Source organism: Salvelinus namaycush, chromosome 1 (genome assembly GCF_016432855.1).
Source record: "Salvelinus namaycush isolate Seneca chromosome 1, SaNama_1.0, whole genome shotgun sequence".
Classification (NCBI taxonomy): Eukaryota; Metazoa; Chordata; class Actinopteri; order Salmoniformes; family Salmonidae; genus Salvelinus; species Salvelinus namaycush.
In genome coordinates, this window is record NC_052307.1 from 47,077,327 (window position 1) to 47,148,724 (window position 71,398).

General features: G+C 42.0%; 5 protein-coding genes and 1 non-coding gene across 7 annotated transcripts in view; 3 read left to right on the top strand and 3 right to left on the bottom strand.

Annotated features, from left to right (window-relative positions):
• The window catches only part of LOC120051891 (chromaffin granule amine transporter-like), a 6,685-nt gene extending 6,052 nt beyond the window's left edge, over positions 1 to 633 (top strand). The window contains exons 14-15 of the mRNA XM_038998781.1: positions 1 to 24; positions 526 to 633. The exon at positions 1 to 24 is cut by the window's left edge and continues 110 nt beyond it. Coding sequence (XP_038854709.1) covers positions 1 to 24; positions 526 to 633 — 132 coding nt within the window. The remainder of the gene's footprint in view (positions 25 to 525) is intronic.
• Positions 634 to 16,277: 15,644 nt separating this feature from the next.
• tti2 (TELO2 interacting protein 2) lies at positions 16,278 to 26,666 on the top strand. Its single transcript, XM_038989846.1, has 7 exons — positions 16,278 to 17,653; positions 17,854 to 18,040; positions 18,156 to 18,248; positions 18,409 to 18,593; positions 18,770 to 18,913; positions 19,008 to 19,164; positions 26,360 to 26,666. The coding sequence occupies exons 1-7, from the start codon at positions 16,950 to 16,952 to the stop codon at positions 26,441 to 26,443; spliced, it is 1,554 nt and encodes a 517-aa protein (XP_038845774.1). The 5' UTR covers positions 16,278 to 16,949; the 3' UTR covers positions 26,444 to 26,666.
• Positions 26,610 to 30,429, bottom strand: mak16 (MAK16 homolog (S. cerevisiae)). The gene is made up of 10 exons (XM_038989859.1): positions 30,256 to 30,429; positions 29,612 to 29,661; positions 29,341 to 29,450; positions 29,142 to 29,206; positions 28,903 to 29,054; positions 28,692 to 28,746; positions 28,438 to 28,512; positions 28,190 to 28,294; positions 27,392 to 27,457; positions 26,610 to 27,291 (listed from the first exon to the last, which is right to left on the bottom strand). The coding sequence occupies exons 1-10, from the start codon at positions 30,268 to 30,270 to the stop codon at positions 27,082 to 27,084; spliced, it is 903 nt and encodes a 300-aa protein (XP_038845787.1). The 5' UTR covers positions 30,271 to 30,429; the 3' UTR covers positions 26,610 to 27,081.
• A 3,852-nt stretch (positions 30,430 to 34,281) lies between these two features.
• On the bottom strand, positions 34,282 to 34,379 carry LOC120057421. The gene has a single exon (XR_005477926.1). It is a non-coding gene; the product is annotated as a small nucleolar RNA U13 (small nucleolar RNA).
• A 1,902-nt stretch (positions 34,380 to 36,281) lies between these two features.
• LOC120045041 (spindlin-Z-like) lies at positions 36,282 to 41,310 on the bottom strand. Its single transcript, XM_038989871.1, has 6 exons — positions 41,220 to 41,310; positions 39,902 to 40,107; positions 39,691 to 39,739; positions 39,309 to 39,559; positions 38,871 to 39,104; positions 36,282 to 38,131 (listed from the first exon to the last, which is right to left on the bottom strand). Exons 2-6 carry the CDS (start codon positions 39,951 to 39,953, stop codon positions 37,932 to 37,934), a joined length of 786 nt encoding a protein of 261 aa, XP_038845799.1. The 5' UTR covers positions 39,954 to 40,107; positions 41,220 to 41,310; the 3' UTR covers positions 36,282 to 37,931.
• Positions 41,311 to 54,786: 13,476 nt separating this feature from the next.
• The window catches only part of LOC120045049 (hippocampus abundant transcript 1 protein-like), a 22,142-nt gene continuing 5,530 nt past the window's right edge, over positions 54,787 to 71,398 (top strand). The window contains exons 1-3 of one of the 2 annotated variants that reach the window (XM_038989891.1): positions 54,787 to 55,012; positions 66,304 to 66,396; positions 71,264 to 71,326. In XM_038989891.1, coding sequence (XP_038845819.1) covers positions 54,941 to 55,012; positions 66,304 to 66,396; positions 71,264 to 71,326 — 228 coding nt within the window. In that variant the 5' untranslated portion in view covers positions 54,787 to 54,940. Of the gene's footprint in view, positions 55,013 to 66,303; positions 66,397 to 68,850; positions 70,956 to 71,263; positions 71,327 to 71,398 lie in introns of those variants that run through there. The other variant, XM_038989882.1, reaches the window with a different exon arrangement.

The window sequence follows — 71,398 nt, forward strand, 5'->3', positions numbered from 1 at the left end:
CCTGCCATCAGGGAGGAGAAGATGGTGAGTGGTATTTCCTATTTGCTATCCCCTGGCTCCAGTCATAATCCAGACCCACCAGAATGTCTGGACCAACGTGTTCTAACACATCCTAGGAGGTGAGGTTTGCAATCCAATGTGTTTGTATCAGTGCCAGCTAACAGAGAATCAGCCCTCACATATAGTGGGAAGGTGTATTAGCCAAAGGTATAATTGTAGAAAAGATAGTGCCTCTTATTGATGTGGGTCTTTACCGAATAATTATGATCATGGTTTTAAAGATGATGGTCATGCACTTCAAAGATACAGTCATAACAGAAAATAAGGAATAAATGATTAGAAATTAATAAAAATAATTATATTATGAAATCCAATTAATTATTTAATAATACCAATAGGAGTATAAGAGTCAAATATGAAAATAAAGATTATTTCCTACTCTTGTAAAATAATTGTATGCCCTAAAATCAGGTAATTTCTTACGGCCCATGACAATCTTTTACAAATGTCTTATGTGTCTTGTAGGCCATCATAGACCAGGAATGCCCTCTGCACAGGAAGAGCTACAACACACAGAAGGAGTGTCGAGAGTTCCCTTTGAGTGACGAGAGCGAGGAGGAAACGGAGGAGTAACATGCTCCTTGTCAACCCAACACACATTTTTTTACAGTGAAAGAGCAGAGGCATTGTTCATAATGCCTTTGAATTGACATGATGTCTAGAAAATACATTTTGTTAGCACTTATCTTTATTCAAAGTTTCCTAATGACCTCTGTACTTAGTTTATTACTGGAAATAACAAACAATGGCACCTGTGTTTTTAATATGGCATGTATAGTGACAGTAGTGTTTGCATTTTATTGTGTGTGTGTGTGTGTGTGTGTGTGTGTGTGTGTGTGTGTGTGTGTGTGTGTGTGTGTGTGTGTGTGTGTGTGTGTGTGTGTGTGTGTGTGTGTGTGTGTGTGTGTGTGTGTGTGTGTGTGTGTGTGTGTGTGTGCATGAACTTGGTTACTTTCAGTTACTCTCTGTCAGATTTCTGTGAATAATTTAGCTTAATGTACTAAGAGGTAAAAGGAACACTTGTGCAGGCTCAACAAACATTAAAACCTACTATAAGCTTGAAAATGATGTCTTTACATACATTTGGCATTTGATTGTAGCTACGTTTATGTTCATTTGTTGAGCCTACCGTATGAATCAGTAGCTTTCAATGTTTGAAATATGAACGTCAAGATATGTTCAATGTGTATCCGGATAACTAATTGGTCTAGATCCAGAACAATGCTTATTCCTAGGCCTATTCCTAATTGCTGAATATAACCTATCCACGATCATGAAAGCGGAATATTTAATTCACATCGCTCGACTAGAGAACAATGCTTGTTCAGAGCTCATAAAAGCTCAGAGCTTTCAGTTCAAATGCTGTAACATGTAATATCCTCTCTTCTAGTGTGTCTCCCTGTATCAACCAATCGGCTGCTGTCTGGTATAGTGCAAGAGCTATCTCGCCTCACCTTTAATTTCCTCTTTGGCTGTAGCAAGTCTCTGTCCCAAATGGCACCCTATTCACTATGTAGTGCACTACTTTGACCAGGACCCATAGGGCTCTCGTCTAAAGTAGTGCACTATATAGGGGATAGCCTAGGGTCCCATTTGGGACACATCCTCTGTGTTGGGTCGGTTTACTTCTAACCAAGGAGTGGAAATTATGTACACAAAGAGGCAAAGATGAGATAAAGAGAGCAAGATTGGCATCATTGTGGCTCAAATGCCTCAAATCTTCTTGGCCCACATAAATAACATATTGCCACTACAAGCTCATGTGATGCGAAGCAAATTGTCAAAGCCAAAGTATATATTTGATTGCACGTTATAAATGCCAAATGAAGTCTTATTAAATGTATCTGGAAAACAAAATAAAAAGGTAACTACAATGAATCAAATGGAACACTCCAGCTTTATACTGTAGTTTGAATAAAGGAAAGTTTCACCAGAAGACTCAAATAAGAGTCTATTTCAAAATGGTGGAAGTCTTATTTGAGACACCACATTTTATTTTTATTTAACTAGGCAAGTCAGTTAAGAACATTAAGAACAAATTCTTATTTTCAATGACTGCCTAGGAACAGTGCGTTAACTGCCTTGTTCAGGGGCAGAGCGACAATTTTTTTTAACTTGTCAGCTCGGGGATTCAATCTTGCAACCTTTCGGTTACAAGTCCAACACTCTAACCACTAGGCTACCTACCTGTTTAACTAAACAATATATTATTTTTCACATTATTTCCTCACTCAATCAATATATGCATGTTTTCATATTGTGTTTTCCCATCAATGATGGTCTTTTCCCCTCCTCTTAGGCTGTAAGCTTGGCCAACAGGCAACTCCTAGGCTGTTACTCTGAGATGACGGAATAGGAACCTGTTTGGCTTTCCAGATAAATGTGTGTGATAATTAAACAGAACTGCGTCATTCATAGACTGGTACAAGGATGGAGATATCACATGTGAAGTAACCTATCCTGGACATCGTCACTACCCAAATGAGTCAAATCTGTCATTGTCTTTACTTGTGGTCAAACCAATAGAACACAAATGAAAAAAGGCGTTGGGATATGAAGATTTCCATTAAATTTACTAGTAGAGGCTATGAAAGTCATCATCAATTGCATTGACACATTTTGGAATTATAACCAAACTTAATCATGCATTGCCAGACGACATTACTTCTCTTAGATTATTTTACAAAGGGATTTTACTGTTTGAGTGTAGAATTAAACATAGCTTTGCCTTAAAGGGACTATCTGTAATTTCAACAGCCTGACCCTGAAATTTTGGTTGGTAAGCTCAAAAAATATACACTGCTCAAAAAAATAAAGGGAACACTTAAACAACACAATGTAACTCCAAGTCAATCGCACTGCTGTGAAATCAAACTGTCCACTTAGGAAGCAACACTGATTGACAATAAATTTCACATGCTGTTGTGCAAATGGAATAGACAAAAGGTGGAAATTATAGGCAATTAGCAAGACACCCCCAATAAAGGAATGGTTCTGCAGGTGGTGACCACAGACCACTTCTCAGTTCCTATGCTTCCTGGCTGATGTTTTGGTCACTTTTGAATGCTGGCGGTGCTTTCACTCTAGTGGTAGCATGAGACGGAGTCTACAACCCACACAAGTGGCTCAGGTAGTGCAGTTCATCCAGGATGGCACATCAATGCGAGCTGTGGCAAAAAGGTTTGCTGTGTCTGTCAGCGTAGTGTCCAGAGCACGGAGGCGCTACCAGGAGACAGGCCAGTACATCAGGAGACGTGGAGGAGGCCGTAGGAGGGCAACAACCCAGCAGCAGGACCGCTACCTCCGCCTTTGTGCAAGGAGGAGCACTACCAGAGCCCTGCAAAATGACCTCCAGCAGGCCACAAATGTGCATGTGTCAGCATATGGTCTCACAAGGGGTCTGAGGATCTCATCTCGGTACCTAATGGCAGTCAGGCTACCTCTGGCGAGCACATGGAGGGCTGTGCGGCCCCACAAAGAAATGCCACCCCACACCATGACTGACCCACCGCCAAACCGGTCATGCTGGAGGATGTTGCAGGCAGCAGAACGTTCTCCACGGCGTCTCCAGACTCTCACGTCTGTCACATGTGCTCATGTGCTCAGTGTGAACCTGCTTTCATCTGTGAAGAGCACAGGGCGCCAGTGGCGAATTTGCCAATCTTGGTGTTCTCTGGCAAATGCCAAACGTCCTGCACGGTGTTGGGCTGTAAGCACAACCCCCACCTGTGGACGTCGGGCCCTCATACCACCCTCATGGAGTCTGTTTCTGACCGTTTGAGCAGACACATGCACATTTGTGGCCTGCTGGAGGTCATTTTGCAGGGCTCTGGTAGTGCTCCTCCTTGCACAAAGGCGGAGGTAGCGGTCCTGCTGCTGGGTTGTTGCCCTCCTACGGCCTCCTCCACGTCTCCTGATGTACTGGCCTGTCTCCTGGTAGCGCCTTCATGCTCTGGACACTATGCTGACAGACACAGCAAACCTTTTTGCCACAGCTCGCATTGATGTGCCATCCTGGATGAACTGCACTACCTGAGCCACTTGTGTGGGTTGTAGACTCCGTCTCATGCTACCACTAGAGTGAAAGCACCGCCAGCATTCAAAAGTGACCAAAACATCAGCCAGGAAGCATAGGAACTGAGAAGTGGTCTTTGGTCACCACCTGCAGAACCATTCCTTTATTGGGGGTGTCTTGCTAATTGCCTATAATTTCCACCTTTTGTCTATTCCATTTGCACAACAGCATGTGAAATTTGTTGTCAATCAGTGTTGCTTCCTAAGTGGACAGTTTGATTTCACAGAAGTGTGATTGACTTGGAGTTACATTGTGTTGTTTAAGTGTTCCCTTTATTTTTTTGAGCAGTGTATATATTTGTCACAAGCGCCGAATACAACAGGTGTAAACCTTACCGTGAAATGCTTACTTACAAGCCCTTAGCCAACAATGAGGTTTTAAGAAAAATAAGAGTTAATCAAATATTGACAAAATAAACTAAAGTAAAAAAATTAAAGAGCAACAATAAAATAACAATAACGAGGCTATATACACGGGTCACCGGTACCGAGTCAATGTGCAGGGGTGCAGGTTAGTTGAGGTAATATGTACATGTAGGTAGGGGTAAAGTGATTATGCATAGATAATAAAAAGGGGGGGGTCGGGGGCCTCCCGAGTGGCACAGCGGTCTAAGGCACTGCTTCACATTTGCAAGCTGTGCCACTACAGATCCTGGTTAGAGTCCAGGCTCTGCCGCAGCCGGCTGCGACCGGGAGACCCATGGGGTTGCGCACAATTGGCCCAGCGTCGTTCGGGTTAGGAGAGGGTTTGGCCGGCAGGAAAGTCCTTGTCCCATCGCGCTCTAGCGACTCCTGTGGTGGGCCGGGCACATGCACGCTGACACGGTCGCCAGGTGTACGGTGTTTCCTCTGACACATTGGTGTGGCTAGCTTCCAGGTTAAGCGGGCATTGTGTCAAGAAGCAGTGTGGCTTGCTTGGGTCGTTTTTAGGCTTTAAAATGTTTACAAATGTATTAAAAAAACAAAACAGAAATGCTTTATTTACATAAGAATTCAGACCTTTTGCTATGAGACTTGAAATTGAGCTCAGGTGCATCCTGTTTCCATTGACTATCATTGAGATGTTTCTACAACTTTATTTTTTATTTAACTAGGCAAGTCAGTTAAGAACGAATTCTTATTTACAATGACAGCCTACCCTTAACACTGCTGGGCCAATTGTGCGCCGCCCTATGTGACTCCCAATCATGGCCGGTTGTGATACAGCATGGAATTGAACCAGGGTCTGTAGTGATGCCTCCAGCAGCTTAGACCAATGTGCCACTCGGGAGCCTCATTGGAGTCCACCTGTGCTAAATTCAATTGATTGGACATGATTTGGAAAGGCACACGCCTGTCTATATAAGGTCCCACAGTTGACAGTGCATGTCAGAGCAAAACCCGAAGTCGAAGGAATTGTCTGTAGAGCTCCGAGACAGGATTGTGTCGAGGCACAGAACTGGGGAAGGGTACCAAAACATTTCTGCAGCATTGAAGGTCCCCAAGAGCACAGTGGCCTCCATCATTCTTAAATGGAAGAAGTTCGGAACCACCAAGACTCTTCCTAGAGCTGGCCGCCCAGCTAAAATGAACCATTGGGGGAGAAGGGCCTGGTCTGGGAGGTGACCAAGAACCCAGTGGGCACTCTGACAGAGCTCCAGAGTTCCTCTGTGGAGATGGGATAACCTTCCAGAAGGACAACCATCTCTGCAGCACTCCACCAATCAGGCCTTTATGGTAAAGTGGCCAGACAGAAACGACTCCTCAGCACATGACAGCCTGCTTGGAGTTTGCCAAAAGGCACCTAAAGAACTCTCAGACCATGAGAAACAAGATTCTCTGGTCTGATGAAACCAAGATTGAACTCTTTGGCCTAAATGCCAAGCGTCACGTCTGGAGGAAACATGACACCATCAGCTGCAGGGACTGGGAGACTAGTCAGGATCAAGGGAAAAATGAACAGAGCAAAGTAAAGAGATATCCTTTATGAAAATCTGCTCCAGAGCACTCAGAACCTCAGACTGGGGCGATGGTTCACTTTCCAACAAGACAATGACCCTAAGCACACAGGCAAGACAACACAGGAGTGGCTTCGGAAAAACTCTGGGTGGCCCAGTTGTATACCTGTTGTATTTGGCGCATGTGACAAATACAATTTGATTTGATTTGATTTAACTCTACAACGTGTCGAAAGCATACAACAGGGATGCTGGCCCATGTTGACTCCAATGCTTCCCACAGTTGTGTCAAGTTGGCTGGATGTCCTTTGGGTGGTGGACCATTCTTGATACACGTGAAACTGCTGAGTGGGAAAAATCCAGCAGCGTTGCCGTTCTTGACACAAAGCGGTGCGCCTGGCACCAACTACCATAACCCGTTCAAATGCACTTAAATCCTTTGTCTTGCCCATTCACCCTCTGAATGGCACATATACACAATTCAAGTCTCAACTGTCTCAAGGCTTAGAAATCCTTCTTTAACCTGTCTCCTCTCCTTCATCTACACTGATTTAAATGGATTTAACAAGTGACATCAATAAGGGATCATAGCTTTCACCTATGTTAGGTTCTACATAACAAGGTAAAAAATGACGGACAACTATAAAAGCTCAAACCAAGTTTATTCACCCAGTGGGTCAGACAGCTGAACAAAGACATGTTCCCACCAGCACAAATACAGTATACATACTCCAATTTAGGTGAACTCCTCATTCGCTCTAAACATTACATCGTCATTGCTAGGCAGGAAGTCAAGTGATATGGGTAATAAATTGTTCCTTCTCCCTTAATGTGACCTGACCTTACCTGACCTCGGCCCCCATTCCTGACTAATCCACAGCTCTCCACCCTTATCAGTGACCGCAACCAAGCGATTGCCTTTCCTTTACTCAGTACATTCCAAGCCCCTGGCTCATATCCAACCTTAATTGACTCCACCATATACATTCTTCCTACAGATAACCATTAACTTCTGGTGTAGCAACCAGACTGTGGCCCTTCCTTTCCATAGGATACCTGATGATGAACAATATTTCAAGTTTAGAAGTCAGAACCCATCACCTGGATTCACCAGGTCAGTTTACTGTATCTCATGGAAAGAGCAGGGCCGAGATTCACAAAACCTGTGAATTTCTTCTTAACTGCCATTTTTTCCTTTACTATAGACTTATGAAGAAAGTTAAGCAAAGTTGCTATTCGTCAAAAAGGTTATTGGAAATGTTATTGTGCTATTTCTTATGTTTCTCCTTAATTAAGTGAAAAATTAAGACGAAATTAGATTCTTGAAAATAAAGTTATTGGATTTGTTCTTAATTCCAAGATAGCTAAACCCTTGTCTCCAAGATGGCTAAACCCTTGTCCTAAACTCTGGGCAGTGAGAGAATAAGATCATGAAAGCAATAGAACATGTTTAATTCACTCATTGATTATTTTAAACCATTAAAATCATTAAGATACTGTTGAGGAATTGCACTTAAGAACTATCTTATTAACTTTTTTAGAAGCTTAGGTTTTTCCATAAGAAGTGTTTTGTGAATTTGGGCCCAGGTGTTCATAATGTTTTGTACACTGTGTATATGTAAACAAAACGCTTTACTTTTGGTATACACTATACAATTTGTTTTACTAGTTATCAGTTCTGAGCTAATTGATTGAGTCATATTTAGTATGTATAATAACAAATGACAAGAAAATCATATCAAAACTTATGTGAATAATGCATTGTGAAAAGCAGATACTTAGATGTAATATGTATGCCAATTGTATGATTGATTTGGTGCAGTGAACAAGTGACTTTGTGAATATGTAAATATGTGAATATGAATATGTTTGTTGTACAATTGAAAATGTACTTGTTTTGAAACATGTCCCATTTTGATGATCTGTTGATTTATGTGCTAATAGTTGTGAAAATGTACCACATAATTCCACCAGTGATTGAAGAAAACTGTAATAAAACACCCTAGGAGACCAGGAGAATGCTTTTGTATGTTACTCAATCCCTTTGACATCCTACTACAGTATAACTTCTCTCTGTTTGACAAAATGAATCAGTTTACAGTGTATGGTAACACTTATTTTGATAGTCTGTAGAGCATCGACAGATGGACAGTAACATTTCAACTAACTACTAGCCCTTACCCTATCCTTAACCCTTACTCTTACCCTAACCCTTATTCTAAACCTAACTCTAACTGTAACCGTAACAAACAGTTGCTTATCAACACAGTTTATTAATAATATGACTATCTGTAGAGCATCTACAGATGGAAAATCCGGACTATCCAAATAAATGTGACCCAGTGTATTTATTAAAAATAATTTAATGAATCGAATATACACTTAACCCGTTCCAGCAGTACATTGTAAAATACACCATAACTTTCAATTGTGTCTCGTTCCATTGTGCCACATGATTTCTCCATATAGCCGAATGGCTTGCTCCGTTTCAAGCACGGTTTCAAGCCATGCACTGTTCTCTGTATCTTAAATATGTTTCTCAAATCTTTTTATTTCACCTTTATTTACCCAGGTAGGCTAGTTGAGAACAAGTTCTCATTTACAACTGCGAACTGGCCAAGATTAAGCAAAGTAGTACGACACAAACAACAACACAGAGTTACACATGGGATAAACAAACATACAGTCAATACACAATAGAGAAAAAGTCTATATACAGCATGTGCAAATGAGGTAAGATAAGGGAGGTAGACAATAAATAGGCCAAAGTGGTGAAATAATTACAATTTAGCAATTAAATACTGTAGTGATAGATGTGCAAAAGATGAGATAATGGGGTGCAAAGGAGCAAAAAAATAAATTATAAATAACATGGGTTGGATGGGCAATTTACAGACGGGCTATGTACAGGTGCAGTGATCCGTGAGCTGCTCTGACAGCTGATGCTTACATTTAGTGAGGGAGATATAAGACTCCAGCTTCAGTGATTTTTGCAATTCGTTCCAGTCATTGGCAGCAGAGAACTGGAAGGAGAGGGGGCCAAAGGAGGAGTTGGCTTTGGGGGTGACCAGTGAAATATACCTGCTGGAGTGCGTGCTACAGGTGGGTGCTGCTATGGTGACCAGTGAGCTGAGATAAGGCGGGGCTTTACGTAGCAAAGACTTATAGATGACCTGGAGCCAGTGGGTTTGGCGAAGAATATGTAGCGAGGGCTAGCCAACGAGAGCATACAGGTCGCAGTGGTGGGTAGTATATGGGGCTTTGGTGACAAAACGGATGGCACTGTGATAGCCTACATCCAGTTTGCTGAGTAGAGTGTTGGAGGCTATTCTGTAAATGACATCGCCGAAGTCAAGGATCGGTAGGATAGTCAGTTTTACGAGGGTATGTTTGGCAGCATGAGTGAAGGGTGCTTTGTTTGTGAAATAGGAAGCCGATTCTAGATTTAATTTTAGATTGGAGATGCTGTCACGTTCCTGACCTGTTTTCTGTTGTTTGATATGTGTTTATTGGTCAGGGCGTGAGTTTTGGGTGGGCAGTCTATGTTTTCTGTTTCTATGTTGGTTTTGGGTTGCCTGGTATGACTCTCAATTAGAGGCAGGTGTTTGACGTTTCCTCTGATTGAGAGTCATATTAAGGTAGGTTGTTCTCACTGTTTGTTTGTGGGTGATTGTTTCCTGTGTCAGTGTTTGTTGCACCATACGGGACTGTATCGTGAGTTCGTTTTGTTTGTAATCAGTACTTGTTCTTGCGTCCTTCGTCATTATGTAAGTTCGTTTGTTTCAGGTCTGTTGCCTTCGTTTATTGTTTTGTAGTTTGTTCTAGTGTTTTGTCAGTGTTTCGTCTTGTAAATAAATTCAGTTATGTATTCATCACCCGCTGCGCCTTGGTCCGTTCATACACCACCAGACGAACGTTACAGAATCACCCACCAACAAAAGATCAAGCAGCGGTGTAACGGGAGTAAGGGACAGCGCAAGAAGGAGGAATGGACATGGGAGGATATTTTGGACGGAAAGGGTTGCTACACATGGGAGGAGATCCTGGCTGGAAAGGATCGCATCCCATGGGAACAGCTGGAGGCAGCTCGGAGAGCGGAGGAAACCGGAGAGAGGAACCGGCGTTATGAGGGGACGCGTCTAGCACGGAAGCCCGAAAAGCCCGTGAGTACTACCCAAAAATTTCTTGGGGGGGGGCTAAGAGGTAGTGGGCCGAGGGCAGGTAGGAGACCTGCGCCCACTTCCCAGGCTAACCGTGGAGAGCGGGAGTACGGGCAGACACCGTGTTACGCAGTAGAGCGCACGGTGTCTCCTGTACGTGTTCATAGCCCGGTGCGGGTTATTCCACCTCCCCGCACTGGTAGGGCTAGATTGGGCATTGAGCCAAATGTCATGAAGCCGGCCCTACATATCTGGCCACCAGTACGTCTCCTCGGGCCGGCTTACATGGCACCAGCCTTACGCATGGTGTCCCCGGTTCGCCTACATAGCCCGGTGCGGGTTATTCCACCTCCCCGCACTGGTCAGGCGACGGGGAGCATACAACCAGGTAAGGTTGGGCAGGTTCAGTGTTCAAGGGAGCCAGTACGCCTACACGGTCCGGTATATCCGGCGCCACCTTCCCGCCTCAGCCCGGTACCTCCAGTTTCGGCACCACGCATCAAGCCTCCTGTGCGTCTCCAGAGCCCTGTACGCACTGTTCCTTCTCCCCGCACTCGCCCTGAGGTGCGTGCCGTCAGCCCGGTACCTCCAGTTCCGGCACCACGCACCAGGCCTACTGTGCGCCTCAGCAGGGCAGAGCCATCTGTCGGCCCAGCACCGTCTGAGCCATCTGTCTGCCCAGCGCCGTCTGAGCCATCCGTCTGCCCAGCGCCGTCTGAGCCATCCGTCTGCCCAGCGCCGTCTGAGCCATCCGTCTGCCCAGCGCCTTCTGAGCCATCCGTCTGCCCAGCGCCTTCTGAGCCATCCGTCTGCCCAGCGCCTTCTGAGCCATCCGTCTGCCCAGCGCCTTCTGAGCCATCCGTCTGCCCAGCGCCTTCTGAGCCATCCGTCTGCCACGAGCCATTAGAGCCGCCCGTCTGTCCCGAGCCATTAGAGCCGTCCGTCAGTCAGGAGCCGCTAGAGCCGTCCGTCAGTCAGGAGCCGCCAGAGCCGCCAGCCAGTCAGGAGCTGCCAGAGCCGCCAGCCAGTCAGGAGCTGCCAGAGCCGCCAGCCAGTCAGGAGCTGCCAGAGCCGCCAGCCAGTCAGGAGCTGCCAGAGCCGCCAGCCAGTCAGGAGCTGCCAGAGCCGCCAGACAGTCATGAGCTGCCCTACAGTCATGAGCTGCCCTTCAGTCATGAGCTGCCCTTCAGTCATGAGCTGCCCTCCAGTCATGAGCTGCCCTCCAGTCATGAGCTGCCCTCCAGTCATGAGCTGCCCTCCAGTCATGAGCTGCCCTCCAGTCATGAGCTGCCCTACAGTCATGAGCTGCCCTCCAGTCATGAGCTGCCACTCAGTCCGGAGCTGCCACTCAGTCCGGAGCTGCCACTCAGTCCGGAGCTGCCACTCAGTCCGGAGCTGCCACCCAGTCCGGAGCTGCCACTCAGTCCGGAGCTGCCACTCAGTCCGGAGCTGCCATTAGTACAGAGTTGTCCCTCTGTCCTAAGCTACCTCTCTGTCCGGAGCTACCTCTCTGTCCGGAGCTACCTCTCTGTCCGGAGCTACCTCTCTGTCCTGAGCTACCTCTCTGTCCTGAGCTACCTCTCTGTCCTGAGCTACCTCTCTGTCCTGAGCTACCTCTCTGTCCTGAGCTGTCTCCTCTATGTAGGAGGGGCCTTAGTGAAGGTTCCTGGACCATGGTCGGGGGCGAGGGTCGCCACTCAAAGGACGCTAAGGAGGGGGACAAAGACAGTGGTGGAGTGGTGTCCTCGTCCACCGCCGGAGCCGCCACCGCGGACAGATGCCCACCCAGACCCTCCCCTTGAGTTGTAGGGGTGCGCCCGGAGTTCGCACCTTGAGGGGGGGGGTTCTGTCATGTTCCTGACCTGTTTTCTGTTGTTTGATATGTGTTTATTGGTCAGGGCGTGAGTTTTGGGTGGGCAGTCTATGTTTTCTGTTTCTATGTTGGTTTTGGGTTGCCTGGTATGGCTCTCAATTAGAGGCAGGTGTTTGACGTTTCCTCTGATTGAGAGTCATATTAAGGTAGGTTGTTCTCACTGTTTGTTTGTGGGTGATTGTTTCCTGTGTCAGTGTTTGTTGCACCATACGGGACTGTATCGTGAGTTCGTTTTGTTTGTAATCAGTACTTGTTCTTGCGTCCTTCGTCATTATGTAAGTTCGTTTGTTTCAAGTCTGTTGCCTTCGTTTATTGTTTTGTAGTTTGTTCTAGTGTTTTGTCAGTGTTTCGTCTTGTAAATAAATTCAGTTATGTATTCATCACCCGCTGCGCCTTGGTCCGTTCATACACCACCAGACGAACGTTACAGATGCTTAATGTGAGTCTGGAAGGAGAGTTTACAGTCTAGCCAGACACCTAGGTATTTGTAGTTGTTCACATATTCTAAGTCAGAACAGTCCAGAGTAGTGATGCTAGACGGGCGGGCGGGTGCGGGCAGCGATCGTTTGAAGAGCATGCATTTAGTTTTACTTGCATTTAAGAGCAGTTGGAGGCCACGGAAGGAGTGTTGTATGGCTTTGAAGCTCATTTGGAGGTTTGTTAACACAGTGTTCAGAGAAGTGCCAGAAGTATACAGAATGGTGTCGTCTGCGTAGAGGTGAATCAGAGAATCACCAGCAGCAAGAGCAACATCATTGATGCATACAGAGAAAAGAGTTGGCCCGAGAATTGAACCCTGTGGCACCCCCATAGAGACGGCCAGAGGTCCGGACAACAGGCCCTCCGATTTGACACACTGAACTCTATCTGAGAAGTAGTTGGTGAACCAGGCGAGGCAGTCATTTGAGAAACCAAGGCTGTTGATTATTCCGATAAGAATGAGGTGATTGACAGAGTCAAAAGCCTTGGCCAGGTCGATGAAGACGGCTGTACAGTATTGTCTTTTATCGATGGCGGTTATGATATCGTTTAGGACCTTGAGCGTGGCTGAGGTGCACCCATGACCAGCTCGGAAACAAGATAATGTGTACGTGATGACTGGGGTGCACAACGGGGTGCACAAGATTTTAAAGGAAGAATGTGCATTGCCCAATTTGGTACTCATCTGCTCTGTGTGCCATTCTTTACAATTGGCTGTCAGTGCAGCATCCAAAGAAACCATCCCTAGGAGTGTTGAGTACTTAATCAAAGAAACCTACAACTGGTTTTCGATTTCCCCAAAACGGTGTGAGGCGTACAAAGCAGTATATGCCACCATTAATTGTGGCCAGAAACCCCTGCAGATCACCAAAGTATGTGCCACATGTTGGCTATCGATTGAGCCTGCGGTAACTCGTAAATTGAGCCAGTGGGAAGAACTGAAACTCCACTTTGAGTTGACCAACACCAGTGAGCGTTGCTACATGGCGGATGTGCTCCACTCCATGTACATGGACAAGACCATCTACGTCTACCTGACATTCTTAAAATCAATACTGTCCAACGTACAAGTTGCAGTGAAGTCATTTGAGGGAGAGCAAACAGATCCTGTCAAGCTTTTGGACAATCTGGTACACCTCTTAACATAAATTTGCAGCAGAGTAGTCAACCCTATGGCAAAAATTGATGTCCTGAAGGATGTCATTGATGGACATCTCAGTACATCACCGTACCTTGGGTTCCTTTTCGAGACCACGGTGTACCAACCCAGTCTTGCACCAGAGGACGAAAAGGTCATTCGGAGACAGTGCATCAACTACATTGTTGCTTTAAGCAAGGAGCTGCAAGCAAGGCTCCCAGACAACCTAGAAGCCTTGCGGAACATGGCCTTGTTCAGTGTAAAGGAAATGCTAAAGCACAATAAAGGCACCACTGAAATTATTAAAATAGCTGAGCTACTGGTGTACCAGCCCTAAACAATTGATAAAATTGTTTCCCAATGGAGAAACATCCATCTGTTTAGGTGGGACTCAACCGAAAATCCAGTCGAGTTTTGGAGTGAAGTGAATAACTACACGGACTCTTCCGGGTCAAATCCATTTGAAGAACTGTGCAAAGCTGCACTCACTGCCCTCTCCTTGCCACACTCAAATGCGGAGGTTGAACGGCTGTTCAGCCAATTGAGTGTGGTCAAGTCAAAGTTAAGAAATAGAATGTCACTGCACACTCTCAACTCCATACTCCTGGTGCGGTATGGACTGAAGCTGGCTGGTGATACCTGTTACCAGTATAAACTACCAAGTGAAGTTCTGCAGCAGGTTGGCACCACAGCAGCATACAGCTTTAAGACCACTCCATCCTCTTCTGCTGGTTCCAGCTCCGTGACAATGCAGTTGGACAGTGAAGATGAAGAGAATTTCCTTGAATCTATGATTCATGATATTTAGTACGCATGCAAGGAGTGGACTTTCTGGAACTGGCGGAGACACACAGCTGATAGTGGCAGTGTGCACTGCAGTGTAGGGGAGAACAGTGGCAATATCTAGAGGAACACATTGAGCAGCTAGCCAGCCAAGCAGCACAACAACCTGGAGAGAGCTGGAGAGAGATACCTAGCGCATACAGAATTATTTGAGTTAAGTTGCTTGTTCAATAAGATAGCATATATATCTTGTTATTAGCATGTACCTAGAATTGTTGATCAGTTAGGTAGCATGTTAACTAACTACCAATACACTGCTTAAAACTAAACTCAGCAAAAAAAGAAACGTCCTTTCACTGTCAACTACGTTTATTTTCAGCAAACTTAACATGTGTAAATATTTGTATGAACATAACAAGATTCAACAACTGAGACATAAACTGAACAAGTTCCACAGACATGTGACTAACAAAAATGGAATAATGTGTCCCTGAACAAAGGGAGGGGGGGGGGGGTCAAAAGTAACAGTCAGTATCTGGTGTGGCCACCAGCTGCATTAAGTACTGCAGTGCATCTCCTCCTCATGGACTGCACCAGATTTGCCAGTTCTTGCTGTGAGATGTTACCCCACTCTTCCACCAAGGCACCTGCAAGTTCCCGGACATTTCTGGGGGGAATGGCCCTAGCCCTCACGCTCCGATCCAACAGGTCCCAGACATGCTCAATAGGATTGAGATCCGGGCTCTTCGCTGGCCATGGAAGAACACTGATATTCCTGTCTTGCAGGAAATCCCGCACAGAATGAGCAGTATGGCTGGTTCTCTACAAGCCCTCAGTCCAGCCTCTCTCAGCCTATTGCGTACAGTCTGAGCATTGATGGAGGGATTGTGAGTTCCTGGTGTAACTCGGGCAGTTGTTTTTGCCATCCTGTACCTGTCCCGCAGGTGTGATGTTCGGATGTACCGAACCTGTGCAGATGCTGTTACACATGGTCTGCCACTGCGAGGACAATCAACTGTCTGTCCTGTCTCCCTGTAGCGCTGTCTTAGGCGTCTTACAGTACGGACATTGCAATTTATTGCCCTGGCCACATCTGCAGTCCTCATGCCTCCTTGCAGCATGCCTAAGGCACGTTCACGCAGATGAGCAGGGACCCTGGGCATCTTTCTTTTGGTGTTTTTCAGAGTCAGTAGAAAGGCCTCTTTAGTGTCCTAAGTTTTCATAACTGTGACCTTAATTGCCTACCGTCTGTAAGCTGTTAGTGTCTTAATGACCGTTCCACAGGTGCACGTTCATGAATTGTTTATGGTTCATTGAACAAGCATGGGAAACAGTGTTAAACCCTGTGAAGATCTGTGAAGTTATTTGGATTTTTACGAATTATCTTTGAAAGACAGGTTCCTGAAAAAGGGACGTTTCTTTTTTTGCTGAGTTTATAATTGTTCAGAATGTGTAGGTTTACTAGTAAAAAAGAAAATAAATTAAATGTAATTGTTCAATATTGTGTAATGTGTAATTGTTCAATAAAATAAAAATATCTGATCATATAAAATGTGTTGTGTTTGTATTACTTTTACAAATAAAAATATGTGATAATAAACAAACAAATCTAAACTAGCAAATGTCAAATCATATTTTTTGCAGAGATGGCCAGTCAATTTGAGTAACATTATTACATTATTGCGTATTCTACGTAATGATGCGATTTTACGTTATTACGTTATTACGTCGTCACGCAGAGACATCACAACGTCATTTAGCAACTTTTAGCAACAAATTGACCTGCCTCGAGCAACTTCCCCTGAAAATGAGTTGGCAACACTTCGTGGTTGATGCTTTTTGTCTACTCGCAAATGAATGTATGAAACGTTGATTTGAACCTTCTGACCAACTAGTGGACCAGACGGCGCCCCACTGTCTGATTAATATCGCGTGATTACTGATGATTGTTCTCGATTATATCGACCTTTTGTTTCTGTATGGGGTGCACCTATCTGTTATAGCATGAGCCAGAGAAGCTCCGCCTACTTCTCTCATTCCAGGAAGTATATTGTCGCGGTCTCGCCCTTCGTCAAATCATAAGCTGCAAATCAAGAGTCCCTCTGCTATCAATACTACAGCTATGAATACGAATGGTTATAAAGTATCACTCAACGGGGGATAGCTTTAGTTTAACGCAGGTTTTTAGAGTATGTCTAGGTAGCTAGCTTGTTAGTCCATGTGGTCCCATCGTAAACGGCTAACTTTAGCTAGCTAGGTGACAGGTTCAACCATAACTTTTACGGATAAGCGTGATATTTTTTTAGATAGCACACATCTACAATAAGGTATGCTTTTGTGCTGGGTCAGAATTGTGAGCTGTGCCATTAATATTGCATGCATGTCTTCTATGTTTTATTGTCACAAAAACAACATAATTCCATCACCAAACAGATATTTCAAAGATGGACTTTGAAATATCCCATATGCTGCAAGACCTACAACAAGGTAAGGCTCCTGAAGAGGGACATTCCCCAGCAGAACCTGATACGCTGCTCTCTCGTCCAGTGGCTGAGGTCCTGCTTCATGTCCAGGAGAAACTCAAGGCACCAGGGCTCACCACAGAACAAAGTGGAGCAATCCTTCATATTGTGGAGCAGCTATTCAGACTGGGGGACAGACACTGGCTTTTTTCTGAGTGTTGCAGCAATCAGAGCACAGACTTGACAAGGGAGTATGTAGACTTTGTGAGCTCCCTGACACTGTATGCTGCTTTGCCATTGTGTGACAATGACAGTGGCACACTACCGGAGAGTTCCTTTGAGGCCACCCCGGCCAGAGCCTGTGCCGTGAGTTCAGTAGTTTTAGCCCTGGTACAAAGACTTGGGAATGGAGGAGAGGCTGTTTCCAGCCACTGCCAAGCCACCTCCTGGGTCTTCCTCACAGGTCCACTTGCCCCCCTCTTGTGTGTGTTTGCGTTGACTCATATGCAAGAGCAGGCATGGACCAGTGAGGCCTCCAGAACAGCTGCATCTAACCTCCTGGACTCAGTGGTCCAGGCAGGGGACTGGGAGACCACTTCACAGCTTCTGTTTGGGAAGAACAACACAGAGCCCCAACCAGGAGTCCTTGGCTCCATCTTGGAGATCCTGCAGTCAGATTTAAAAAGGTGAGTTCTGTCAAAATGACTTACTAGTAAATAGTGCAAGTTGAAATTATTCAGAACTTTTCAAACACTTTAACCTCTTCTGCGTTGTTGACCATATTTCATCAACATTCCCAATCTCAAAACTGAATATCCTTTGCATTATTTTTTCAATCAGTGCACCGTGCTGTGAATGTTCTAAATGTGTTTATAATGTTTTGCAGGGACAGCTGGAAGCGAAACCAGGCCACTAAGCATGTATTTGCCTGGATCCTCATGCAGGTGGGCCGGCCGTGGCTAACCGACTATCTGGAGAAGGTTTTCCCCCCTTCACTGCTGATGTCGGATGATTACTGCACTGACAACCAAGTGCTGGGAGTACGCTGCCTGAATCACATTGTCCTCAATGTGGTGAGATGTACTATATCTCTCTGAATTTTCAGATAATGCCGTTATCTACAGTAATGGGTTGTAAAACTATGTGTGGTGTTTTGTGTATCTGTTCAATTAACGTTTCCCCCTTCAGCCTGCTGCCGATCTCTGTCAGTACAACAGGGCCCAGGTGCTCTACCATGCCCTCTTCAACCACCTCTACACATCTGAGCCTCAGCTTATTGAGGTAATGCTGTGGCTTTCAATGGCATTAACAGCTTTTGTATGTACAATGCACCGACCAACATCTCATAATACATTTTGTATGTACTAGGTGACCAAGTAGCCTCATTCACATCATGGTATTCTATTGTTCCATATACTGTATCTTCCCCTCTGTGGCTCAGGTGGTCCTTCCATGCCTGATAGACCTTCTGCCTGTGTTGGAGAAAGACCCTGCTTGCACTGGGCTCCCCAGGAAGCCTAACCGTTATGACGAGGTGCTGCGGCTGACCCTCACCCATATGGAAATGGAGCATAAACTTGCACTTCGGAGTGTCTATGCCAAGTTTCTGGAACACTTAATTGAAAAGTGAGGTCTATCTCCTCTTGCTAACAATTGAATGGATTTTCATTACACTATTATTACACTGAGTATCTGTGAGAAATTGCATTTGTTGTGATCTTGTGGTTCTGGTAAATGCCATTTTAAAAATGTAAGACAATATTTAGGAAATTCACTTTTGGATTGTACTTTTCTTTTGTTAGGATGGGTATCGTCATTGTTCGCCATCTGAAACGATTGGAAAGAGTAATCATTGGGTATCTAGAGATCTCAGACGGTCCTGAAGAACAGACTAGACTGGCTATCCTGGATGCTTTAGAAAAGACCCTGCTCATCGCCTGGCCAAGGTTGTCATTACTCCCAGCAAATAACTTAGACTAATGGAAATCCCATCTCTGTTTTTGGTGTCATGCTGAGTGTTTGTGTCCTCTGGACTTGCAGAATGGAGTGCCGTCTTTCCGCCCTGGTGCAGAGTCTGTTGAGGCTACTGTGTGACCTGTCCACAGAGTCCATACCCCCAGCAGTGAGAGAGGAGCTTGTCACCAAGGCCACTCATTGTCTGCTGCTGCTGGACCACTGCACCCAGGGCAAGCTCAAGGTAGGCATAAAACAGTATTGCTGTACCACTCAGGGTCTTGGGTCAGCTTTTAACCTCCAAGTATATTACCTGTTGAATACAACTTGGCAATAATCAGAAGTTGATTTAGGGCTCGATGAAGAGCTGCACTAAAGTGCATTAGGTATTTAAAGGCGACGTTTCAGCGCTAGCGGAGACTGCATTCACGGTAAACGCTACATACGTCAGCTCAATCCTGAAATTACCTTTACATTTCAATCAAGCTATAAAGCTGATTTTCAGCGATACGGATTGATTTGAGCCCCTAGAGCAGCCATATTCAACAGATCCGGACTCAGAACTGGGTCAATACGGACCACGAGTCCTGCATATACAGTGCATTCGTTAAGTATTCAGACCCCTTTTTCAAAATTGTTATGTTACAGCTTTCTTCTAAAATTGATTAAATTGCTTTTCCCCCCTCAATGTAACACACTACCCTATAATGACAAGGCAAAAACTGTTTTATTATTTTTGCAAATTTGTATTAAAAAACGTTTATGTAAGTATTCAGACCCTTCACTCAGTACTTTGTTGAAGCACCTTTGGCAGCAATTACAGCATCGAGTCTTATTGGGTATGACACTACAAGCTTGGCACACCTGTATTTGGGGAGTTTCTCCCATTCTTCTCTGCAGATCCTCTCAAGCTCTGTCAGGTTGGATGGAGAGCGGCGCTCACAGCTAATTTCAGGTCACTCCAGAGATGTTCAAGTCCAGGTTCTGGCTGGGCCACTCAAGGACATTCAGAGACTTGTCCTGAAGCCACTCCTGCGTTGTCTTGGCTGTGTGCTTAGGGTCGTTGCCCTGTTGGAAAGTGAACCTATGCCCAAGTCTGAGGTCCTGAGCCCTCTGGAGTAGGTTTTCATCAAGGATCTATGTACTTTGCTCCGTTCATCTTTCCTTGATCCTGACTAGTCTCCCAGTCTCTGCCTCTGAAAAATATCCTCACAGCACGATGCTGCGACCACCATGCTTCACCGTAGAGATGGTGCTAGCTTTCTTCCAGATGTGACGCTTGGCATTCAGGCCAAAGAGTTCAATCTTGGTTTCATCAGACTAGAGAATCTTGTTTCTCATGGTCTAAGAGTCTTTAGGTGTCTTTTGGCAAACTCCAAGCGGGCTGTCATGTTAAGTTCATGTTTTAAGTATCCCTATATTTCTGTTATTACGGGGCTATTACTCAGTCAAGAGTGCGCATGGGCAGGAAGTCTTGTCGTTGATGGACCTAGCCTTGAGTGTAATGGCTACTTGTAGTGTGTTCATATAGTATAGTAAACTTTGTTAAACTGGAACCTTGTCGTTGTGTCATTTCGAGTTAACATTGGTAGCAGAGGATGGTTTCTAACTACAATGTGCCACCTCGCTTCGACGAGAAGAGGTCGTACGAAATTTGGAAAAATGAACTTGGAATCTGGACACGCGTTACTAATCTGGACGCGAAAAAGCAAGCACTTGCGGTGGTATTATCGCTCGAGGGAAGAGCGAGAGATACAGCACTGGAAATATCCGTTGAGGATTTGAACAAGGATGACGGTATGGGAACTTTGATCACAGCACTGGATTCTGTATTTCTTAAAGAAGAGAAAGACCGTGCCTACGAGGCATATTCAAACTTTGACAGTGTTACGAGAGATATTTCGGTTGCAATGACGGACTACATCATTGATTTCGAACAGAGGTACAATAGAATGCGCAAGTACGACATGGTTCTCCCGGATGCAGTGTTAGCGTTCAAGTTGCTAGACACTGCCTGTCTAGATGGTAGGGAGAAACAGTTGGCTTTGACTGCTTGTACTGTGCTGACTTTTGCATCTATGAAGTCGGCACTAAAAAGAATATTTGGTGAAAAGACGTCTGTCGCGCCAATAACAGATGGAATGCAAGTGAGTGACGCAGCATATTACACTGAGCAGCAGAGAAAAGGCGCCAACAAGTCACGTTCTCAAGACAACCAGAAGAGGGCGCCATTTCCCAGCACAAATCCTTTGGACAAATATGGAAGGAGATCGAAATGTGCTATTTGTCAAAGCACTTACCATTGGGTTAAAGACTGTCCTCAAAAAAATGAACAAGTTAAACTAACAGAGGAAAATGTAAACACAGAGATAGAGCAGTGTAACATTACACTGTTTTCAAATGAATCTGATACTGAGATTTTTATAGTTGAATCCTTAGGATCTGCTGTGATTGATACTGCATGTACACGGACAGTGTGTGGTGCAAAATGGCTTGATAGCTATGTCAGTGAACTAAATATGAAAGAAGTACAAAATATGATTGACACACCAAGCAAAAGAGCTTTCAAATTTGGAGATGGGAGAATTGTCCATTCTACCAAGAGAGTTAAGATACCAGCAAAAATTGGTCAGACTAAGTGTCACATTGAAACAGAGGTGGTCCCTACAGATATCCCCTTACTATTAAGCAACGCTTCCCTCAAGAAGGCAGAGGCTGTACTAGACATAAAAAATGACAAGGCAGTGATGTTTAAACAACCAGTGACTCTTGAACTTACTACCTCAGGCCACTATTGTGTAAACATTTTAGACAAAGACATCTCACAGAGTCCATGCAAAAATGAGATTCTGACTGACACAGAGCACATGGAGATTCTGACAGTCACAGAGAACATGAGCACTAAAGAAAAACACAAAGTATTGCAAAAGCTTTACAAACAGTTTGGACATGATACAGTTGACAGACTTCAGAAGTTACTCAACAGTTCAGGGAATAATGATGATGAGAAGTACGAAATTGAAAAGTGTGTGTATGGACTGGCAGATGGATCACTCTACTGGTACAACAAAGTCAAGGCAACAATGCTGAATACAGGTGGAAAAATGTCACAAGTGGATCCTGCAGTCTTCTATTGGCTTGATCAAGACTGCAATGTGACTGGAGTACTTGCCTGTCATGTTGATGACTTTATCTGGGGTGGCTCAGAGACCTTTGCTTCAACTGTGATTCCACACCTCAAAGCTGTTTTCTAGGTTGGCCGTGAGGAGCATGATCATACATTTTTGTTATGTTGGCATAGAGTTTATTACAGTTGATGGCAAAATACTGATGCAACAGGAGAGCTATATCAAGAATCTTCAACCCATCCACATGGATTCTTCAAGAGCCGTACAAAGGAATTCCCCTCTATGTGGAATTGAAGCTGATAAATTGAGGTCAAAGATAGGACACATTTTATGGGCTGCGAGACAGAGTAGACCTGCTTTGATGGTTGCAACTTGGCATCTAACACAAAACACGCCACTGTACAAACCATTCATGAGGCAAACAAAGTTGTTCGTAAACTGAAATCACAAAAAGTGACTTTAAAGTTTCAGCATGTTGGAAAAGATGACTCTTTGAAACTAGTTGTCTTCAGTGATGCTTCGTTAGGTTAACACTGGTGGGACAAAACGGCACTTTCTACCTGTAGTTTGTGTCCCTGTCAACTACTCATTAGTTGATGCTGTGAAGTCAACCAAGTCTGTCAGAGAAAAGACTTTGAGATTAGCAGCATCAAGGAACTTATTCAAGCACAGAGAATCCAGCGGATTCTGTGGTCAACCACAAAGGAAAAGCTTGCTGAATGTCTGACTAAAAAAGGAGCATCCGGTCTTGTGCTCCTACAGGCTCTTGCTCCTACAGGCTCTCAGTAATGGAAAGTGGCAGCTTGAGTAATACAAATAAAAACTGTCACACAACCCATTTGTAATGGGGATCTTGAATAATACTTGGACATTTAATTATGTTGTTGATGTTTTATTTGTCTTTAAAGAAAAGGGGGAGATTGTTAAGTTCATGTTTTAAGTATCCCTATATTTCTGTTATTACGGGGCTATCACTCAGTCAAGAGTGCGCATGGGCAGGAAGTCTTGTCGTTGATGGACCTAGCCTTGAGTGTAATGGCTACTTGTAGTGTGTTCATATAGTATAGTAAACTTTGTTAAACTGGAACCTTGTCGTTGTGTCATTTCGAGTTAACAGTCATGTGCCTTTTACTGAGGAGTGACTTCAGCCTGGCCTATCTACCATAAAGGCCTGATTGGTGGAGTGCTGCAGAGATGGTTATCCTTCTGGAAGGTTCTCCCATCTCCACAGAGGAACTCTGTCAGTGACCATTGGGTTCTTGGTCACCTCCCTGACCAAGACCCTTCTCCCCCGATTGCTCAGTTTGGACGGGCGGCCAGCTCTAGGAAGAGTCTTCCAAATCATGTCCAATCAATTGAATTTACCACCTGTGGACTCCAATCAAGTTGTAGAAACATCTCAAAGATGGCCAATGGAAACAGGATGCACCTGAGCTCAATTTCAAGTCTCATAGCTAAGGGATAGCTTATTATGTAAATAAGGTATCTGTTTTATGTTTAATAAATTAGCAAACATTTCTACAAACCTGTTTATGACTTGTCATTATGGGGTATTGTGTACAGATTGATGAGAGAAAAAATGTAGTCCATTTTAGAATAAGGCTGTAACATAACAAAATGTGGGAAAAGTCAAGGGGTCTGAATACTTTGTGTGTGTGTGTATATATATATATATATATATATATATATACACTGCTCAAAAAAATAAAGGGAACACTTAAACAACACAATGTAACTCCAAGTCAATCACACTTCTGTGAAATCAAACTGTCCACTTAGAAGCAACACTGATTGACAATAAATATCACATGCTGTTGTGCAAATGGAATAGACAACAGGTGGAAATTATAGGCAATTAGCAAGACACCCCCAATAAAGGAGTGGTTCTGCAGGTGGTGACCACAGACCACTTCTCAGTTCCTATGCTTCCTGGCTGATGTTTTGGTCACTTTTGAATGCTGGCGGTGCTTTCACTCTAGTGGTAGCATGAGACGGAGTCTACAACCCACACAAGTGGCTCAGGTAGTGCAGCTCATCCAGGATGGCACATCAGTGCGAGCTGTGGCAAGAAGGTTTGCTGTGTCTGTCAGCGTAGTGTCCAGAGCATGGAGGCGCTACCAGGAGACAGGCCAGTACATCAGGAGACGTGGAGGAGGCCGTAGGAGGGCAACAACCCAGCAGCAGGACCGCTACCTCCGCCTTTGTGCAAGGAGGAGCACTGCCAGAGCCCTGCAAAATGACCTCCAGCAGGCCACAAATGTGCATGTGTCTGCTCAAACGGTCAGAAACAGACTCCATGAGGGTGGTATGAGGGCCCGACGTCCACAGGTGGGGGTTGTGCTTACAGCCCAACACCGGGCAGGACGTTTGGCATTTGCCAGAGAACACCAAGATTGGCAAATTCGCCACTGGCGCCCTGTGCTCTTCACAGATGAAAGCAGGTTCACACTGAGCACATGTGACAGACGTGACAGAGTCTGGAGACGCCGTGGAGAACGTTCTGCTGCCTGCAACATCCTCCAGCATGACCGGTTTGGCGGTGGGTCAGTCATGGTGTGGGGTGGCATTTCTTTGGGGGGCCGCACAGCCCTCCATGTGCTCGCCAGAGGTAGCCTGACTGCCATTAGGTACCGAGAAGAGATCCTCAGACCCCTTGTGAGACCATATGCTGGTGTGGTTGGCCCTGGGTTCCTCCTAATGCAAGACAATGCTAGACCTCATGTGGCTGGAGTGTGTCAGCAGTTCCTGCAAGAGGAAGGCATTGCTGCTATGGACTGGCCCGCCCGTTCCCCAGACCTGAATCCAATTGAGCACATCTGGGACATCATGTCTCGCTCCATCCACCAACGCCACGTTGCACCACAGACTGTCCAGGAGTTGGCGGATGCTTTAGTCCAGGTCTGGGAGGAGATCCCTCAGGAGACCATCCGCCACCTCATCAGGAGCATGCCCAGGCGTTGTAGGGAGGTCATACAGGCACGTGGAGGCCACACACACTACTGAGCCTCATTTTGACTTGTTTTAAGGACATTACATCAAAGTTGGATCAGCCTGTAGTGTGGTTTTGAGTGTGACTCCAAATCCAGACCTCCATGGGTTGATAAATTTGATTTCCATTGATAATTTTTGTGTGATTTTGTTGTCAGCACATTCAACTATGTAAAGAAAAAAGTATTTCATAAGAATATTTCATTCATTCCGATCTAGGATGTGTTATTTTAGTGTTCCCTTTATTTTTTTGAGCAGTATATATATATATACTGCCAACAAGAAGGGTCTGAACAGTTTGGGGTTAAATGTGTTGAGATGGGGGTTTGTTACTTTGCCAAAGAATGAATGACAATATCCAGCTGCACCTTTGCCACCTAGGACTGGAACTTCTCAAATTGTAGTTAAGTACCCCTCTAGCGTAACTAGTAGTAAATTAATGTATTTCAAGTTGTGTATGATATAAATCTGAGCTCCAGAACTTCTGAGATAAAGGGGCAGGTTATTGCCACTTACACTGAACAGAAACACAACTTGTTATGTGTTGGTCCCATGTTTCATCAGCTGAAATAAACGATCACAAATGTTCCATACACACAAAAAGATTATCTCTCTTAATGTTGTGCACAAATTAGTTTACATCCCTGTTCGTGAGCATTTGTCCTTCACCAAGAGATAATCCAACCACCTGACAGGTGTGGCATATCAAGAAGCTGAATAAACAGCATGATCATTACATGAGTGCACCTTGTGCTAGTGACAACGGTACTCTAAAATGTGTAGTTTTGTCACAACACAATGCCACAGATGTCTCAAGTTGAGGGAGTGTGCAACTGGCATGGTGACTGCAGGAATGTCCTCCAGAGCATTTAATTAATTTCTCTACCTTAAGCCACCTCCGAAGTTTTAGAACATTTGGTAGTATGTCCAACCAGTCTTACTTGATGTCAACAGAGTGCCCCATGGTGGCTGTGGGGTTATGATATAAGCTGACAAGGAACACAATGGTATTTTGCCCGATGACAATTTGAGTGCTCAGATACTGATGAGATCGAGGCCCATTGTCGTGCCAGTCATCCACTGCCATCTCACGTTTCAGCATGAAAATGCAAGGATCTGTACACAATTCCTGGAAGCTGATGGTCACATCAGATACTGACTAGTTTTCTGATACATGCTTCTTTTTTTTTTTTAGGTATGTGACCAACGGATTAATATGTATTCCATAGATTAAGGCCTACTTAATTTCATAAGGAAATCAGTCAAACTTTGAAATAGTTGTGTTTTTGTTCAGTATTTTAATGGTAACTATTCCTTCTTCAGATGCTTCTAACGGATGTCGACAGCAGCTGCACCAGCACCTATGTCCTGAGATGCATCGAGACAGTCACAATGGCCCAAAGATGACATATCTTATGTTCATTCCTCCATTGGAAATAAAGCCCACATCTCTATGGATATCTGGAACAGTGATAAGATGAAGGTGGTTAATTGAGCAGGACTGACAGAACCTTTATATGTAGTCTGGCAATATGAGACTGACCCAAGTGCTATTATACAGTAAACTGACATGTTTCATTCTGTACGTCAGTGGATCCCACTGTATTTATTAAAACATCACTGGTTGAGAGCTGGCAAGTCATTCTTTATCAAACAGCAGAAACTGTCATTTCTTTCAGCCAGGTTGAAGACATTACATTGTCAGGCTACTCGGCATTGAGATTTATTAATTTGAACAAATGGGCAGAAGAGGACCTGTCGGTGGAAAAACTGAATCTAAGACAGCAAATTATTTTAAATTGCATACATGGGTGACAATTTAGTGGGGTCAAGCTTGATCACAGGATTACGCCCCGTCTCATAATCCACCCAGGAGTGATACATTGACAAATTACTGGAAGTACAGTCCCATTAGGCAAAACATTCTTGACAGCTCAAAGAACCAAAAGGCTTGATGCCTTCCAGTAGTAATCCTTCCAGACAACATAACCAGGTTAACCTTCCAAACTAAGAAAGGCCTAGAGTCCATGTCAGAGGAGGTCTGACTATGTTGCCTTGCTTTTGGGGACAGGCTCCGTCTCCTGTTCAAACTCAATCTCCACGTAGGCCCTTTTCTTCTTGAATACAGCGCCTTTGAGGGGCATCTTTCCTTTGGAGCCTGAGGCCTCAGTCTCCTCTTCCATCTCTTCTTCAGACTCATCCTCTTCACTGGATTCTTCCTGTTCATCGCTGCCTGCCTTCAGATTGTCCATGTCCTTCCAAAGGAGACATGTTTAGTCTTAAAGCATATCACATCCTATATTAGTCAATGTGCGTGATCTTTAGATGTGATCATGCTATATTTTTTTAAGTTACCTCAAAGTCACTGAGATCGCTCTCTTCTATTTCATCCGCAGCGACAAATTCTTTCTTTCCAACATCCTGCAAACACATTCACTTGATTAAAATACATCAGATGGCATTGGGCCTCCCACTTGGGTTTCATTTTGAACAGTGCTAATGTCCCGCACCAGACCCTGCCCAATATATGAGGCATCTTATTGGTTGTGCTGAAAGGAACACTTGCAGTCCAAGGACCAGTCCAAAAACTTAAGATATTGTTGAGTAATTGCACTTAAGAACTATCTTAAGATTGAATGATTTTCATACCTTCTTAATGTCTTAACTATCTTAAGATGTTTGTTGCTAGTCAACCTACCTAGCAAGCAATGGCAATGTTAGCATATTTCCTACTGAGATTACTGTTCTAAAACATGTTCTTGGGTTTGAAATAATCAATACTGAAACTTTCAGATGAAGTTTGAGTGAATTAAACATGTTCAATTGCTTTCATGAGCTTATTCTCTTACTGCCCTGAGTTTAAGACAAGGGTTTATCTACCTTGGAATTAAGAACATATCCAATAACTATTTTCAAGAATCTAATTTCTTAACTTGTTGCTTAAAGAGAAACACAAACATTTCCAAGAACCTTTGAGGAATAGCAACTTTGCTTAACTTTCTTCATAAGTCTATAGTTAGGAACAAATGGCAGTTAATACATTTCTTCTTAAATCTATAGTTAAGGAACAGATGGCAGTTAAGATATTTCTTCTTAAGATTTTGTGAATCTGGGCCCTGCTCAATAGAAACTCAAGTAAGGAGCAGTTGTCACCTCATCATCCTCCTCCTCCTCCTCTGAGTCGGTCTCACTCTCCTCATCCTGGTGCTCCAGTGCCTTATCAAAGGCATGGATGGGGAAGTTGTAGATGTCGCCATACTGAAAGAAATAGAACATTAATACTCAATCTCCTGTTATGAACATACCATATTTGTCTCATGCAGTTTTACATTGTCTGAAACTATTCTTCAGGAGGTGACAAATTGTGAAGTGATTGACACTGTACATAATCATGTATTTACCGTTCCTTGTTTCAGTCTCTCCAGCAGTTCTTTCTCTATTGCGTTATCAAGCTGTGCAGCAATCAGGGCCTTTTCCTGTAAAACAATAGAATATGAATCTCATGCTTAGATCACATTACATTTTTGTAAACCATACCCTTTGACATGAACTCTTGAATCGCCAATGCCTTACAGTCTATTCACCAACACTCCTTGGAGCAGAACAGTTGAATGGCAGGGCCAAACACTACTGAACTGTTTAACCAAGTACGTACCTCTTTCCTTTTCTCTCTTGCCTCCACCTTTCTGCTAAGGGGGACCAGTTTCCTCCTGAAAGATCATACATTTACAGTTAACACGTCATTTGAATAAAATAAAAAGACAAGTTAACATTTACTATACAAGTTAAAGGAAACCAAACTAATTTCCGCAAAGATCAGTTTACGAGTGTGTGAAAGGAATGGTGTATATAGGTTGGATGCTTACTGTCGTTTGAGCGTGAGCTTGCGGATACGGATGAGGTACTGTGTGATCTTGGTGAAGCGCTGTTTACATTTGTGTCTGATGAAACGGGGCCAATAGATCAAGTTCTGGTCAATCTGTTCCAGAGCCTTCTCATAGTTCTTACTAAGTTTCACCTACGAGACAAAGTTGAAGTTAAAGAAAAGACATAAAATATAAACCAATGTCTTAACAGACAGTTCTTTAGTTCTATTGTCACTTACCTTCTCCCACATCCGGGCAGGGAAGGCTGCCCTCTCAATAACCTTCATATATAAGAAACATTGACCTAAGAAAAAAGGTAAGCAGACACATTAAACCTCAATTTGAATTGTAATCTCAATACCCTTATCAACTACTAAAAACATACTTCCTACATGTAGATAAATATTTCTGATACTTATTTCACAGGAGACAACTTACCTTTCTCCTCTCTTATAGTTGCATACTGACTGTTTGCTAGTGGGCAGGATGACCTATTACAAAGTCCAGTTATATTGTATTCATTCCGGCAGAAGTTCTGAACCTTTGTCCTGTTAAAAGACCAACAGAAACAGTCTTTTGTAAGTTAACCACCAATGAATGACCTTATCATCTTGATAGTTACAACAAATGAGCTGGCGTTAAAAGCACTAAATGGGTTCCACATCCACACACTTGTGAAAAGATTAAACTTCAACAGTGGGTGACTTACTTGACTTTGAAGGAACAGAACGCTCTGTTTCCTATGATATCCCAGATAACCTAGAAATTAAGTGTTAGATTAGTTACCTGGTCACTTTCCTCCAAAACCATCTACCAAATATCTAACTAGGGGCAATTCTACGGTAACAGTGACTCTGATTTTTCACTTTAAAATGTACATGTGCAGTTTGTGCCATCATTTGCATCTGTCCGGTTACTCAAGTAAATATATTTTTACAAAATGTTCAGTGGAATTTTTTCACTGCAGTCCTTGTGTATAGTTTTATGGCTTGTTTTACTTTACAATTGTCGGTTTTTGCTTGACATATATCTTAAAGGAAAATAATCTTGAGTCTCAGCATCACTCAATCACCCTGGAATTGACCCAGCTAGCAAATTTAGCCGGTTTGCTAGGTAACGTTATATGGCAGAATACACATTGATCAAGCTAGCTGGCAAACCAACCAACAAGCTGGCATTTTATGTATCATTGTTCGTCATTGAAAGATTAGATAATCTATGTGAATGCATAATCACAAGTCAATATTGTAGCTACAAGTGTAAAATAAACTGATGTCCAGAGCTCGCTAGATAGCGCGTGGCGTCGACACAGTCGTGTCTCGGACATCAGCTAGCTAGTATCTCTTCACTTACATCGTCGTGCTGCATTTTTAGTTCCCCACACGAGTGTTGTGAATTCTCCGATTGTTTCAAATATATATTTTTTTATCAACTCCAAATAGTACAACTTTACAGGCAAGGTGTAGTTAGGTTTTATCTCAGTACTACCACATGGAACAATAGGAAACGGACGTTATTCTTCTTCTTTACATTTGTATTGCCGGATCGCAAACGTGAAGTGCATACACCGCCACCTACTGTACTGGAGTGTGAGGACATTCACGGGGTGGTGGGCCGAAGCCTTAAAACGTGAAGTTGATCGATCTCCGTCAAAGGAGGAGCTGATTTTTTTTTTTGTGACATTAACATATTATGACTATAAAATATGTTGGCACCTTCAATAATTGCAATTTTTGTTTATAAAAAGTATATTTCAACACTCGGCCGCTCAGGCAAATTTGCCGAACGCCTAAACATGGAACCAATCAGAACTCCCGTACCAACCCGTCATGATGAATCAACCAATGGCCTGCTTATATATACGACGTAAACACAGCCTTTTGTGAAAACGCGAGCTGCTGTCTGATGAAGAACAGATATTGCTAGCTAGCTCCCAGAATGAAGTACGATACGTATCTGTTTTCGAGAACACTAGAAATATGTCGCATGCAATACTAATTGTCTTGATTGTATGAAGAGGTAACTCCATTGAATGGAGATTTAAAAACGACAACTGCATATGCATATTAGCCAATACATATGGCATAGTCTACACATACAGCATTGTGCTCTGAACTCTAAATCAGATGAGTTCTCAAATAGCAGCTGCCCAATACCAAGGTGGGCATGCATTGGAATATAAAGAAAATCTTGCCAATCCATTTGTTATTCTGCTCTGCTATGACTGAGTGAGACTTGTTTCATGCATATACAGTACCAGTCAAAAGTTTGGACACACCTACTCAATCCAGTGTTTCTTTTACTATTTTCTACACTGTAGAATAATAGTGAAGACATCACAACTATGAAATAACACATATGGTATCATGTAGTAACCAAAATAGTGTTATACTAATAGAAATATATTTTATATTTGAGATTCTTGAAAGTAGCCACTCTTTGCCTTGATGACAGCTTTGCACACTTGGCATTCTCTCAACCAGCTTCACCTGGAATGCTTTTCCAACAGTCTTGATGTAGTTCCCACATATGCTGAACACTTGTTGGCTGCTTTTCCTTTTCCTTCCTTTTCAATCAGCTGTCCAACTCATCCCAAACCATCTCAATCGGGTTGAGGTCAGGTGACTATGGAGGCCAGGTCATCTGATGCAGCACTCTATTACTCTCCTTCTTGGTCAAATAGCCCTTACACAGCCTGGAGGTGTGTTGGGTCATTGTCCTGTTGAAAAACAAATGATAGTCCCACTAAGCGCAAACCAGATGGGGTGGCGTATTGCTGCAGAATGCTGTGGTAGCCATGCTGGTTAAGTGTGCCTTGAATTCTAAATTAATCACAGACAGTGTCACCAGCAAAGCACCATCACACCTCCTCCTCCATGCTTCACGGTGGGAACCACACATGCTGAGATCATCCGTTCCCCTACTCTGCGTCTCACAAAGACATGGCGGTTGGAACCAAAAATCTCAAATTTGGACTCATCAGACCAAAGAACAGATTTCCACCGGTCTAATGTCCATTGCTCGTGTTTCTTGGCCCAAGCAAGTCTCTTCTTCTCATTGGTGTCCTTTAGTAGTAGTCTTTGCAGCAATTCGACCATGAAGGCCTGATTCACGCAGACTCCTCTGAACAGTTGATGTGGATATGTGTCTGTTACTTGAACTCTGTCAAGCATTTATTTGGGCTGCAATTTCTGAACTTATCCTCTGCAGCAGAGGTAACTCTGGGTCTTCCTTTCCTGTGGTGGTCCTCATGAGAGCCAGTTTCATCATAGCGTTTGATGGTTTTTGTGACTGCACTTGAAGAAACTTTAAAAGTTCTTAACATTTTCCGGATTGACTAACATTTCTCTTTGCTTATTTGAGCTGTTCTTGCCATAATATGGACTCGGTCTTTTACCAAATTGGGCAATCTTCTGTATACCACCCTTACCTAGTCATATAACAACTGATTGGCTCAAACGCATTAAGAAGGAAAGAAATTCCGCAAATTAACTTTTAACAAGGCGCACCTGTTAATTGAAATACATTCCAGGTGACTACCTCATGAAGCTGGTTGAGAGAATGCCAAGAGTGTGCAAAACTGTCATCAAGGCAAAGGGTGGCTACTTTGAAGAATCTCAAATATAAAATATATTTTGATTTGTTTAACACTTTTTTGGTTGCTACGTGATTCCATATGTGTTATTTCATAGTTTTGATGTCTTCACTATTATTCTACAATGTAGAAAATAGTAAAAAAAATAAAGAAAAACCCTGGAATGAGTAGGTGTGTCCAAACTTTTGACTGGTACTTTACATACAAACAAAGAACACCATCAACTAATGTTTCACCATTTATTCAGTAAGAAGACAAATTGCAAAGGTGTCAGGCAGTATTTGAAGTATCTAAATATTGTGTAACCAACCAATCAATGTATGTCAGTATGAATGAAATTAGTGGGTCCTGTCTTGATCACTATTAGATTTACACTAGTTGTCAGTGGTGTAAAGTACTTAAGTACAAATACTTTAAAGTACTACTTAAGTAGTTTTTTGGAGTATCTGTACTTTACTATTTATATTTTGCCTACTTTTACTTTACTACATTCCTAAAGAAAATAATTTAAATAATTTAAAAAAATTTACCCATACATTTTCCCTGACAGCCAAAAGTATTCATTACATTTTGACAGGAAAATGGTCAAATTCACACTTATCAAGAGAACATCCCTAGTCATCCCTACTGCCTCTCATCTGGCGGGCTCACTAAACACAAATGCTTTGTTGGTTAATTATGTCTGAGTGTTGGAGTGTGCCGCTGGCTATCCGACAATACAAAAATAACTGGAAAATTGTGCCGTCTGGTTTGCTTAATATAAGGAATTTGAAATGGCTTATACTTTTACTTTTGATACTTAAGTACATTTTCGCAGTTCCATTTACTTTTAGTTCTTAAGTATATTTAAAACCAAATACTATTAGACTTTTACTCAAGTAATATTTTACTGGGTGACTTTCACTTGAGTTATTTTCTATTAAGGTATCTTTACTTTTACTCAAGTATGACAATGGAGTACTTTTTCCACCACTGCTAGTTGTCCTATAGATTTTTGTAGTCTTAAATTATTACTTGAAATAAACTGAAAGCTAAAATGCTTGTGACCGAACATACAGTTGAAATTTCAAGTTTACATACATTTAGGTTGGAGTCATTAAAACTCGTTTTTCAACCACTCCACAAATTTCTTGTTAATAAACTATAGTTTTGGCAAGTCGGTTATGACATCTACTTTGTGCATGACACAAGTCATTTTTCCAACAATTGTTTACAGACAGATTATTTCACTTTTCACACTGTATCACAATTCCAGTGGGTCAGACGTTTACATACACTAACTTCACTGTGCCGTTAAACATCTTGGAAAATTCCAGAAAATTATGTCATGACTTTAGAAGCTTCAGATAGGCTAATTGACATCCTTTGAGTCAATTGGAGGTGTACCTGTGGATGTATTTCAAGGCCAACCTTCAAACTCAGTGCCTCTTATCTTCACATCATGGGAAAATTAAAAGAAATCAGCCAAGTTCTCAGAAAGAAAATTGTAGACCTCCACAAATCTGGTTCATCATTGGGAGCAATTTCCAAATGCCTGAAGGTACCACGTTCATCTGTACAAGCAATAGTTTGCAAGTATAAAAACCATGTGACCACGCAGCCGTCACACCACCTCAGGAAGGAGACGCGTTCTGTCTCCTGGAGATGAACGCACTTTGGTGCGAAAAGAGCAAATCAATCCCAGTACAACAGCAAAGGACCTTGTGAAGATGCTGGAGGAAACAGTTTCAATGAATTGAATACCTATCACACTATTTTAACCATTTAATGAAATCCCGGTTCATGATCAGACGGTTGAGGTGCATTGCGTAACAATGAGGTCACACCTGTCACAGAAAGACTATGACGCTCCCGATCATCACATTTTATGAACCAAAAGGATCAAATTTGCTAAAGGTTCCAAAAGTATTAGAGGAATGCTCATAGTCTTTTAGAAACTGGTTTTGAAACAAAGTCCACGTTTTCTTGTATAATTACATTCAACGAATAGTACAAAAATATAATCACAATTTCTCAACATGAAAGAAAGTCAAATGTTTGTGAATTTCCAATAAAGTACAGCAAACCGTCAGTAGTTCGCGTTATAATATATTCACAACTGATGCATTCTGGGACATTGGATATAGTTAGCAAAGAGGAAGAGTCGAAGCGAGAGCGATAACTCGGCCGGAAATATGTCTTTTCGAGCAGGTGCCGTTTTTTAGTTTTTGTATGGAGGTCAATGAAAGGGAATTTGGTTAACAAAAAATGTAAGGCCTATTTGCCATGTGTGGCTTATTTGATCGAATATACGTTTCGTAATGATTAGGTTGTTTAGAGTTTACTGATAAAGCTAAGGACTCGTATACTTTGAGGAAAAAACATTTATCGGAGTTATGCCTCGTCGTCATTAGTTACCACAGTCATAAAGTCATACACCTCGCCTATTTTCACAATTGATCTTCTTAAATTGTGCTTTTAAACCTTAATCACACTGTTAACCTTATGCCTAAAACTAACCTCAAATAAAAATCACATTTTCGTTTTCATGAATTTTACAGACTATTTTGACTTTGTGGCTGTAGTAACTAATGGCCACCGTTGAGCCTGTTTTTCACGCGAGTATATGCTCTCTCATTGGCTAGAATGTGCCCACCTGATCTTGCCCCCTCCCGAATGCCTCTATTTTTTAAAACATGTATTTTCATTGTTAGAGTGGCTACTAGAGTATCTGGTCAATATAATGGATAATATGTGTAGTTGCTCTGTCCCTTGACATCCAAATCGACCAATAGCCCCTCCTCCCTAGATCTAAAGGGGTTAGAGAGGTGTAAATCAGTGACACGTCTTCTTTACATTATAAGGCCTCATGCTATGGAAGAAAGAGGTTTCTTATTTACTTGTTTTTATGCTCGTTCATAACCAGGTGGGAAGGGGGTAATTACAGTTGGGAAGTTGTAAATACCAGTTGGATGCATTCACATGCTCTGAACTCGTTGAGAAACGCTGATTGGCTAATGGCCAACAACCTAGTGTCAACCATAACCAAAAGTACAACTATCATGCTTGTTAAGAAATTATGGTGCTCAAAAAAACAAATTAATAGATTGCTTGTCATAAAGTTGTTGTAGTAATTTCCATAGTAGGTGATGTCAGAGGTTGGCATGTGGGAGAAGTCAGTGCTCAGTGTTGGTAAAAAAAAAAAAGGGCTCAGTGTTGGCAGATGAGTTTCCCACTAGTAATTACCAGTTGGAGGGGCGTTCAAGTGTTTTTTCCCCCAGTCGTATGTGGTAAATACCACCTTCTCACTTTGTTATGATCGCAGCATTAGTGCCTAAGAAAACTCAAGTGAGACAAGATTAGGATCTGAAAAACAAGAAACATGATGTCCTTCCTCTCAGCCTTACCTTATGATGGCACACGTAAAGGTGACAAGTGGCAGAACCGGATCTGAGGGCCTAGCTCCTTGACTATATTGTTTCCGCTCATGATGTGCTAAAGTATTGATAAAGTAATCTAATAAATTATACAAGTTTGACAATATCTTGTATCTAAATACACAGCGATCCTATAATTCATATTCTATATGTAATTCCATTGCTAAGTATTTCTCAGAGTTAGCATGACAGAGGGAATGGCTAGCTAGTATTTGAGTTTTGCAACACTCAATATTATGAGAGCTTTTCCATGGACCCCATTTGGACTACTACACCCCGCTACACAAACAATCGAAAATCTTACCAGGGTTGTGTTAAAATTAAACATAACATTCTTATATAACATTTAAAAACATATGACATACTTGTTTTAATATTCAGAGTAGTCTTTAATTATAAAATGTCCTTACAGAATTATGTAACATTAAAGTGTTTGTGCCAAATGACAAACTGTAACCATTTTCATTATTCAAAAATAATGCATTAGGTATATTAACTGAATGTAGAACACACAATGCCTTTGAGAACACATTTTACCTCTATATTGATGTATAAATAGGACTTCACTACTGTCCCTTAGCTATATCTAAATTCTCTTCCATTTCAACTCAAAATATGTTAGTCCTATTTTGACATACAACCACTGTGACTGAATATGTACACACAAGCTTCATCCTTACATGCACACACATTTCTCCCAATCAAATAAGGCAAGCTCTTTGTTGATACATACAAATAAGCCATGTTTTTGTGGAAAAATCAAAAACAAAAAACAGACAACTGATTTATTTAGAAATGTTACCCATTAAATGCTGTACAACACTGGCACCATTAGTTGGCACTCACTTAGCATTATCAGTCAACTGGTTTCTGTAATGCATGGTACAAAAACAACAAAATAAATGTCACAATTTACATAAGCTCATAACCTTGAAAAGAACAAACTGACATGCAACTCACATCAACTTACATTTAGCTATAAACATGAAAACACAAGTCTGCTTTTCAGAAGTGGAACTGACATTGCACACAATACAGTACAACAGTAATGTAAAATGTTAAACGCCTTGATGGCTCCCACAGCCATTGGCAGCATATGATGATTTCCACACCTTGGAAATCATGAAGGGGCCATCAAGGATCTAGCATTTTGACCAAACGTATATCCAGGTGCACATGGTTCAGAGACCTGTTGCAGACCTTCAAGATGTCTTATCAATAATACTACATTGAGGTTAGCAGGAGCTGATCTTTGTACACAAGAGTGACTGTAGTAGCGGTAAGTAAACCTGCAGCAGCATCAGAAGAGCTGCTTAGGACAACAGTGACATAGGCTTCAGTAACACAAGGTGAACAATTTAAACATGTGTTAACAATACAACAATTCCCACGTAAAAGAACCATGACATGGTTCTTTTAGGTGAGAATTAGTTAAAATTCAAAATGCTGCAAGCAGGGTTCTAAGGTATGCAGTTAAATATTTTGCTGTGCGACCTGGAGTTTTAATTTGGGAGCACTGTGCGAAAGAATTATAATCCAATATATATATTTTTTTAAATAATTGCTGTAATGATAAAGTGTCACTGTAACATTGTTTCCAGAGTGCAGATTAGTTAGCGTCATGCTTGCACCATTAATACAGTGAAAACGGCTTGCTTCTAACCAAAACAGTTAAAAAGATCTGACCCATATTACCAGCGCAATGATTTTTTTTTTCTTCCCGCATTTTACATTCATAAACCATGTCGCACATGGCGTCTGGCCCAATTGAACAGTGTAAATGTTCAGACATGCCGAAATCTGCAGAGGTCTCCCTTCTTTTAGAAACAAAGTGGACTTGAAACAAAGTACACTAAAAGATTTCGCATTGGAAGCAGTGACACAGGAAACGACAAGTTCCACATTTGCAGCCTGTGAAGGAATTGTCCATTTTGAATGGAAATGTATGTTGTTTCAAAGAAAGTGTCAGAACATTTGCCAAGGTCTGTGAATCAATGATTTTCTCAATGCCCATTACCCTAAGACGTTTTTACTAAATCGTAGACGTAGATGTGAAAGTCGTCATCAAACTTGATGAAATAAACAGAGGGTTTGGCTTCAACCTGATGGATAACCATGCCAGTCCTTTTGCCGCCATCCTCTTTGGCATACTCCACTTGTTTGCCAACAAGGCTATCCACCACTTCTCCAGGCTCTCTCTCTGCTGGAGGCGAGTCATCTGCAAAAGCATAGAATATTACCAGCTTTAGTGAGATAATTGGTTGACTACATCTATGTAGTATGATTGTATCTACAGTAAGACAATTTAGAATTACATGTCTTTTTTAAAAGAGAGAGAGACATTAAACAATGAGCACGGTTACATGCACACAATAATGTGATTATTGTGGATAGGTTAATACAATAGTTTGTTTAAAATGTTTACATGCTTTGCAAGAAGAACGATTTCCCTAATAATCCTGTTTACATGGACACATCTGAAATCAGGCTACTGATAGGCCATTTGACAAGTGCAGATAATCGGCATTAAAAATATATTTGATTCTGTGTTCGGACATAAAGTTTGTATGCGAAAACTATTTATAAGATGCATACTTTCAGTTTTTCCGAACTCACTTCACTCGCACTACCTGGTGCTAGCACAGGCACATGCGCAGATCAAATACACCACCGGAACACCGATTAAACTGTTCACATGTCCTAATTATTCAAAAGATTGCTCAGTGCTCAAAATTGAAGTAAGCATACACCGATTAGAACTATGTGTTCTAATCGGTGTATGCTTACTTCAATTTTGAGCTTATGCTGATTAAGATAAGCAGAGTAAGGTGTTTACATGACTATTGTATAATCTGCCTACTGCCATAATCAGTTTAATAGCAAACTATTACTGTGCATGTAAATGTACTCAATGTCTACATTTTAAACACTGAAGATAATTTCTGATGGACTCTCACTTGAATCAGGCATTATCCGGAGATCCCCCTCTTTGTAGTCATCCAAGAGCTGGTACATGTACAAAACAGGGTCCTTTTCGTAAGTGATGTAGAACCATGTGTTCATAATGGGAGCCTGTGCTAGCACCATGCCCCTCCACTCCTCCTTTGGTCCTTCATCTTGCTCAAACATGTGCTCCACTGCTTTGCCTATCATGGTTTCTGCTAGCTGGGAATCGCTGACACGAGCTGGAGCTGCAATACAGAGAGCACTTTCAAATGGACAGCTAATATGGCTATGAAAAGACACATTTACTAATCTGTGATATAAGGTATGCATGATCAAACACACATCAAGCGCATAAGTACATTGGTTATACCATACTGAACAGACATAAGTGGAATATGCTTTTTATGGCAGAGCAAAGCCGATTTTTGTCATGTCTTCACAACACATACCAACTCGGTCTGGTAAAACCTCCAGGCCTTGCACCCTCTCATCTTTGTGAAGCTCAAGTCCATAGATGCAGTCAAATCCATCATACTTGATTAGGTAGAGAGAGGGGTTAACAGGGACTTGGTCGAGAACTGTTCCTTTCCACTGGGAAACCTTGGAGTCTTCCTTCCACTGGTGTGTTATCCTGCAACCCACTATGTTTCGTCTGGGTTGGGCAATAGGCTTGCTTGGACCAACATTATTCTTTTGCTTCCTATAGAGATCCCAATTTGAGAGTCAAGGACAGCAATATGTAAATGAATGTCAAATCCATCTATGTAGTATCAGTTTGTAAGCCAACCTGCTTTTGGTCTTATGCTGTGTCTACACAATGAGAAAACTTACTTGTGGGAATTTTTCTTCTTCATCATATTTGTAGATACCCCAATATTCCCTAAAATGACAAAACAAACATGTGCATGAAATCTCACCAATCAGTATTTATTATTGTATCATATGTATATCTTAAAAATGACAGCCATATAGTGTAGTAGGCTATATGTAATGTGTAACGTTCCTGCTGCCTTCATGTACACAAAGCGAGAATGTGTCTCACCCCCATCAGCTCTGGGGCGCTGGCCTGGCCTCTTCCCAAATGGGGTCTTCATTGATATACATGTAGGTAAGCAGCCAGGCTGCCAGACTAGGGTGACAATGTCTCTACTAGGTAATCAGGAGAAAGAAGGACAGCATGCAGGTGGTGGCCCCAGGTGGGAGGATCACTCCCCTCCAGGGCAGGAACACTTAATGTGGCAGTTCAGACTGTTGAAAAATGAGCATGTGTTAAACATGACAACATTATGATGAAGAATGACTTTGGGGTAGAAAATGTCATAACTAGCAAGTATCTCATTGCAAATGTAACTGATATGAACCTATTCAGTCATGCTGACTCGTGTGCTATAGACCTGTCCTTTTATACAATCATATATAGCACCAGTAGCTGCCTAAAAACAATTGCAGAACAGTATATAATTTTTTGTTGTTGCAGGGTGACTTAGTCTTACACACCATGTTCAATGAGTCATAATTACAGTAGAGACCAAGTAGGCCTACCAACACAGGTCAATCAGACTCGAATTACTATTAGAGGTCCATAGAGAAAGTAGGCCCATCTTGGCTCAATTTGTCACAATTCTGATGTCATTTCTACAACGTTAGGTGTAATAGAATGATGTATACTTATGAAAATAGACAACATAGGCTGTCTTTCCTAATAATGTATAAACAATAGGGATTTACACCCCCCCCCCCCCCCCCCCCCCCGATTTTTTTTATCCAGACAGCAGAAATTACTTTTTAGTAGACTAGGATTAGACCCGCCCCCTTCAGACATGTTTTCAAACATTACTTACCTACAGGTAACATTGAAATAACGTTCGTCTCATTGCCTCGAACTCACTGTTGTATACTTTTATTTAACAGAAATGGCAAGCAGTTCAAGCTAAGTAAAACTACTCAATATGCTCTAGAGTGACCCAAGAAAGTATAGGATTGTCATTTTGTTTACAATTAATAAAGTCAAAGCGAGGAAATATGTTGCTTGACGTTGCATACATGTGCATCCTAAAACACCGATTCGCTTGATTGTCAAATAGGCGGATTGACTGGATTTTAACTGAGGAGGTCTGGTACCTCAATGTCAGCCATGTTGCACCAGTATATACAAACCCCGCATCAAAACCAGCGCAAGCGAACAAAGGAGGGGAAGGTTTGGGTCTGTCTGACATGCATTTGAAATGCAAACAACAAAGCGGGTTTATACACAAATTGCTCATGCACATGCGTACCTCCCAATGAACTACTGTAGTTAGTGGTCGTCTGAGTCCATGCATTTGATTACCAATCGAGTGATTAGTTTGAGGGTTGCTTACCCGATGAATTGTACATCTAAATTGATCCCATCTCGCTTTTCCTCTGGCTCCGTTTGCATACACAACCCAAATCCTATGGCCGAGTCCCACCTATCCCGCTTTCTACCAAATAGTGATCTGGAAATGTGGATGGGGACGCGGGAAGCTCGGTCTTCCTGCCAAATAGTGGGTTCTTCGACCGCAAATTGCGCATGCGCGGACAATACAACACCATTCGTAGAAGCATACACATATTTGAAAACATCTGTATTTATGTTTAATACAAGCAATTGTGATTGGCATATGACATATGAATACAGGTACATGAATATAAACAAGTAAACAGTTGTTATTACTTATTGTAGTACCGATATGAAGAAATACCACAGTTTACTATAGAATAATTGCTACATTACTTACTATAGAATTCTGTAGTAAACTGTAGTATGCTATACTACACACTGTAGTACCCCTCGATTGTGTAGTGCTTACTTTAGAATGTTGTAGTATATTGTGGAATAATATACTACACACTGTAGTATCCCTCGATCATGTGTAGTACTTACTATAGAATGTTGTGGTATACTGTAGAATACGATAGTAAATACTACAGTATTATCTGAAAAAAAAACTATGTAGTAAATATTACAGTAACGTCCGCAAAAACACTACAGTCCACAAAAACACTACAATTAAACTATAGCAAATATTACAGTATTTAATTTGCATATACCCTGCCCATTCCCCCATATCACAATTTGTGCCACCCATAAGTGAGAAACCTATATGCCAAGTACATACCATATATTGTGTTCCCTACAGTTCTAGAAGGAAAATGGTCCCTTGAGAAGGCACAAACAAGAGGTATGTCAGGAGAAGTGCAGTGTTATCATAAGGAGATGTATACTTGGAATACGGAGGAGGAATGGGGGGAAAAAGAGAGGCAGAGGAGGTCAAAAAGAGCGAAGGAGGAAGAGGGTGAGCTTGAATCAATTAAAAATAGCTTTTTGATTTGTTAAAGAAGAATGGCAGAAAGTGTAAGCAGAGTGAGCTGTACGCCGGATCGAAGACAGGAGGAGGGCGAAGTATTGGAAGGGGTAGGTGTGGTGAAGTTCTCGGAGGCCTAGGCACTGAGGGTCTGGATAAATATGAGTCTGTGAAGGTAGGAGTGACATTTTTGGAAAAAGTGGACCCTTGCCTTTTGGCTGATCCATTTGTGGTTTCAGGGTGGGTGAAAACAGAGTTGGGTGCAGTGGAATCGGTGAGGGTTACCAGAAGTGGTCTTGTGATAATTGTTTGTATTTCTGCAGGTCAGAGGAAGCAGGCGTTCCGGGTTAAATAAATGGCGACAAGCGATGTGAATTGTTTTGCTCTCAAGAAAAGGGTGCCATTGAAAGGAGTGATTACTGGCGTAGTGATAAATGTGAAAGTTGATCAACTGAAAGGGAAGATTCCCAGTGTTTGTGATGCTCGTCGTTTGGTGCGACGCAGACAGGGTAGCGTGAGTGGGGAAACAGAAGAGTCGTTGTCTGTTCTTTTGAGTTGTGATGTTGAGTCTTTTCCCGACAAAGTGATGTTATTGTATTTAAGTTGTCCTGTACAAGCTTTTGTGCCGAATACATTACATTGTTACAGCTGTCAAGGTTATGGGCATGGGGCAGCACTATGTAGGAGGGAGGTTCCTAGGTGTGATAAGTGTGCAGAATTCATGAGACAAAGGAATGTATAGCATTGGGGAAAGTGGTATGTGTTAGTTATAGGGGTGCCCATGGGCTGTGGATCAGAAATGTCTGGTGTGAGAGAGGCAGGTTGAGGTTTCCAGGGTGAGAGTAGTGCAGAAGTTTATGTATTCTGAGGCAGTGAAGAAAGTAGATGAAGATGGGTCAAGGGGGAGGGATCCTGAGAGGAGTGGTGTGAGTAGTAGATCTGTACCAGTACAGAGGGATAGGCCAACAAGTGATATATGCTTCAGCAGGATTGGATTTTTAGCGTTTATAGCAATGGTTATCTACTGTACTGCAGGAATGGAACGTAAGCCGTAGAAAATGTAGGTTGTGGTGGCAGCTGCAGAGAGGTATTTGGGTATACGAGACTTGACGTCAGAAGAGTTACAGGGTGGTGTTGTCCTAGCCTTTCAGGCTGTTAGCCTGAGGTAGGACTAAATATATTTAAATAGTGGAGTATTTAGTTAGTGTAGTGTTAAATGGTAGGTTATTTGTTGAGTTATTTTAATTTTCAAGCAAAGTACAGGAGGTGGCGGTAATGCAACATATATTGAATGCCAACCGCCGTTAAACCTCATCTAAGAAGAAGTACAGTTATTTTTATTTTTATTTAACCTTTATTTAACTAGGCAAGTCAGTTAAGAACAAATTATTATTTACAATGACAAGCTAGGAACAGTGGGTTAACTGCCTTGTTCAGGGGCAGAACGACATATTTTTACCTTGTCAGCTCAGGGATTCGATCCAGCAACCTTTCGGTTACTGGCCCAACGCGCTAACCAAATCAAATCAAATCAAATCAAAGTTTATTTGTCACGTGCGCTGAATACAACAGGTGTAGTAGACCTTACAATGAAATGCTTACTTACAGGCTCTAACCAACAGTGCAATTTCTTTAAAAAAAGGTATTAGGTGAACAATAGGTAAGTAAAGAAATAAAAACAACATAAAAAAGACAGTGAAAAATAACAGTAGCGAGGCTATATACAGTAGCGAGGCTATAACAGTGGCGAGGCTATATACAGGCACCGGTTAGTCGGGCTGATTTAGGTAGTATGTACATGTAGATATGGTTAAAGTGACTATGCATATATGATAAACAGAGAGTAGCAGTAGCGTAAAAGAGGGGTTAGCGGGGGGTGGGTGGCGGGTGGCGGCATTACACACTGTCGCCATTTATTTAACCTGGAACGCCTGCTTCCTCTGACCTGCAGAAATACAAACAATTATCACAAGACCACTTCTGGTAACCCTCACCGATTCCACTGCACCCAACTCTGTTTTCACCCACCCTGCAGATAGCCCCGTTAGCCCATGTGCGGGGGCACTGGTTGTTCGGGCTAATTGAGGTAGTATGTACATGAATGTATAGTTAAAGTGACTATGCATATATGATAAACAGAGAGTAGCAGCAGTGTAAAAGAGGGGTTGGGGGGGCACACAATGTAAATAGCCCAGGTAGCAATTTGATTACATGTTCAGGAGTCTTATGGCTTGGGGATAAAAACTGTTGAGAAGCCTTTTTGTCCTAGACTTGGCACTCCTGTACCGCTTGCCATGCGGTAGTAGAGAGAACGGTCTATGACTGGAGTGGCTGGGTTCTATGACAATTTTTAGGGACTTCCTCTGACACCACCTGGTGTAGAGGTCCTGGATGGCAGGCAGCTTAGCCCCAGTGGCCACCACTTGGCTACCTGCCGCCCCAAAGTTATAGAACAGATCAGAAGCTCTGAACTGTCTAGTCAGACCCCAGTCTGACCTACCTACAGGATATGGAAAATTTGCTCTATTAGTTTTTCTCCTGTAGGTTTCCTGAAGGAGAAAGCTTCCACTCCTATGTCAAAGATAATAAAACAAAAACAATATAGTAAATACTACAGTAAAGTCTGCAAAAACACTGCAGTAAATAATAGTGTACTTCAAGACGCAAAAACACATTTAATTACTATAGTGTATACTACAGTTATTTTACTACAGTCTTTATACTAAAGTTAACTGTACATACTACAGTATACTACAGTAAATACTACACAAAGTATTACAGTATTCACTGTAGTGTTTTTGCACTACAGTGAATACAACAGTAAAATCAGCAAAAACACTAAAGTGAATACTATAGTATTTATACAATAGTATGCGTAGTATACCTTCCCCCAAATGACAGTGTATAATGTAGCGACCTGAGTACAACACAACAACCTAGTTGGACTGTTGGACTGACAGTCGCAAGGGCTGAGTTAAGAGTTATGTTCTGGCTACTCTGCTATATCTTTTCAAAATCAACAAAGATTTTCTAAATATAATATTGTAGGCCTCTCATTTCCACTACAAGACATTAGATGGCGTATGCACATTTTGAAATCAATTATTTGAACCAATGAGGAAGATAAAGAAACCTGCTGTAAAAGTAGCTGCTGTTCTAAAGTCAGTTTTTTATTTTATTTAGTCATTATGCTACCAAGTGTCATCTTTGGAAAATCTAATTTCCTGTGTGTTCATGATGGAAGCGGGGGCAAGAGGAAGAAGAATGTCATACCTCTGAGAGGCCAGCAAGAATAAGCAAGACCAAGCAAGAATAAGGCCGTGACCTCAACGATTTCTCTTCAAAATAAAAGTCCCGCAAAGAAGAGGTAAAAAATAATACAAATGTTCGAAATTCGTAACATTTTATTAGGAAATGTTAGAAGACTTAGAATGTTGTTTAACAATATAAAAAAAATGAAAAAAATGAATATAGCATTGACAATATTTTTTACAGAATTAAAAGTAATGATTACTAGATCGTTATTATGGTAGCAACAGTCATCCAAATAACAAAACATTATTTATAATGCAACTGTTAATAATAATAGTAATATCAATATTAATAATAATATTAATATTATAATAATCAACTTTAGAAAACACATTTAAATCCTATTGTTATTTAGTTCATTAGTATTGCATGATGTTCAGTATCCTTTTCATATTGCACCGTACATAATTGCCTGTACATTGTGTCGCAGTAAAAGGGGGTCCATTCTACTCAGGAGCACTTTTACTTTCCAAAAGGGCCAGAGTTGCTGTTCATTTTGCGGCCCTTAAAGTAACAGTCCAGCGAAAATCTCACTTTTAAAAGTTAATAATCTGTTAACTCATACCCAAATAATGTTGTTGACTCATCTTATACTCGCATGTGGCCAAAGCATAAATTTGAGAAAAAAAACTTTTTTTTAAAACGCACCTCAAACTTGAATCAGACCATTTAAAAAAAGCTTGCTATTTCCTCATAGAGAATGATGAGCTGGCCAATCAGCGCTCTGCTCGCACCAGGGAGCTTTTCAAAAGCTTCATAAAAAGGGCAGTGATTGGTAGATGGGTAACAATAACAAATCAGGCATTGAATATCTCTTTAAGCATCGTCTAGTTAATAATTATGCTGTGCATTATGTATTAAACCACTCAGACACCTCAAAGATACAGTCGTCCTTCTGAACTGAGCTGCAGGACAGGAATGAAACTGCTCAAGGATGTTACTATGAGGCCATTGGTGATTTTAAATCAGCTAAATAGTTCAATGACTGTGATCGGAGAGAACCAGGGTCTGGAACCGGTTCAGGGAACAGAACCGAAAACTGCAAAAGTTCATATCAGGAAATCAGTCAATTTAAATAAATAAATTATGCCCAGTCATGTGAAATCCATAGATAAGGGCATAATTAATTAATTTAAATTGACTGATTTCCTTATATGAACTGTATGTTGCGTTCATATTTTTGTTCAGTATATTTTGGACCATTTTCAATGATGTTGACTTGAAAATGTCTTCTTTTCCAGGACCGCTAGACCGATCGGAACCAAATTAGGTATATAGCATCTATGAATGCACATCTTCAAATGCACTATTTTACAAGTCTCTAGCTGAAACAATAGGGCCGCTATGAGCCAATGAGCTTACAGGTTAGCTAGCCTCATATCCTCGAGCATGTGTGCCAAATTTCATCACTCTGAGTCAAACAGATCAACAGATACAAAAATGTGCCGTTATAGCACCACTGTGTGGTCGATCCAAATGTGCTTTGATATGTTGAGCCTTGACAGTGTTTGGAACATGTGTACCAATTTTTGGCACAACACGAAGATCTGTCTGATTTGTATGCATTTATGTGCAAGACCACGCCCATGTGAATGTTCATTGGTCAATAGCAGCCACGCATATCGGTCAAACGGTGCTAGATGAGTAGCATCTTAAGTGTTTTTCACAAAATTCTGAATGGCAGAAAATCCATCATGGTGGACTTTATGGGTTCTTGAGAAATGTAGTTCCTTGTGAGGAGAGGGACCTAGGAACTAAATTTAATGAGTCTAGGTCACATGGGGTGTGGGGTCTGACCTTTCAAAGTTTTCATTTTCAATCGCTTGTTATTGCGCCACCATGTGGTCAATTGGCATGGTATTGCATAGGAAGGTGTGGCTCTTGGGCTTTTACCATGTTGCTAAGTTACACAGTTCTGAGCCTTTTCATCTCTCGGAAATTTTGATTTTTCCACCAAAATGGGAGAAAAAGGAACATAACAATAATGAACTGGAAGAAATACAATAGGGTTTCACTAGCTTCGCTGCTGAACACCTAACAAACAAACAAACAAACAAACCAAGCTCTAGTTACTGTTAGCATATTTTAATTTACTGGTGTTCTATGCAATCCCAAAATGTATGAAGTGCTCTCTCTCTTCCAATGTGATCATTTATTTTTATTCTTAAAAATGAATTTGGTATCAGCGTTTCTGGCTTCTTTAAGAACTGTTATTATGAATGATTTTGGATGTCCTTATTTATTTGTTTGAGGGCATATGCATGCCAACTCGATCATATCATTCTGGAGACATACTTACACCCCCAGTCTCATTGCTTTGCATGAATGATATCTATCAACTTTAAACAATGCAAAATTTGAATACAAACTCAATCACTTCTTTCTATTCTGTGGTTGCATGAAACGTAACGTGAATTCAGCTTTGTTTACTTAATCTTTGTGGCTCCCTGATTAAACAGTAACATCCATTACTGTAACCTTCACCCAAATCCAGATAGCTGATGTTCTGAAAGAGCTGCAAAATCTGGACCCCTACAAATCAGCCAGGCTAGACAATCTGGACCATCTCTTTCTAAAATGATCTGCCGAAATTGTTGCAACCCCTATTACTAGCCTGTTCAACCTCTTTTATGTATCGTCTGAGATTCCCATAGAATGGAAAGCTGCCGCGGTCATCCCCCTCTTCAAAGGGGAGACACTCTAGACCCAAACTGCTACAGACCTATATCTATTCTACCCTGCCTTTCTAAGGTCTTCGAAAGCCAAGTTAACAAACAGATTACTGACCATTTCGAATCACACCGTACCTTCTCCGCTATGCAATCTGGTTTCAGAGCTGGTCATGGGTGCACCTCAGCCACGCTCAAGGTCCTAAACGATATCATAACAACCATCGATAAGAGACATTACTGTGCAGCCGTCTTCATCAACCTGGCTAAGGCTTTCGACTCTGTCAATCACAACATTCTTATTGGCAGACTCAACAGCCTTGGTTTCTCAAATGACTGCCTCACCTGGTTCACCAACTACTTCTCTGATAGAGTTCAGTATGTGAAATCGGAGGGCCTGTTGTCCGGACCTCTGGCAGTCTCTATGGGGGTGCCACAGGGTTCAATTCTCGGGCCGACTCTCTTCTCTGTATACATCAATGATGTCGCTCTTGCTGCTGGTGATTCTTTGATCCACCTCTACGCAGATGACACCATTCTGCATACCTCTGGCCCTTTTTGGACACTGTGTTAACTAACCTCCAGATGAGCTTCAATGCTATACAACTCTCCTTCCGTGGCCTCAAACTGCTCTTAAATGCAAGTAAAACTAAATGCATGCTCTTCAACCGATCGCTGCCTGCACCTGCCCGCCCATCCAGCATCACTACTCTGGACGGTTCTGACTTAGAATATGTGGACAACTACAAATACCTAGGTGTCTGGTTAGACTGTAAACTCTCCTTCCAGACTCACATTAAACATCTCCAATCCCAAATTAAATGTAGAATTGGCTTCCTATTTCGCAACAAAGCATCCTTCACTCATGCTGCCAAACATACCCTCGTAAAACTGACCATCCTACCGATCCTCGACTTCAGCGATGTCATTTACAAAATAGCCTCCAACACTCTACTCAACAAATTGGAGGCAGTCTATCACAGTGCCATCCGTTTTGTCACCAAAGCCCCATATAGTACCCAGCCACCCCAGTCATAGACTGTTCTCTCTACTTCCGCATGGTAAGCGGTACCAGAGTGCCAAGTCAAGAACAAAAAGGCTTCTCGACAGTTTTTACCCCCAAGCCATAAGACTCCTGAACAGGTAATCAAATGGCTACCCGGACTATTTGCATTGTGTGCCCCCCGCAACCCCTCTTTTTACGCTGCTGCTACTCTCTGTTTATCATATATGCATACTCACTTTAACTATACATTCATGTACATACTACCTCAATTAGCCCGACCAACCAGTGCTCCCGCACAGTGGCTAACGGGGCTATCTGCATTGTGTCCCACCACCCGCCAACCCCTCTTTTACGCTACTGCTACTCTCTGTTCATCATATATGCATAGTCACTTTAACCATATCTACATGTACATACTACCTCAATCAGCCTGACTAACCGGTGTTTGTATCTAGCCTCGCTACTTTTATAGCCTCGCTACTGTATATAGCCTGTCTTTTTACTGTTGAGAGTCTTTTTCAACCTTAATTTACATAAGTATTCAGACCCTTTGCTATGAGACTCGAAAATTGAGCTCAGGTTCATCCTTTTTCCATTGATCATCCTTGAGATGTTCCTACAACTTTATTGGAGTTCACCTGTGGTAAATTCAATTGATTGGATATGATTTGGAAAGGCACACACCTGTCTATATAAGGTCCCACAGTTGACATTGCATGACAGAGCAAAACCCAAGCCACGAGGTCAAAAGAATTGTCCGTAGAGCTCAGAGACAGGATTGTGTCGAGGCACAGATCTGAGGAAGGGTACCAAAAAATGTCTGCAGCATTGAAGGTTCCCAAGAACACAGTGGCCTCCATCGTTCTTAAATGGAAGAAGTTTGGAACCACCAAGACTCTTCCTAGATCTGGCCACCCGGCCAAACTGAACAATTGGGGGAGAAGAGCCTTGGTCAGGGAGGTGTTCCTCTGTGGAGAGGGAGGTGTTCCTCAGAGTTCCTCTGTGGAGATGGGATAACCTTCCAGAAGGACAACCATCTCTGCTGCACTCCACCAATCAGGCCTTTATGGTAGAGTGGCCAGACGGAAGCTACTCCTCAGTAAAAGGCACATGACAGCCCTCTTGGAGTTTGCCAAAAGGCACCTAAAGACTCTCAGACAATGAGAAACAAGATTCTCTGGTCTGATGAAATCAATATTGAACTATTTTGCCTGAATGCCAAGCATCACATCTTGAGGAAACCTGGCACCATCTATTTTTTTGTGGCAGTTACTGGAAGACTAGTCAGTATTGAGGGAAAGATGAATGGAGCATTGTACAGAGAGATCTTTGATGAAAACCTACTCCAGAGCACTCAGGACATCAGACTGGGGCGAACGTTCACCTTCCAACAAGACAACGACCCTAAGCACACAGCCAAGGCAATGCAGGAGTGGCTTCGGGACAAGTCTCTGAATGTCCTTGAGTGGCCCAGCCAGAGTCCAGACTTGAACCCGATCGAACATCTCTGGAAAGACCTGAAAATAGCTGTGCCGTGACGCTCCCCATCCAACCTGACAGAGCTTGAGAGGGTCTGCAGAGAAGAATGGGAGAAACTCCCCAAATACTGGTGTCCGAAGCTTGTAGCATCATACCCAAGAAGACTCGAGGCTGTGATCACTGCCAAAGGTGTGTCATGACTGTCCTGGTGTGATCCAAATGGTCAAATCAGTTCTGCAATGAATAAACTTCCACCAGACCCCCTCTCACCCACAGAGGGGAGGAGGAAACTGGTGTGGGGGTTTTGACACCTCACGCCCTGTTGTAAATAAGGTATTCACGTTTTTTTTATATATATATACATTTGCAAACATTTTTAAAAAACTGTTTTGACTTTGCCATTATGGGGCATTTTGTGTAGATTGATATTTAAATATTGAATTAATTTTAGAATAAGAAACTTTCCGAATACACTGTATATCAGAGGTTATTTTCCAGTTGTTTAGTTCTGAACAGAACCATATATTTTTTGTTTTACGTTCCATTGTTTCGACGAGAAGAAATTAAGTTCTGAACCGGTTTGAACCATAAAAATATTACGGTTTATATCGTTCCTTTTTAAACATTTAGCTCGACATTAAATTACTTCACCAATGGATAGAGCGGCTTGCTATTGAGCGGGAAAGCTATGTACATGCATCGGAAAGACACATTTTTCTCTGCCAGTAGTACCCCTGAAGTTCCTCCTCATGTACATTGTACCAGGAGGCCTATGGTCTCATGAGTCTTCTCAAGTACCTCCTGTGGATAGGCCAAGTACCCACAGGGGTCCGAGTACCCCTGGTTGGGAATCATTGACGTATAGCACCGCCCACCGGGTGAAATGGCTTGAAAAGAGTGGGTACATTCGAGCAGATTGTTGACCAATGTTGATCACTGCCTTTCAAAGTGTGTTGCATTATGGGTATAAAAATTGTCTGACTTGCGGCTACATTCCCTCGGGGGAATCCCTGTTGAAACCGGATGCAGTTTGATTGCCATCTTAAGTGGAGGTCCAATTCACAAATGTTGCTCCCTCGGTCCCTCGATTTAGTTCGAGGGAGCGAGTTAAGAACTTAGATCACTCGTGGGGTTGATATGACCCACACTTCAATGCCAATTGTAGTCACATGTCAAGCTCTGGTGACCGCGAAGTGGGAAATTTAATCAACACGGCTGCATTTTCGGCATGTCAGACAAAATTATGATGCTAGCGTGGTAAAATATATATATTTTACATGTAAATGACATTGATTTTAGCATTGGCAAAGTGGCTTAGTCTCGTAGTGAAGAGCCTGTAAAATGTAGCTCGCTTCATGAACATATTTTGGGGAATTCTGAAATGTATTGGAATAAATGACCAAACTGTAAAACTAGCTAGTCAGCTATGGGTAACTGTAGCTAGTTACCTGACAGGAGTGCTAGCTAGCTACATTAGCTTGCAAAGTACATTAATAGCTTTAGGTTGGTTGTTTTTAAGCTCAACTTCAAGATTTCTACAAAGAATGTTGCCTCTCCGATCATCACTCTCCCTCGCATGGGCAAGAGACATTTAAGGTACACTTGGATGTGACGATGTAAAACGTCATTCAAGGGCTGAGGGTTTAGGACCGAGGGCTGTCTACTTTGAGTTTGGACTGCATCCAATGTTGACCGTATGACCTTTATAACAAGCATGTGATGAAAGGTCATGAACTTTCGACTGCAGTTGACTGGAAATTTCTGCAGTTGCTCCCACACCAACTGCAACTTGAAGTCGGAACCAAAGCATTGTGGGAGACAACCTTCTTATGTTTGTTTTTTTAAACGCAAAAGGCACTTCAAGCTCATAAATGGTTGATTTCACCACCTATCATTGGTTATTACCAATGCATGTTTACTGTTTTGGGTCTATGACTATTTAGAGCTTAAATACATATTTATCCTTACGATTGAATTACATTGGCCTACATATGATGCAAATTTCTAACATAAATAAATACAATATCCAGTTTGCAACAACATAGCTAATGTATTTATCTAGATGCTACTGTAATGTTTTGTCCCATGTTATAGCCTACACTTTGTCTTGTCTGTAATATTGTTCCCCAAACAAATTCAAATTTGTTGATTGTTTATTAAATGTGAATAAAATGTAATACATATTGTAGGCTACACGTGTTATTGTAGTGGATTTCTACACTGGGGATTTCTACACTTGCAATTTTGGAGAATGAATCTGTGTCTGGGGAACCGTCCCTTAATGAGCAAGTACCCCAGACACCAGTCGTGGTGTCAATACCAAGCGTTTTTGACTGCTTAGCATATTGCATGGAATATTGTTTACCCAGTAACTTATGTGAACTGATGTACATGTATTGTCTAATACTTTTCTGCACAGTGAGTGTTTTGTCCTTCATGTGATTGAATCAAATTATGTTCTTTACATGCTTACTGACAAAAGCAACACAGGTTGAGAATGAAAGAAATACACTGCCTGGTTGTAGTGATGCTGACATGCAATCAATTACCATACAGTAAGAATCTTTGTGGACTGCATTTAATCACATCTGTTACAATTCCATGTTGCACAATTACAAATAATAATGAGGAAGGTACAAGGGCATGAAGTAATGGCAAACAACAGAGCATAGCCCATAGGTTGCAAAACACCTATATGTTCTCGTTCTAGAAGCCAATGTACTAACTACCATGTTATATTTTGAGAAACCATCACAAAAATACAAAACAAGTCTCGTGAATGTTAGAAAGAGCTTGGACTGGTATTTAATTTCCTTATCATCAGGATATTCATTCCTTGGAACATGTTGATCATGTTCTGCTTTGTTTAGGAAAGGTGAAATTTCGATACCATCAACTTCATCGGCAATAACAAAGACGAATGCCAATGTGTACCATTTTCGTCTGTCCTAGAAACAGCAGAAGTTGTCTGACTTGCTATCGGGCAGATGTACCTCCCTCCACTTTACTCGTTGACTTCCGTCTACCGTCGGCTACTTTCGCCTTACCACTCAAACGTCTGTCCGTTATTCTGAAGGATTCCAAAAATCTTTGACCCAGAAGTGCTTAGTTATTCTTGCCTGCTTCTCAAGGTCGTCACTAGATAACACAGCCACTAAGTCATAAACCCCACATATTTCTACAATTTATATTTTTAAAACCTTAACTACACTGCTAACCTAATGCCTGACCCTAACCTTAAATTTAAAAAAAAAATCATTTTTGTTTTCATGAATTTTTACGGTATATCCAATTTTTACTTTGTAGCTGTGCTAGCTGATGGAAACTGCTTCACACAGCCAAATCAGGGACGGAAGAGGAAGGGAGACATCCCACTCCCTAAGCTTTTGTGCCGAACCCACTAAGGTGTTTCAGATGCCAAGCTTATGGTCAGGTTGCATCAGTGTGTAGGAGGGAGATTCTGAGACGTGAGAAGTGTGCAGTAGGGCATGGGACAAAGGAATGTGTAGTTTTGGTGGAAAAAACTGTGTCAATTGTGGTGGTGTCCATGTTGCTGGGGATCAGAAGTGCCTGGTGCGAGAGAGACAGGTTGAGGTTGCCAGGGTCAAAATAGAACAGAAGGTGTCGTATGCTGAGAAAGTGAAGAGAGTAGAGGATGATGGGTCAAGGGTGAGTAGTAGCCCTAGGCCAATACAGAGTGATAGGAATGTGTGCTTCAGTAAGGTTGGCTTCTTAATATTCATTGCCAACTGTACCGCAGAAATTGAATGTAAATCAGAGAAAATAGATGTTTTAGTGGCAGCTGCAGAGAAGTACTTATGTGTATGGGGTTTTACTGCAGAAGGGTTACAAGGAGTGTTGAACGAAAGAGGCCTGTCCTCCCATGCAGTAGGCCTGGTGTAGAACCAGTTAAGGTCAAGGTAGTGAAATGGGGTGATACGTTTTTTTTGTAGTATTGGTATATATAGTAGGTGTAGGGTAAGTTGGTAGTGCATTATTTTTCTTCCTTTTCCCCCTTTTTTATTTTTGTATCACAAAATGTAACGTGATCGACCACACAGTAGGTGGCCTCATGCGCAAACAAAATGTGCGAACGCCACATAATACCAAAGAAGAAGAACGTCATGACGTAAAATCAGAATCTGACAGAAAAACTCACAACAGTTTACTCAGGCCGGGTAATAGTCATAGTTAGCCATAATCATCAAGACAACCTGGAAGAGACGGATGTATCTAAGAATATTACACAGCATGGACTTTATGTAAATATCGTTACAGCAAGATGTGAAATGACCCAGGAGAAAATACCGACTGAGACCAACGACATCATGTTGGTCCGAAACATGAGAGATGGGACCCCTGTAAGTGAAATTAACGTTAACCACGTTTGTACATCCTTCAAAATATTTAGCTAGCGTCTGTAGTTAGCTAGTAACGCGTTAGGTACGGCTATGCCGGAAGTGTCAATAACGTTATTTAGTCCAGCTTGTTGCTACCAGTCAGTCGAAGTTAGCATGTTATTAAGTAGCTACTAGCTAGTACGTTAGCTTTCTAGCTAACGTTAGCTATCTCTTCTGTTTTCGCTAGCTAATATCTCTGCCATTTTGACAATCTAATTTCCACGAGGTTATTGTGTCCATATAGATAATTACGTATTTTCACATGATTCGGATACATACACGTTAGAAAGCAAAATGTAGCGACAAAGCTAACTCGTTAGCAATAAAGTTTGCTGTCCGTGCTCTTGAATTCTAATCTGATATGATTAGCTAGGCGAGGGTCGGGTCGGGGTCATATGAACAGGGTGCACATGACAGTAAGTGGCTATAGCTACCACAATAACATACAGCTGGGTGCCCTAAAATGTCTTTATCCAACATGACATTGTAGTAAAGTAAAATGTTTGGTCTGGAGCTATGCATGTAGCGAACTAGCAAATCACATTACTTGGCTTTATCAATTTTTTTTTAAAACCGATAGGACAGCTGAAAATACAAACATTTTGGTTAAGGAAAATATATTTCACAGGTGTTTAGGTGTTACAATGATTCTCTACACTATACTTGCTTGTTTTGTCACATAAAAAATAAATAGGCGAACTATTCGAACTTTAGCAACCAGGAAATGGCGACGCGATTTCTGCATAGGGGCACTGGCCTACACATAATACCCCATAATGTCAAAGTGGGATGATGTTTTTCGAAAATGTTACAAATTAATAAAAAGTTACATTGAATATCCCTTTGGGCATGGTAAAGTTAATAATTACACATTGGATGGTGTATCAATATCAATACACCCAGTCACTACAAAGATACAGGCATCCTTCCTAACGCAGTTGCCGGAGAGGACATGAAGCCAATGGCGACTTTAAAACCGTTAAAGTTTAATGGCTGTAATGGGAGAGAACTGAGGATGGCTCAACAACATTGTAGTTACTCCACAATAGTGATTAACACCGGGATCCCGGGACCACTCTTCACATGTCCTGAAAAAATGTAATGACAAGATCCCGGAAATTACAACATTTCCCCCCAATGTCGCACAAATGCAATTCCAAAAAATACAAAACATGCGCAGCTGCAGATTGGCCAAAAGTAAAATGGCACATTATCCAAACAGGTTGTTGCATGGAAGCCTTTAGCCTAGTGTATTTCCTTCACATGAAGATGCAATAATTTCAAAGCGAATGCATAATTGACACTGTCGGACTGCACACGCGAACCGAATGCAGTTTAGAGTTCTCATCAGAACTGACATTTAGATCACGGTCTGACCCAAGCCCGGTAAGTTGAAGCCCGAGCCCCAGTCCGACATAACAGGAATTAACCCGAAAAAGACAGATTTCTAGAAGACAGCAGGCTATTTTGATTTAAATGTGTTGAGAACATTGCGGCGGAGGCAGGCAGCAGCGGAGTGAGGAGACGAGGAAACAAAATTGAGATGAGTGCTAATGCTTGCTCATATATTAGTAGAGCAGAAACGTTTGCTAGCACGTTATACAAGTCTGCTTGGTCTTCACTCGCGTAGTAGCCTGTCCTACTCCCGACCAAAAGCCTTTGGTTACTTCATCTCTGACTGGACAAGTGGAAGTGGTAGCTTATTTATTCGTCTACTCATCTATCTACTGATCAGAAAGATTTAGCATAATGTAAATCAAGTGTATTATTTATCTATTGACTCATGTATTAGCCTTATATAGCCTTATATAAAGCCTAGGCTATTTTCCCACTGAATCCCAGTGAAAGAGTAGGCAACAACACATCTGCCACGCTGATCCTTAACACTGGGTCCCCTCAGGGGTGTGTACTTTGTCCCCTCCTGTATTCCCTGTTCACCCACGACTGCGTGGCCAAACACTACCCCAACACCATCATTAAGTTTGCTGATGACACAACAGTGGTAGGCCTGATCACCGACAATGATAAGACGGCCCATAGGGAGGTGGTCAGAGAACTGTCAGTGTGGTGCCAGGACAACAACCTCTCCCTCAATGTGAGCAAGACAAAGGAGCTGATCGTGGACTACAGGAAAAGGCGGGCCGAACAGGCCCCCATTAACATCGACGGGGCTTTAGTGGAGCGGGTCGAGAGTTTCAAGTTCCTTGGTGTCCACATCACCAGCAAACTATCATGGTCCAAACATACCAAGACAGTTGTGAAGAGGGCACGACAGGAGACTGAAAAGATTTGGCATGGGTCCCCAGAGCCTCAATAGGTTCTACAGCTGCACCATCGAGAGCATTCTGACCGGTTGCATCACCGCCTGGTATGGCAACTGTTCGGCATCTGACCGTAAGGCGCTACAGAGGGTAGTGCGAACGGCCCAGTACATCACTGGGGCCAAGCTTCCTGCCATCCAGGACCTACTATATAATAGGCGGTGTCAGAGGAAAGCCCTAAAAATTGTCAGACTCCAGTCACCCAAGTTATAGACTGTTTTCTCTGCTACCACATGGCAAGCGGTACCGGAGCGCCAAGTCTAGGACCAAAAGGCTCCTCAACAGCTTCTATCCCCAAGCCATTAGACTGCTGAATAATTCATAAAAATCTCCACCGGACAATTTACATTGACCCCCTCTCCCTTTTGTATATTGCTGCTACTCGCTGTTTGTTTGCTACCTATGCGTAGTCACTTCACCCCCACCTACATGTACAGGTTACCTCAACTAGCCTGTACCCCCGCACACTGACTCGGTACTGGTGCCCCCTGTATATAGCTTCGTTAGTGTTACTTTTTATTATAACTTTTTATTTTAGCCTACTTGGTAAATATTTTCTTCTTCTTGATCTGCACTGTTGGTTAAGGGCTTGTAAGTAAGCATTTCACGGTGATGTCTACACTTGTTCTATTCCGCGAATGTGGCAAATAAAGTTTGATTTGATTTTGAAACCCAGAATCGCATGAAAATTCATAACTTTATTTTGTAATCCATAGGGTTCATTATCAAAGCATGTCTCACCTAGTCATGTCAAATACCGTGATAACATTTACCCCGCTTCTCTGCGCTGTCTCCTGTTGCGGCCCATATGAGAGCTTCGGTAGAGAATGTGTGATCAACAGACTGAATGAGAGTAGGTATGGATAGTTTGTTTACGGAGTTGGTCCCTGTTAAGATACCTTGCTATTTAAACTATTTCCTCTTCATCTCCCTGTTTTATTCATGAGCTGATCTGTTTAATCAACAACTCAATTTTGCCAAATGGGGGATATTCTGTCATTTGTTGCAACGTTGGTAATTTGACTTTTGTTTGACTGTCATTACAATGTTTGTATGATTCAGAAACGCTATAGCCTACTCTGGGTGCGTTCTGTGGATCCTGAGCACGCTCTGTGTGGAGATAGCCTAGGCCTACTGCTTAATTGCGCTGAATTAATTGAGGAACATGATAACACTTGGAATTTATGAACAGCCTGTTTCACAATTGTCGATCAAAGTTACTCTATCATTACTAAATATCAGTTTCACTTGCTGTGAAATCTTAACATAGTGGTGTAGCCGACAATGTAATTTTGGGAGATCCCTATCAAAGTGACCGTATCTTGGTTTTAAACGCTTTAAATGGGCACTTCCGATTTTTGCTGTATTTCCCGGGACTCTCTGGAAAAGTATTAATTGTTCCCGGTATCCACAACACTAACCTAACTGACAGAGTGAAAAGAAGGAAGCCTGTACAGAATAAAAATATGCCAAAACATGCATCCTGTTTGCAGCTAAATGGCACTAAATTAATACAGCAAAAAAAATTGGCAAAGCAATTAACTTTTTGTTCTGAATACAAAGTGTTACGTTTGGGATAAATCCAATACAGTACATTACTGAGTACCACTCTCCATATTTTCAAGCATGGTGGTGGCTGCAGAATGTTATGGGTATGGTTGTAATCGATAAGATAAAGATAGATTTCAAGATAAAAAAGAAACGGAATAGAGCTAAGCACAGGCAAAATCCCAGAGGAAAACCTTGTGGAGTCTGCTTTCCAACAGACACTGGGAGATGATTTCACCTTTTAGCAGGACAATAACCTAAAACACAAGGCCAAATATACACTGGAGTTGTGCATTCGGAAAGTTTTCAGACCCCTTCCCCTTTTACACATTTTGTTATGCCTTATTTTAAAATTGCTTAAATATAATTTCCCCCTATTAAATCTACTCACAATACCCCATAATGAAAAAGCAAAAACAGGTTTTTGCAAATGTATAAAAACCCCCCGAAACAAATACCTTATTTACATACGTTTTCAGACGTTTTGCTATGAGCCTCGAAATTGTGCTCAGGTGCAACCTGTTTCCATTGATCATCTTTGAGATGTTTCCACAACTTGATTGGAGTCCACCTGGGCTAAATTCAATTGATTGGATATGGTCCCACAGTTGACAATTCGAAGGAATTGTCCGTAGAGCTCAGAGACAGGTTTGTGTCAAGGCACAGATCTGTGGAAGGGTACCAAAACATTTCTGCAGCTTTGAAGGTTCCCAAGAACACAGTGGCCTCCATCATTCTTAAATGGAAGAAGTTTGGAACCACCAAGGCTCTTCCTAGAGCTGGCCTTCCGGCCAAACTGAGGTGTCAGGGGGAGAAGGGCCTTGGTCAGGCAGGTGGCCAAGAAACCTGATGGTCACTAACAGAGCTCCAGAATTCCTCGTCTGAAGGAAACCTGGCACCATACCTACGGTAAAGCGTGGTGGCAGCATCATGCTGTGGGGATGTTTTTCAGCAGCAGAGACTGGGAGACTAGTCAGGATCGAGGAAAAGATGAACGGTGCAAAGTACAGAGAGATCCTTGGTGAAAACCTGCTCAGGACCTCAGACTGGGTTGAAGGTTCACCTTCCATGTCCTTGAATGGCCCAGACAGAACATCTCTGGAGTGACCTGAAAATAGCTGTGCAGCGACGCTCTCCATCCAACTTGAGAATCTGCAGAGAAGAATGGAAGAATCTCCCCAAATACAGATGTGCCAAGCTTGTAGCGCCATACCGACGAAGAATTGATGCTGTAATCGCTGCCAAAGGTGCTTCAACAAAGTACTGAGTAAAGGGTCTGAATACTTATGTAAATGTTTTTATTTGCAATAAATTTGCAAAAATTTCTCTGTTTTTGCGTCGTCATTATGGGATATTGTGTATAGACCAGGGGAGGACCTTCCTCAGTGAATTTCATAAACATAATGAAACATTTTTAGGTAACTATGCTAAATATATTCACGTCACCAAATAATTTATTAAAACGCACTGTTTTGCAATGAAGGTCTACAGTAGCCTTAACAGCACTCTGTAGGGTAACACCATGTTGTAGCCAGAGGACAGATAGTTTCCATCCTCCTCTGGGTACACTGACTTCAATACAAAACCTAGGAGGCTCGTGGTTCTCACCCACTTCCATTCGGGCTGGGCGATACTGTATATCGCATTACTTTGATTTAATTCAAATTCGTTTTTGAGCGATATTCCAAATGCCTGTAGGTTTTGTTTTTCTTTTTTTTATCAGCGTTTACGTCCACTTGTTCTAATGTTGTATTTTTGGTCTCGTCTCCTTCACTCACTGGGGCGGCAGGTAGCCTAGTGGTTAGAGCGTTGGACTAGTAACCGAAAGGTTGCAAGATCGACTCCCCGAGCTGACAAGGTAAAAATCTGTCATTCTGCTCCTGAACAAGGCAGTTAACCCACTGTTCCTAGGCTGTCATTGAAAATTAGAATTTGTTCTTAACTGACTTGCCTAGTTAAATAAAGATAAAATAAAAACTACTGTGTGCACCTTCCCATTTACATCAGAGATCTGTATATAATGACGAAAGGCACATCTCCGCCCTAACAATGGGAATCGTTTTCCCAAATGCGGGAAGGCAGGCGTCAAGCTTAGGTCCAAAATAAGGCCACACACCAAGCCTCTTCCCCTGCCTCTCACGCTTACAAAGTTGAGAGTTCACATCTTCCTCTTTGACCAGTGTCACATTTTTCCTGCCAAATTGGGATACGTTGAAAATGTATTGGTTGCAGGTTTTTGGGCTACTTCTAAGTTGCACTGCGGCCGCCATTTGTGTGTGTGTTGAGAGAGCATGCAGCTTAGACCACTATTGGCTGAGTCATGTGAGTGAGAGTAGACAAAGCAGCACACGTGCTCGTCAACTTTTTACCAGTTGTAGGTAGACTATTTAACTTGTCATTATGCGCAAGTGGAAACTTGAAATGGAAGTTATGAAACTCACTTGCCTGCTTCTGTTATGGGGAAAAGTCCTCTGAATACATTTTCATCTGTTGGCCATCAAGTAGCCTACCTGGAGCTGGCAAACAGATTGAACAAATCACAGTGTATTCTTGTTGTAGCCTTGTGTTATTATGCAATTATTAATGGCCACATTTAGTTGATCAAATTGGAAGTTATCAAAGCTGTATCGCAATTGCCGGTCAGTGGTTAGAACGCATTAGATTGACGGTAACAGTCAGTCAGATTTAGGCCCCAGGTATAATAAAAAAAAAAAGAAATAATATTAATAATAATAATAAACACTGGCTGTTGTTGACAAGCATTCAGTTCATGAACATATCATTCATATTTAATTCAGTGATAGAAATTATGACCCCATCCTCAGTAGCCTATTCCAGCAGGCTATTGGGAAACACAAGCACTTCTTACCTCGAAATCGCCAAACTATTCATGTTCAAATAAATTAATCTGTAACTTTGAACTAAGCAAGCTGCTAAATCGTTCAGATGACATCTTGCCTACGTTAGGCTTCTGTAGACTGAAGATGTAAGTCAATCAGGGGCTATAGGCTACTTGCATCTAAGTACAATCGTAAACCCAGATTTTAGTTTGTAGCCTATGCCTATTGAAATGACAAGTCAGTCTCGCAAATGGGCCCATTTATAACTGTTTGTAGTCTTAATAGCTGGCACATAATAACGGCACAATGGCCCGAAAATAGGCTAACGTTAAAAAAAACCAATGTAGTTCATCGAAGTGTTTCTTGCTCAGAGATTGAGATCCTTTGTCCATCTTTTATCACTCAAACTCCCCTGTCAGATTTATCTATAGTAATGCTCATGCGCAAAAGGGATTTCCTTACAATTATAAACCGGGTTCGAGCCCTGAATGCTGTTTGGTTGGCATATCAGACCATATACCATGGGAATGAAAAAATTACTTTTACGTTGGTAACCAGTTTATAATAGCAATAAGGCACCCTGTGGTATATGGCCAATATACAGTACCATGGCTAACGGCTGTATCCAGTCGGCTTGTTTGTGCCTTATTGCTTAATCATAGCAGTCAAACAAGTTAAATCGAAATCCATTGATGGAAAATTCTGGCGAGGTTAAGGGCAAATTATCTTTTCTCTTGCGACAATCTACTTAGTTTATTAAGTCAAGTCATAATTTGCAAGGCCACTTGATTTCAACATCTGAACAAAGTGGAAAGGCTAACATGCCACAGAAGGGTGTGTTTAACAATTCAACTGTTCAACCTTGTTAGCTAGCAAATAGATCCAAATTGGCTGAACTTGAAATATAAAGATTAGGTGGCTAATCACTAGCAGGTGGGTTTGAGAGATTTGACGAGACCTGTGTTAATTTTCAATAGCCTAATGCCTGCTACAAGAAGTTTGTCATTTTTAGTGAATGTGAATTGTGCATGGTTGTAGTTACATTAACAAAAAATGGCATTTTCGTGGATAGACTTGAAAGCTACTCATTCAAGGATTTTTCTTTACATTGTAGAATCATAGTGAAGAGATCAAAACTATGAAATAACACAGATGGAATCATAGTTACCCCAAAAAAGTCTTAAACAAATCTAAATATATTTTATATTTGAGATCCTTTGCCTTGACAGCTTTGCACACTCTTGGCTTTCTCTCAACCAGCTTCACCTAGAATGCTTTTCCAACAGTCTTGAAGGAGTTTCCACATATGCTTTTCCTTCACTCTGCAGTTCAACTCATCCAAACCATCTCAATTGGGTTGAGGTTGGGTGATTGTGGAGGCCAGGTCATCTGATGCAGCACTCCATCACTCTCCTTCTTGGTCAAATAGCCCTTACGCAGCCTGGAGGTGTGTTGGGTCAGTGTCCTGTTGAAAAACAGATAGTCCCACTAAGCGCAAACCAGATGGGATGGCATACTGCTGCATAATGCTGTGGTAGCCATGCTGGTTAAGTGTGCCTTAAATTCTAAATAAGTCACTGACAGTGTCACAAGCGAAGCGCCATCACACCACCTCCTCCATGCTTCACGGTGGGAACCACACATGCGGATATCATCCGTTCACCTACTCTGCGTCTTACTAAGAAGACACAGTGGTTAGAACCAAACATCTTAAATTTGGACTCATCAGACCAAAGGAGAGATTTCCACCGGTCTAATGTCCATTGGTCGTGTTTCTTGGCCCTAGCAAGTAACTTCTTATTATTGGTGTCCTTTAGTAGTGTTTTCTTTGCAGCAATTTGACCTTGAAGGACTTATTCACGCAGTCTCCTCTGAACAGCTGATGTTGCGATGTGTCTGTTACTTGAACTCTGTGAAGCATTTATTTGGGCTGAAATTTCTGAGGCTGGTAACTCTAATGAACTTATCCTCTGCAGCAGAGGTAACTCTGGGTCTTCCTTTCCTGTGGTGGTCCTCATGAGAGACAGTTTCATCTTAGCACTTGATGGTTTTTGCCACAGCACTTGAAGAAACTTTCAAAGTTCTTTAATTGTTCCGGATTGACTGACCTTCATTTCTTAAAGATATGATGGACGGTCGTTTCTCTTTGCTTATTTGAGCTGTTTTAGTCATAATATGGCCTTGGTCTAAATAGGGCTATCTTGTGTATACCACCCCTGCCTTGTCACAACACTGATTGGCTCAAATGCTTTAAGAAGGAAAGAAATTCACTTTTAACAAGGCACACCTGTTAATTGAAATGCATTCCAGGTCCACCTCATGAAGCTGGTTGAGAGTTTTTATTTTGTGTTTAACCTTTTATTTAACTAGGCAAGTCAGTTAAGAACAAGTTCTTATTTACAATGACGGCCTAACAAAAGGAAAAAGGCCTTCTGTGGGGACGGGGGCTGGGATTCAAAATTTAAAAAAGATATAAATATATGCCAAAATGCACATTATGACAGGAGAGACAACCCTACATAGACGACAACAGAGCAAGGCAACAACACATGACAACACAGAATGCCAAGTGTGCAAAGCTGTCATCAAGGCAAAGGGTGGCTACTTTGAAGAATCTCAAATATAAAATGTATTTAGATTATTATTTTTTGGTTACTACATGATTCCATATGTGTTATTTCATAGTTTTGATGTCTTCACTATTATTAGACCAATGTAGAAAATAGTACAGATAAAGAAAAACCCTAGATGAGTAGGTGTGTCCAAACTTTTGACTGGTACTGTAGGTGCTGGGCTTATAAAGAATTCTAGTAAACAATAATTCCCCCACACTGTTAAAGCTCCCAATTCACCGCTTATTGACAAAGTTCCGATCCGTAACGAATCTTCGTCAGGCCAAACACACAAACTGGGTGCTCACATCCCAAAATATACACATTTCACCTCACATGACCATTGTGGACATGACGTATGGTGGGTGCAAAAACTATTTGTGTATCTCTAATAACTTGATAACAATGAGATGGGTACATGTAGTAGTTCCAGATAATTACAAAATGTCCAAGTAGGTGACCTGGAAGACAAGACAAATCAAAGTGACATATTCATGTAAAAAATGGTCAGATATCAAACTCTTGTTTCAGACCTCTAGGAGACATGGTACACAAACGGTGATTCCAATCCATTACAATTCTCTTCTTTAATAATAGATTATCAGTATCTTCCCCCCTCCTAGGAGTCTTTAACATGTTCGATGCCAATGTATCTCAAAGAGCTAATGTGGTGACGAGCATCCATGAAATAATTTAAACACCCAATTCTAATTTTCCCCTTAATTGACCTGATAAAACCAGGGGTTCACATACTTTTTCACACATGGATATTGCATGTTGAATCATTTGTGGATAAATAAATGTTGAAAAAGTAATGTTTTTGTGTCATTTGTTTAATCAGGTTATCTTTATCTATTATTAGGACATAGATTAAGATCTAACATTTTAGGTTTGAAATATGTGAAAATCCTAAGGGGTTCACAAACTTTCTCCGCATTGTACATCTAATAGCTAATTAGCCATATTAGTTAGCTACTAGCTCCCTGTGTCCCCTCCACTGAGATTTATTGTCCCCTCTTGCAAACTCCTTGCGCACATTGTCTGTTTTTCTTCATCTGTAGGGTTTCACACTGGTTGTTGTTGCCGGGACAACCTAAAAATACGCCACATCGATACAGCTATGACCAAAAGTGACTGTTCCCAACAAGCATAGGCAATCTCTTCCGCCTCATGTTACCAAAACCCCGCCAACAAGTCGAAAACAATAGCCTAAACTAAATAGCAAAATTAAGAATTGCGATTTGATTTTTTGAATTTGATCATTTGAATTTTGACCGTCTTAAACAACACAGTGTATGGAAAAGCGTTGTCAATTGCCAGTTGAGAATTTATTAGATTTGTCACAATTCATGTTATCACAACAATGCAATTAAATGGCAAACATGAGAAATTATTTGTCATTTATGCATTTACGTTAGATTTTTAAATGTGTCAGTGTTGTACTGGTTAGTACCATGGGAATTAAATGTCAGACATTTATCTTTTTCAAATTGGCAGACGTGTACTCAATCATGAAAATTATAATGCAATTTATTTTGCATTTCAATATGAATTTTGTCACAAAATGCATACCTATTGAGGAAAAGGAATTGCAATCTTGATATTGATTTATCATTTTTCCATTTGCATTTCCAATTGAGTTTCGGCAGGAAACTCCTCCATTAATATTCATCAGAATCAACCAATATTCATCAGAATCAACCAATAGGAAGCTTTAAGTGTCTACGTAACTAACTTACAATAAATTCAATTCTGAGGTCCCGAGTAGTAGTCCCCCTACTGTAGCATCTCCCCACGTTGACATATTTTCACTTTTAAAACAAGGAAGGTTGTAGCAAGTTCTTGCTCAATGTTGTTATTACAGATAAGACCCTGCTATTTTGCACCGTGGACTGTCCTAAACAGCCTCTGTCACTATCTTCCCATTGCAGCACACCACCGGCCGTGCCAAGGTGTCCCATGCAGTTGTGGTCATCTTTCTAGAGTTCTTTGCTTGGGGGCTGCTTACAACACCAATGCTGACTGTAAGTAAACACACCAGACACCTAAGTTTTAATTTTTTATATTTTATTAGTCATTTTAACACAGGAGACAGTTTTATTACTCATCCTTGAGATGTTTCTACCTGTGGTAAATTCAATTGATTGGACATGATTTGGAAATGCACACACCTGTCTATATAACATCCCACAGTTGACAGTGCATGTCAGCCAAAATCAAGCCATGAGGTCAAAGGAATTTTCCCTATAGCTCCGAAACAGGTTTGTGTCAAGGCACAGATCTGTGGAAGGGTACCAAAACATTTCTGCAGCATTGAAGGTCCCCAAGAACACAGTGGCCTCCATCATTCTTAAATGAAAGAAGTTTGGAACCACCAAGAGTCTTTTTAGAGCTGGCCGCCCAGCCAAACTGAGCAATCGGGGGAGAAGGGCCTTGGCCAAGGAGGTGACCAAGAACCCGATGGTCACTGACAGAGCTCCAGAGTTCCTTTGTGGAGATGGGAGAACCTTCCAGAAGGACAACCATCTCTGCAGCACTCCCCCAATCATGCCTTTATGGTAGAGTGGCCAGGCGGAAGCCACTCCCTATGACAGCCCACTTGGAGTTTGCCAAAAGTTACCTAAAGGACTCTCAGACCATGAGAAACAAGATTCTCTAGTCTGATGACTTGTCAGGATCGAGGGAAAGATGAATGTAGCAAAGTACAGAGAGGTCCTGAGCAGGCTTTCATCAAGGATATCAGACTGGGGAAGAGGTTCACCTTCCAACAGAACAACGACCCTAAACACACAGCCAAGACAACACAGGAGTGGCTTCTGGGCAAGTCTCTGAATGTCCTTGAGTGGCCCAGCCAGAGCCCGGACTTGAACCGGAATGAACATCTCTGGAGTGACCTGAAAATAGCTGTGTAGTGACACTCCCCATCCAACCTGACAGAGCTTGAGAGTATCTGCAGAAAACAATGGGAGAAACTCCCCAAATACAGGTGTGCCAAGGTTTTAACGTCATACCCAAGAAGACTCAAGGCTGTAATCACTGCCAAAGTTGTTTCAACAAAGTACTGACAAAGGGTCTGAATACATATGTACATGTGATAGTTCAGTTTTAAAAATGTCTAACAAACTGTTTTGCTTTGACATTATGGGGTATTGTGTGTAGATTGATAATTAAAAAATCTATTTTTAGAATAAGGCTGTAATGAAACAAAATATGGAAAAAGTCAAGGGGTCTGAATACTTTCCGAATGCACTGTAAATAGGTAGGTGCTACAGAATGTCATTATTGGTGAGTTTGGACATTTACATGTGAACGAGAGACATTGTGCAAATGAACAGTACTGGCTATGGAGTAGCATGTGTACATGCTGTGTCTGTGTGGAGTCTGGAGTTGGTAGGGCAATGGGCCTGCCTGGAGAAGATGGCGAAAGAGCAGACATGCCGAGAACGGAGAGGAGAAAAAATGCAAAGAAATCAAAAGACAGTGGCAGCTGTACAGATAATTCATCCAAAGGGCTTTGACTTCTCAAACACGGCAAAGCCAACACAATATGATGCCCCGTCACCTTATTAATTCAGCCACTTACTTACTTAGATAACTAGCAAGTTAAACTTAGGGCTTGCTTTAACGTAGAATTCTTTTTTTTTTCACACTCGGAAAAAAAGATAATACGCATAAATATCTTTCTTCTCGGCATCAGACAACTTTGTGCTTTTGTTGCACTTCTCCACTGGGATGAGAATTAAAAAACGGGCATTCTATCAGCAGACAGCGCTCTGACTGATGTGTAGCTACTTTTCTCTGGTACTTTTCGTGGTGTGGCCAGCCAACTTTTCTCTGGTAAAGTGCAAGCTGGCTACATTCTTTCTGTGATCAACTGAAATATGATGGCCGTGCATTGATTTAGCAAAAAAAATACCTTGCTTTTTCATTGTAGGCTCATTTAGCCTACTTCCAGCCAAATAGCGTTGTACTTCTGTTGTCATCTGATGAAAATGACTATTTTCTGCCAATTGTGTTGCACTAAAGTATTTTCTGTAATGGAAAACTATAGTTGCACGTCCCTGAACACTCTATTGAAGCAAAAAAAAAAAACTGACTTTCAATATAAAACGCAACTGGTGTCAATAAACAGCGGTACTCATCTGCTTCCGCTTTCTCCAGTTGTGCTATTTACAAACAAACACGTGACTGGCTCAAATGTTCTGGGGAACTACGGTATGCTTCATAATGTAAAATAATGACAGGTGAAATGGAGAATTCAATCTGCTTTATCTTCTAACATATTGCACAAGTTGACTGCAGGTATTTACTTAAAAAGTAGCTACAAATATTAAAATGTATAGAAAAACTTGTAATAAATAGTTTCACCGGTATTGAAAAACCATCCCGTGGCTATTTCAAAATACCTCGGTATACAGTATACCACCCAAGGCTAGTGTTCACCACCCGCTGGCGGTCGTTAGCGGAGCAATTCCGGTACCAGGCTGCGATGCAACTGGTCAGGATGCTCTCGATGGTGCAGCGGTAGTATTTGGAGAGGACCTGGGGTGGCATGCCACATTTCTTCAGCCTGCCTTAGGAAGCAACGGTGCTGTTGCACCCTCTTGACGAGTGGTGGTGTTGGTCCATGTCAAGTCCTCTGATGTGGATGCTGGCCCACGTGTTAAGAGTCTGTATGGAGTAGGTTCTGTTGCCATTCCTCACAACCTGTGGTCTGCCCGTCAGGAAGTCCAGCGTCCAGTTTTAGAGGGTAGTGTCCAGAGTTGGGGCTCTGCGCTTCGAGGGAACAATAGTGTTGAATGCTGAACTGTAGTCAATGAACAGCATTCTCACATAGGTGTTCCTCTTGTTCAGATGTGTTAGGGGCCATATGAATAATGGTTGTAATGGCATCTTCCGTGGATTTGTTGGAGCGGTAGGCAAATTGGAGTGAGTCCAGTGTGCCTGGCATGCTGGCCTTGATGTGGGCCATGACCAGCCTCTCGAAGCACTTCATGATGACCGGTGAGTGCGACTGGGCGGTAGTCATTTGCGCATGTCAGCTTGTTTTTCTTGTGCACTGGGATGATGGTGGTCTCCTTGAAGCAAGTGGGGGAACTACAGCATGGGACAGGGACAGGTTGAAGATGGCAGAGAAGACTCCCACCAGCTGGTCAGCGCACACTCTGAGGACGCGGCCAGGGATGGCATCTGGGCCGGCGGCTATGTGTATTCACTCATGAGAGTTCCTCACGTCAGACTCGGAGAGCGAAAACATCTGGTTCTGGAGCAGCGAGAGCCTTCCTGGATTGCTCAGTATTGTCTGCCTCGAAGAGTGCATAGATTGTGTTAATCTTGTCTGAGAGGGAGGGCACCACACAGCTGGATTTGCCTTTGTAGTCCGTGATAGCCTGTATTCCTTGCCACATGCGTTGCGAGACTGAGTTGTCAAACATCGATTTAAAGTTTGAGTTTATAGTGTCTTTTTGCATCCCTAAAGGATTTGTAGAGCTCGTTCCTGCTTGCCTTGTACGCGTCGCACGCCACCGACTTGTTGGGGTTTGCGCTGCTGACATTGAATGCTGCAGTATGGGCTCTCGGCATGGTACGGATTTCTCTGTTCTTCCAGGGTTTTGGTTAGGGTATGTCTGGATTGTTTTTGCAAGTACATCATCAACACATTTCATAATGAAGCCTGTGACTGACAATGTATATTCCTTAATATTGATGGATGAGTCCTGGGTGGATGAATCTTTGAACATATTCCAATTAATATTCTTAAACAGTCCTACAGTATTGAGTCTGCCTCTGTCCAGTACTTCACTATTCTTTGTGTTGGTGGCTCCCTCTTGAGTTGCTGCTTCTAGGCAGGGAGTAGGAACAGAGAGACGTGATCTGATTGGCCGTTGTGGAGGCGGGGGACGGCTTTGTATGCGTCACAGATGTTTTGTGTACACATGGTCCAGCACGTTGTTTCCTCTCGTGGTCCCGGATACATTTTGGTGATACTTTGGAATAATAAAAAATGAACTTGCTTTGTTAAAATCTCCCCCGTCCAAAAAGACTTCGTCCGGGTGAGAGGATTCTTGCTGGCCAATTTTCTTGTACAGTTCGCTGAGTGCCGCTTTGATGTTTACTTGTAGCTGTTTGTACGCAGCCGTGGTAATAACGCACGTGAATTCCCTCGGCATATCGTGGGGTCCAAAAACCCAAAACTCAATGTAGGGTGAACAGGAGCTTGATGTTTTTAAACTTCGGTACACCATGAACTGTTGACGAGGAAGCATATGCCTCCCCCTACTCTTACCAGAAGTCAATACGGAAAATTGAAAAGTCGTCTGGTTGAATAGCAGAGTCAAATGAGTTGTCCATACGCCATGTCTCTGTAAAAACCAAGACTCGGCATTCCCTGATGTCCCTCTACGATTTGAAGCCTTGCTCTGAGTTCACAAAGTTAATTTTCCAGCGATTGGACATTAGCCATCGGGATGCTAGAAAGAGGAGGACATGTAGCCTGTCTTTTCAGCTTGGCTTGGAGTCCCCTTTTTCGTTCTTCTTCTTCATCACCGGCATTGCCTTCTGTCGTCTCGGCCAGGAGAAACAGGTAAGCCAGCTGTGCGAGAAATGTATTATTCCAGAACTGGGAGGCTGAGCGATAAGTCTGTAGCTTCTGATTCATGATCCAGAAGTGTTTGTCGCTCGTAGGAAATTATTGCACAAACATTCTGAGCAAACAAAGTCATAATTAATGCAAAAATACCAATTAATAAAAGCAAAGTCGAGCAGGAAGCGACAAGACGTGCGCCCTCCTCAGTGCCCCAAAGTTCATGAATGAATGACAGCATTATTTGTTTAGACTTTGCAAATGACCTAACAAGGGTATTTGTATTGTCTCCTTCCTCTGTCCTCCAGGTTCTTCATGAAACGTTCCCACAGCACACATTTCTCATGAATGGTCTGATTCAAGGTGTTAAGGTAAGAGGCATTTCCATTTGGGTTGCTTTTAAGATTCAATGTTTTTTTTGTTTAAAAAAAAATAGTAACTTT

What these genes read in the sequence shown, in the direction of transcription:
- tti2 (XM_038989846.1), top strand. Translation starts at nt 16,950, where the DNA reads ATGGACTTTGAAATATCCCATATGCTGCAAGACCTACAACAAGGTAAG. An exon ending in CTGCAGTCAGATTTAAAAAG is followed by an intron (nt 17,654 to 17,853) that starts GTGAGTTCTGTC and finishes AATGTTTTGCAG; the next exon opens with GGACAGCTGGAAGCGAAACC. An exon ending in GCACCCAGGGCAAGCTCAAG is followed by an intron (nt 19,165 to 26,359) that starts GTAGGCATAAAA and finishes TTCCTTCTTCAG; the next exon opens with ATGCTTCTAACGGATGTCGA.
- mak16 (XM_038989859.1), bottom strand. An exon ending in CTGCCCGGATGTGGGAGAAG is followed by an intron (nt 29,055 to 29,141) that starts GTAAGTGACAAT and finishes TTTGTCTCGTAG; the next exon opens with GTGAAACTTAGTAAGAACTA. An exon ending in AGAGACTGAAACAAGGAACG is followed by an intron (nt 28,295 to 28,437) that starts GTAAATACATGA and finishes TATTTCTTTCAG; the next exon opens with TATGGCGACATCTACAACTT.
- LOC120045041 (XM_038989871.1), bottom strand. Translation starts at nt 39,953, where the DNA reads ATGAAGACCCCATTTGGGAAGAGGCCAGGCCAGCGCCCCAGAGCTGAT. An exon ending in GCGCCCCAGAGCTGATGGGG is followed by an intron (nt 39,740 to 39,901) that starts GTGAGACACATT and finishes TTGTCATTTTAG; the next exon opens with GGAATATTGGGGTATCTACA. An exon ending in GGTTTTACCAGACCGAGTTG is followed by an intron (nt 39,105 to 39,308) that starts GTATGTGTTGTG and finishes TCTGTATTGCAG; the next exon opens with CTCCAGCTCGTGTCAGCGAT.